At 42.7% G+C, this 72089-nt stretch overlaps 1 protein-coding gene across 3 annotated transcripts; it reads right to left on the minus strand.

Annotated features, from left to right (window-relative positions):
* Positions 1–10613: 10613 nt before the first annotated feature.
* Positions 10614–53694, minus strand: STK40 (serine/threonine kinase 40). Of its 3 annotated transcripts, XM_073665903.1 has the most exons (12): positions 53531–53694; positions 47292–47347; positions 39948–40066; positions 39362–39447; positions 38341–38484; positions 34341–34568; positions 34087–34139; positions 28566–28681; positions 24895–25039; positions 21833–21952; positions 15024–15105; positions 10614–12271 (listed from the first exon to the last, which is right to left on the minus strand). In XM_073665903.1, the coding sequence occupies exons 3-12, from the start codon at positions 40057–40059 to the stop codon at positions 12026–12028; spliced, it is 1332 nt and encodes a 443-aa protein (XP_073522004.1). In that variant the 5' UTR covers positions 40060–40066; positions 47292–47347; positions 53531–53694; the 3' UTR covers positions 10614–12025. The 3 variants fall into 3 exon arrangements, with proteins under 3 accessions (XP_073522004.1, XP_073522005.1, XP_073522003.1); XM_073665904.1 differs by lacking the exons at positions 47292–47347; positions 53531–53694 and adding an exon at positions 40432–40564; XM_073665902.1 differs by lacking the exon at positions 47292–47347 and having other exon boundaries at positions 10616–12271; positions 53531–53693.
* Between the last annotated feature and the right edge of the window lie 18395 nt (positions 53695–72089).

Genomic DNA, 72089 nt, shown 5'->3' on the forward strand with positions numbered 1-72089 from the left:
GTTGCAGGCAGAAGTTCGCTCTCCACGACGTCTCCAGACTCTGTCACATGTGCTCAGTGTGAACCTGCTTTCATCTGTGAAGAGCACCAGTCAGAGCAACACTTTGCCAATCCTGGTGTTCTGTGGCAAATGCCAAGCGTCCTGCACGGTGTTGGGCTCTGAGCACAACCCCTATCTGTGGACGTCGGGTCCTCATACCATCCTCATGGAGTCGGTTTCTAACCGTTTGTGCAGACACATGCACATTGGGGGCCTGCTGGAGGTCATTTTTCAGGGCTCTGGCAGTGCTCCTCCTATTCCTCCTTGCACAAAGGCGGAGGTAGAGGTCCTGCTGCTGGGTTGTTGCCCTCCTACGGCCCCCTCCACGTCTCCTGGTAGCGCCTCCAGCCTCTGGACACTACGCTGACAGACACAGCAAACCTTCTTGTCACTGGTCGCATTGATGTGCCATCCTGGATGAGCGGCACTACCTCAGCAACTTCTGTGGGTTGTAGAGTCCGTCTCATGCTACCACGAGTGTGAAAGCACAACCAACATTCAAAAGTGACCAAAACATCAGCCAGAAAGCATTGGTACTGAGATGTGGTTTGTGGTCCCCACCTGCAGTGACATCAGATTATTTTTTTGTAGAAAAAAAATTAAATAGTAGCTAGTACCTAGAAGCTTTATAGGTTTCTTTTACAGAAAAAATAGTACTTTTATAAGTGGGGCATTAGGGGAGCGGATGTTGCACTGTTAATGATGTCTAGCTTTCTTTTGCAGAAAAAAAACTAATAGGACCTAGCTTTATAGGTAGAGCATTAGTGTAGCGAGTATCAATTTTTTTTTTTATACAAAGTTTTTAACTACCGATTTTTCATTTACTTTTTTTCTCCTGTTTATTCTATCAAAATTTCATTTTTCTACATTTTTTTTTACCTTTCCTCTAATTTTTATAGTAAATGTCATAATAAATATTTTATACATGCCGCACACAATACACAAGTAAAAGGATCACTTACACACATTCCCATGGTTTAGAAGAATAAAATAAAAATGGCACAGTTGTCAAGAAAACGCTTTTTAGCCGAGGCATACACTTTCCTTGCCTCAGACACGGATTCCGGCAGTGAAGAAAATGCCACATTCCTCGTTTCTCTTCCTCCTCATCTAGTGAGGAAGGACCCTCAAGCAAGGCGCCCTAGGACCAAGGCAACCCCTTCAGCAATTGATCCCATATGGACTTCACCATCCCAAAAATTATCAGCTTCTATTCCAGATTTCAGGGGCAGCTCAGTAATCCAATTTGACGCTACAGGCCTCACAAACTCACAGAGGATATAATAAATCTTATGGTCGCCCACACAAATGTATATATTATATGCCCATCAATTTTTCACCCAATATCTCACGCCATCATTTGCCAAATGGCCCCTCCCTATAAATGCTACAGAAATGATGACATTTCGGAGCATTGTGCTGCATATGGGCATAGTGAAAAAACAGCTACGGCAATACATTATACAGCACACCAGTTTTCCGTATGGCCATGTAAAGAACACAGTTTGAAGCAATCCTAAAATTTTTGCATTATAGTGATAATGTGCAGTGTCCTCCCAGAGACAATCCCAACTCTGATCGCCTATACAAACTTTGGCAGTAGTTGGAAAACTTCAGCAGAAAATTTGCTGAGGCGTACAACCCCCAAAAGGGACATCGCTATAGACAAATCTCTGGTTCATTTGAAAGGGAGGCTAAAATTCCAAAAATACTTGCCAGGTACGGAACTAAACTGTGGAAGTCGTGTGAGAGTACATCCACAGGTTTAGGGTCTTCAGCGGAGGAAGACCAGGACTGAATCCCCTGGATGCCTTCCTGTCCTGCAAGTGAGTAAGATAATTGTGTAAGAATTGGTGCACCCATTGCTGGATTAGGGTTATCACCTGTACGTAGATAAGAAGTGGCATGCTGGCATAGAAAAAAAAAAAATCGGTTTTGTAAAATTTTGTTGGAAAAATTTAAAATTACAGATAAAAAAAAAAGGAAATTAGTAAGTTGGAAGGGTTAAATAAAATGATGTGGATGTAAAGCAATCATGTGGTAAATGTTATCCAATAACTATTTTTTCCCAACTAGTTTAAGGGCATAAAAATTCATAGTTTTAAAAAGTTCAAATTTTCATGAACGGAAAATATAATCTACCTAAATTTACCACTGAAAGTACGTGTCAGAAAAAACAATCTCAGAATCACTGTAATATCATGAAGCGTTCCAGAATTATTACAGCATAAAGTGACACTGGTCAGATTTGAACAATTTGGCCTGGTCAGGAAGGTGAAAATAGGCTTGGGGGTGAAGGGGTTAATGTCCATTTACAGTACCCACCCGCTTAACGATGGGCACTGAAACGATCTGTAACCCTTCACATAGCAGTTCCCGTTTACACTTGTCGAGAAAAGGTATTTTTTGTGCAAACCAGAAAATCAATTCACCCAACAAAAGAACAAAACGTTTGTCGGATTATCAGCAGTCTGTTTAGACTGCACGATTTTCTTGAAACCAGCATTACTTGGAACACTCGTTTCTGATAACCTTACATTGTAAATGGACTTCAAGACATGCCATCCTCTAATACAATGTGTCAATTTAAAATATATCAACCTGGTATCCAGGGAAAAGAGACCCCTGCCCTCTGCTATTTCTATCTCACAGAGAATTGCCTGGAGCAGTGTTCCCTTAGGAGGCAGATGTGGCCCCCCAGCTATTAGCACCGGCAGATACCTGCATGGACTGGTGGAACCAGGAATGTTTTAGCATTACAAGAACTTGGTAGATCTAAATACTTTTATGCCCAAAAATGACAAAAGTATTCTCGGAGTGATACCTTTATTGGCTAACCGGAAAAAATATACATATATATGCAAGCTTTCAGAGTACAGAGGCTCCTTCTTCAGGCAATATTACAAATGAATTGATAAGACTAGGCACAACATTTAAGCGGTGTTACAGCAAGACATTTGTTCATGAGGTGTAAGGGGTGATGCCTCCTACTGGTAAGTCACAGAGATCAAATTAGGGCTTTTTGTTGCAAATGGAGAGGCCATGGGAATGTTTATCTAGAGGTGTGAATTGTGTCCATGTAGTGAGTCATAAATTCAGGTGTTAGATTGAGTCCTATTGTCAAGGAATTGAACATTATCAATTTGAATTCCTAGATTTTTCTCTGTCATCCTTGAACTGACCTTTCGGTATTAAGACTTTTAGATCTGTCATAGAGTGTCCTGGGCCAGAGAAATGTTTTCCCACAGGTGTCTCCAGTTCATTCTTAATTGTATATGTGTAAATTCATTCTCGTTTACAGTTTTTGCATAGTTTCTTCAATATAAACTCCTTCTGGACACCTTGTACATTGTATCATGTACACCACATTGGAGGCTGTACATGAAAAGACATCATGATTTTGTAGCCCTGATTTGTGTTTGGTATACGGACTGTATTTGATGGTAATATGTGGGTACAAGTTTTGCATTTTTGGGAATGTGCCCGTCACTGGTGGTGATGAGAGGACAAATCTGACAAGGAGATTCCTTAAGTTAGGGGGCTGTTTGTAGGAGAGAAGTGGTAGTTCTGGGAATATTTCTTTCAGTTTGTGGTCTCTGTGGAATACGGGTTGGAGATCAGCACCAATTTTCCTTAGGATGTACATGTGGGGGTTGTATGTGACCACAAGAGGTACCCTCTTGTTGTCCTCAGAGAATACTGCTGTCATTTTTGGGCATAAAAGTATTTACATAGATTTTTCTGGCTAACACAGTACCACAACATAATTTTGTATTGTACATCAAGAACTTGGTCATATGAATAAAATACCATTTCACTGGTAGGGAACACCAGTTAATTGTCATTTACTCGCATTTTCCTTTTTTACATCCGCTATGGCTCAATCTTATTTGTCATGGTAGAAGGGGTCTTGTAATTAGCGAAAGATTGGAGACCACTGTCCTAGACTCATGGATTTTTTTCCCCGTCATGTCCTGTTCGCAGCAGATGTTAGATTTTTTTATCTTCTAAACGCAAATAATATTTGTTAACACCACAAGCAGATCAAAGTATTGAAGGACCAAATATAGTAAAATGTACAACTCTGCATTAGGTTATCAAACTTTATTCACACAAGATGGAACCAACCCCTTTGAAATACAGAAGTTAAACCTCTACACTGGCGATTGTGACTTTAGCTTTGGCGGCTGACACGGATTTAAACATCTAGAATTTCATACATAATTGGGTCCAACTACACAAAATTGTAAAGAAAAAAAAATTACATTAAAAAAAGAACAATACTCCATATGATTTGTAGATATCTGTGCCAGTTTATTGTACGATTATTGAAGGTGGTGGTAAACAATCTGAAAGTAATTTTCAATCTTGGCACATTATAGGCACCTGCCAACTTGAGATTTACAATGGAAGTCAAGTAACTGAAACTATAGCTAAAACAAGACATACACAAGATATTCTGTATTTGTACAAATATAAAAATAGCTTCAGAAAAGTGCAATGAGTCAAGTAAGGTAGAACAGACCAAGTTAGATCTTAAAATGGTTAACTAACCATAATTCAATGTATGGATAGATATAGCAGTGGGATCATAATGGCTCCAGGCTGCATGCCGAGCAAAAGAGGACGTTAAGAGTCAAAAATAAAGACTCCAACATCGAATACGGGAGCCTTGAATATCTGCCACTTTATGCAGCAAAAATAATATCTTTCCGAGGAAGAAACAATGGCTTATCAACCACATTGAAATTTTTTACATAGAAAGTCTTAAGCTGCGAGTTTGTTTTTTTTAAATCGAAATAAGGAGGTACACTAAGTTTTTCCAATAGACCGTTAAAATATTAGACAGGTTTTAAAACATTTCATCTTATTGCCTGTATTAAAACAAAAAAGGAGTAAAAGAAGATAATGGGAAAAATTTTTTTTTTTTTATCTATATCCATCTTCCACACCAGTCAAAGATTTTTAGTGGGGAAGGATATTCTAATGCCCTCTCAAAAGTGGTTACTTAGCAATTGCATGGATCAGCTTATACAGTAAAAACCTCCACTAGCACATATTTGGTAACTTATGCCCCAATTAATCAAAGCAATTTCACCAGAATTCTGGCATTAATTGCTTTAAAAAGTCACTAAATTTATGCCTAATTTGGAGTTACACAAAATCTTTGTAAGTTTCTCCCAGCTCCGTTAAAATGAGCGGCGTTGTGGCGGAATGGGGGTGTGACGTCACAGCTCATCTAATTCATGATGAGCTGTGCCGTACCTTGCGCCAGAAATCTATGTGGCAGGTGCATGCCACTCGTCAGGCACCTCTTAATTAAATCAGGAGCATCTACATTCATACACGCCCTCTTATACATATAGTTAGACTTCAGTCCCGATTGATTAGTGCACACCTATGTGCCGTAAAGTAAGCTGCTTGTAAAAGTATGGACAGAAGAGGTCTTCTGTAGGCTGTTAATCAAGACTAAGGCTCATATGTTTGAGGGGAATCAATTTTATGAAATCAAAGTGACATATCTGATTCACGCTACCCAAACCAATAACACAGTCTGTGTCATGCTACTGGTATCTCAGACAGAATGAATCAGCTTTAAAATATATTTGAAAAGCGCAAAAAAAAAAAGTTAAATCAAAATGTATTGCTCGGTGGAGCCAGATTATAAGAGCTAGATCTAGTTCAAGAGACTGTCCATTACTTCTCGATCTGAATATTGGGCGCTGATAAAATAAAAACACTTATAAATCGCCTCTCGTGCCAGTGACTTTCCATCAGTGTCGGCACTCACATTCCCGGGCTCTCGTGCAGTTACGGCACGTGAGCCCAGCGTCATTGGCACCACCTTCAAACAACTCTAAGAGGAAGTCAGAGAGCAGCAACAACCCTGGCTTCCTGTTGATGTTCAATATGTCCGAAGGCGGGGGCAGTGACAACGGCGCTGATTGGGCACAGGGCCCACGTGTCATAACTGCACAAGCAACCCAGGGAATGCGAGTGCTGACACTGCTTGAAGGGTGCCGGCATGGGAGGGGAGTATAAGTGCTTTTAATTTATTGGTGCCAAACAAGCTGATCAAGAAAGGTTTGTCCTAATAGTGGACACTTCCTTTCAACTACGCTTCAGCTTGGCCAACTTTTCGAAAGTTTTTTTTTTTTTTTCAGAAGTTTAGAATCATGGTATTTTGCTTTTTCTTTTCCCATTTCATTTTAGTTTTTTTTAAAATAAAAGAATACCCTCATAAAAGTTTGGTGACATGGAAGCACATTGGAACCATGTCTAATTATAGTGTATGACTTTGAACAACCTTTTGTGCCTTTCTAAATATGCCGCTGTCAAAAATCGTCCATTTCAGTTTTATGTATGAAAAAGTTATAACAGCATGTTATATGTAAACCGCTCGACAAGAGTTACAAACACAGCAGAGTTATCAATAAAATCACAAATCCGGCTAGCTGTCAATCAAAACAGAATGGACCGGGACTACGTGACGTCACTAAACAGACGTCGGCCAGATGACTCCTGCTGGGCAAGTTACACATAGCATGGCCAGTTTTAAAATTTCCTTTTATACATAAAACGGAAACATGATTTTGACAGCAGCATGTTGAGCAGCATAAAGACATGATGGTTTACATGGGTGCTGAACTTTTTATAACCAAAGCAACTAGATAACTCCGCACAATGGAAATAAAAGAAGGTATTAAAATGCTTATGTAAATCTTTATTTCTGAACAGCTATATTCACTGAAAGAAAAATTCCATAGTCACAGGACAAAGGGATTACAAAAAAAAAAAAAAAAAAGTCAAGCACCCATCTCATATTCCCAAAATTCATGATGTATTTCAGCAAAACTTCAATGTCCAGCCAATAAAATGTCCAGAATGTCATTTCCAAGTCATCCTGGTTAAAGGGCAGATACTACCACCATGCCCTCATGACTAGGCACTTTGACTGGGTGAAGATTATTTAACACTGCGCTAGCTACAGAGACCCGAGATAAAGACGGTGCAACGTGAATATATATCTTTGTATCTAATGTCAGTATGAAAAATACATGCTCTTTTATGCCTCAAACTTCTATTTTAGCTTTCGTTGTCTTAGAGTGTCTAATGAACCCCCCTCTACAAGGAGCTATTGCCTGGTGGGGACATTGTCAGACTAACAATAGCTTTTAGCTTACCACAGACATGAGAAAGAAGCACATCAATCGGAACATTTCAAGGCATTTTGTATTGCAAATAATCCCACATAAAACAATATACCATCATAGGACTATGGTCAAGGTCTTTATATTGTACATAGGCAGAAATAGGCATGCAAGCCATAAAATTACAAGATCATCTTTTTACAATGATGGTGCGCCTTTTTCAGTATCTATAACTCTGAACACTGTGCATATCCTTATATAATAAAAGTTTAATGCAGTCACTTGCCACTATTGCTCAATACATCACCAAACCTAAAAAATCCTAAAAGAAAAATACAAAATTACTGTGTACAAAGATGTAGATTCATGGTATGCCATATGCCCTCACTGTCATGGTTCCAGTATTTCCATCCCTGACTTATGCCATAATTGTTTTTAAAGGGGTTGTCCACGACTTTGACAACCCCCTTCTTAAACTAAATGTTTGACCCCGATAAAATAAAAAAACCTGTACTCCCCTCCCGTGCTGGTGCCGTTTCAGCACTCGCGGTCTCAGGGCTGTGATGCGGTGTAATGTCACATGGCGCCAAATCCACGCTAGCATCACTGTCCCCACCTTCAGACAAACTGAACATGAAGAGAAAGTCAGATCAACTGCAGCCCTGGCTTTCTCTTCATGTTCAGTTTGTCCGAAGGTGGGGACAGTGACAACACTTCTGATCGGGAGCCGAGCATCACGGGTCATTCCACAACATCACACCCCCGGGAACGCAAGTGCTGACACCTTTGGAACGGAGCAAGCACTGGGGGTGAGTATAGAGGTTTTTATTTTATCGGGGCTGAACATTTAGTTTCAGAAGCAGTTGTCCTAGTAGTGGACAACCCCTTTAACCCACTTCATGACCGAGGTCAATGTATGGAGAATGATTGTGGCAAGATGAGCACCGGACCTAATCAAATGGATGGTCCAATGCTAGTCAGGTCTTCATAGCAATACGTGATGCACATCTGGTGGCTCTGTGTCTTACAATTAGAGTCTGTTGTGTGAACCTTCTAGAAATAAAGCAGTGACTTTCAGAAGGTGCCTGTGTAAGAGATATTGCTTTGGAATCACAATAATGTAGTGACTGAACCGGACTTTTTCCTACAGCAACATATCATGAAATTATTAATGCTCACAGAATGGAAAATATAAAAACAAAGGCTTAACATTAAACCTTCTAGCGACTAAAGATGCATGTTAGCATAACCCAGTAAACTACTCAGCAAATGATATACACACACACACACCACACAATGAAATGTTAGACTAAAAAAAAAAAAAAAGAAATATACAGAATTCATAGTTCGGAACGGTAGGGCAAGACCTAGCACTCGTGTGCCACTGTCCGGTCACATGCAAAGGGATAGAAATAAAAGCACAACTGGGACTGGGAATATGTGGTGGCAAGAAAACGGCATTGGTGATGGCTCAGTTATGGAGAAATGTCATCCTCATTTCCCATCTTCGCGACTGTAGTTGAAATCAACCCCTTCATAAAATAAAGAGGTTGTGAAAGAGGAAGAGAATACAAGGTATTACTCCCACCGTGGTTCAGAGGCCTCCATATGTGGTTCTGACAAATGTGTAGGTGCCTTATATAGGTATCTCTATTAGCACATGAGAACGAAGCATTGCAGAAGTAGGGAGCCTACTCATCACTACTCGTCAGTACGTTCCCAGCGATTAAGAACATTCACACATGCATCATATAGAGGAGGCATAATATTCAAGGAGGCAAATGTATAACTTATTAATATAGCAATTAATGCCACCTTCAGCCATGCTATCAGACTGGGTATGGGAATATATTCTAGAATGCTCTTATTGACATTATGGTAAGCCATAATGGAGTAATATACAGAAATTCATAAATGTAAATCTTATAGGGAGCCATAAAAATATAAAAGACCATTATACGTAGGCAAACTGAGGATAGAAAAGTGCAGCTTACCCTCTTCTACCCACAGTCATCCAGTACTATGTCTGGAACTGCACCTTATACCTATGTAAAGGGGTTTTCCAGGACTACGATATCAATGATCCATTCTTAGGAAAAAGACATTAATATCAGATAGATGGTTGAAAGATAAGTACAATTGTTGGGAAGGCCCACCGATAACTACAACAGTGAGATTCTCATTCATTACCACTGCCTGACTGCAGTAAGGAGGAGACCGAATGGATCACGAGGGCGAATGTGTGCCCACCACTCCGTTTAAAATCTACAGGGCTAACAAAAACAGCCAAGCCTAACACTCATCTGTTTGTACATGCCCATACACACTAAATGGAGCAGTGGGGGGGAAGGATGGACCACCACTCCCTTCTAACTAGACCATCAGAATAAGAGGAACTTTGAATGAACGGAGGGCTGTGAATCTCTGTTATAGTGTTCGATGGGTTCTCAGCCATCATACACTTATCTCTACAGAAAAAAAATATATTTTAGGGGGAAGAAAAAACAAAAGTTGGCTATTTGTGAACCTCTTTACCAGACAAATTAAAAGGGTTGACCACTTTGTCTTTATAATGGCTGCTGATGGAGGAGCATGTGACCAGACCTGTACATCACCCTCCTTCAACGGAAAAGCAGCTTTCTTGTGAGAGACGTTTTCACAATTGGAGGAGGCCGAGTGACTGATCTGGTCACATGCTTCTCCACCAACAGCCATTTTATGGACCGAAGTGCTGGTTAGTTTGTGAGGAAAGCTGCACTAACCAGGGAAGGGCAGAGGTTTAAAGGGAATCTGTCACCCCCCTGGGCGATATCAGACCTCTACTATGGGCATACAGGTTATAGAAAACTAAATCTATACATACCTTTATGGCCCATAGCAGAGGTCTAATTGCAGAGAAAAGCACTTTAATCAATTCTTTTTTCCTACACGCTTGGCGTCCAGGGGGACGCCAAGCAATCCCCGCCTATCTGCTTAGTTATCATATTCCCCCTCCTCCTGCATGTCACAGGGCCCTGTGACGTGCACTGTGCTCCATGACTTCCGGGCACGCGCAAAGAGCGCATGCTGACATAGAGCACGCTTTGCTTCATCCCGGCCAGTCTCTCTGTGCACTGCGCCGCAGGTTTCTATTGCGCAGGCGCCAGAAAGTGACAGTGACCCCTGCGGCGCAGTGCACAGAGGCGGGCAGGGATGCAGCAAAACACGCTCTATGTGAGCAGGGCTTTGCGCATGCCCGGAAGTCAGGGGGCACAGTGCATGTCACAGGGCCCTGTGACGTGCAGGAGGAGGGGGAATATGATAATTAAGCGGCGAGGCGGGGATTTAGGGGAATAATAAGCAGATAGGAGGGGATTGCTTGGCGTCCCCCGGAAGTCAAGCCTGTGGAAAAAAGAATTGATTAAAGAGCTTTTCTCTGCAATCAGACCTCGGATATGGGCCATACAGGCACGTATAGATTTACTTTTATACACCCTGTATGGCCATAGTAAAAGGTACGATATCGCCCAGGGGGGCGACACATTCCCTTTAAGTGAGCATAAGGTGATGCACAGTTAATGGTCAGCAATTTAAAGGGAATCTCCAAATTAATTTAACTTTCAAACAAGCAGTAACTTTGCTAAAATAGGTAAATTGAATATAACCACCCATTTCATCCCTGCCGTTCCATCGCAGAGTCCCCAATTCGGCCCACTAGTCTACTGCCTACACTGGCTGCAGCTATCAAAGTCCATGGCGTATTCATGTGATTCCTGAAAACTTTTGCTGTATACCGCTGTGGAAAGTAGGTTTAGAAAAACCAAAAAAGAAACCTGCAGATAATTGGTCCAAATCTACTGGACTCAGGTTAGTATAGCATCCTAAGCATGATCTAGCTGTTCCATACAGTAGAGCTGGGTGCCATATATGTTATGCATACAGGACACATCAGCTCATCTTCATCCATCCAGTTTGTCACACTAGATAAGCATGCAGAACAAATCCTACCGTGCTTTACAATGGAACTGTGACAAATATGGAAAACACACCAATAAATATGAAAACCAAAATGGGATAAAAATTATAGAAAAACAAACAAAACAGCATACGTCTGCTTGCAGGCGTAGAGAATATGGGACGTTATAAGCCTGGTGGTTATAACACAGCTTATTCTTCCAACAAGGATATTGCAATCCAGCAGATATTCAATATCAAATATATATCTCTATATAAGGATATATATATATTTATATATGTACACTCAATATTTAGATTATACCTCCCCATTATTTATAAGGAGGACGACTTTATGAACGAATAGCAAATAAAAGACAAATCTGTTCCACAGTAGACTCCTCCTAATGCTCCATTCTCAACTTTGTGGAATCCTACTAAAAAAAAGAGGTAGATTTAATGTCTATGTATAGATCTATATGTATATATATAAAAAAAGGCCGATTGCAAAAAACTCTTTCTACAAGATGGGAGGATGCAGAAGGGATAAAACATACCAGGGAAAGACGAATATACAGTTATTGATACTTAATGCTGCAGCGCAGAGCCTGCTATGTATGCAGCCAAGAACAGCCCAAACAAATAAACCCTGTCAAACAGAAGATTGCTACATTAGGTGATATTTCTTGTGCTGGAAAGTGTATTGCTATAGGATTATGGGGCGGGAATAATTACAGGGCATATGTGCAATGGTATTTTTCAAACTGGAATAAGGGGAGCGACTGTAAAGGAAGAAAGGGGGTTAGCACCATGTGGCCTCTCACTACTGAAAGGTTTTATCCACTTGTAAGTCCATGATTTTTTCCAAAGAAACAAAGATCCAGGTGAAAAAAAAAAAATGGTTAGTGAGCATTGGGAAGAGACAGGTGCGGGGGAGGGAGGTATCGCTGGGCCAAAATGGCAGCGTCCAAAGGGCTCATTGCCTGGGCATCATACCCCAGTCTCCTTATTGGGGGGAAATTCCCAAACTGACGTTTTTGAGGAAAGTTCTTGGCTTCATGGATTGTGTTTTTCTCTTCTGCCAATAGAAGCTGTTGTCGCATGTAGTTTTCAAACTCATACTGTGAAGACTCCTCCATTACCTTCGCCTAAGGGTGATAAAGTTGGAAGGAATAAAAGAAAAAGTTTGCCATCAGTTTTTACCCTTCAAAATTGCTGACAGCATTCGATAGGAAAGGTGTAGTATTGTTTAAAGGGAACCTGTCACCAGAAATAAAACGCTACTGAACTGCAGACATGGGGTTAATCTGCAAGTTGGTAGCGTTACTAACCTGCCCGGCGCCCACAAATAGCCGAACGCTGCAGAGAGAAAATAACCGGGGTGGCGCCAGTTCAGTCATCACTCAGAATACAGAGTGGTGGCGGTAACCACGCGCCCGGTCCTGACTGAAACTCGCTCTGCATTAGGGCCAGCTGTCAGGACCGGGCGCGTGGTTACAGACCCAGCGCCGCCCCCGTGACTGAAACCAAATGCTGACAGAGAAAATAAAGTTCATTTTTTCCCCGCAGCGTTCGACTAAGTGCAGGCGCCGGGCAGGTTAGTAATGCTATTAACCTGCAGTTTAACCCCATACCTGCAGGTTAATAGCGCTTTTTCTGGTGCCAGGTTCCCTTTGAAGAGTTTGTCAGCACCAAAACTCAAATTAAACCTCTTGTACATTCACATTCATTTAGAGTATTAAGCACTTTTTTTTGGAAAACAAAATTAGGGAGAACTTTTCTGACATATGTAGATTAGGGGATCTCAGTGTACCCTTAGCATGCCCAAATGTTCAGGGCCACGTTCAGGCCCCCTCAATTATAATCCTCCAAAACCTAAAACAGCGCTTCAGAATTAGGCTAGGGCTACACATGAAGTGGGACAATGAAATCAGTGTCGCTTTGTAACACATTTGTGTTGGATTTTCTGTAGGTCTCAAGTTGCACATGATTCACCTGCCCATAACATAAGTCACATGCAACTGCGACTTATCTGCAATGTCTTTTTAAAATTTTTTACAGAAAAATTACATCTCTAAAATTGCCGTGCGACAGCAAACCGACAAGGTGCAGAGATGATTTGTCACATGACTTTACTGAGAACTGTCGCCATGTAGCCCTAAACTTAAACCTTCGTGGCCGCTATCACATAGTAAGTGCCTGATTAATGCTGCCTACTGCTCAGGCAGCATGATCCCAATGGCAGGTTCCACTTAAGTACATATTTGTATATTGTATAACAATATAATCTTTTACAGACATTCTTACTAAAAACTGGACCACCCCTTTAATGTGAACAGGAGTCCATAAGCTTGTGTAAGCTTACTCTGATGTCAATTTTACACTGCAATATAATGAAATATATTACAATGATAGAATAAAAGTAATATGACCATGTATATTTTTTGTGGGGTTTTTTTTCTTTAGAATGTGACTATTTTGTGAAACCATTACCCTAAGCCTAACCCTGGTTAGGATATGTGCACACATTGGTTTTTGCAGCAGAAAAATCTGCTGCAAATACTAAGTGTTGGCAGGAAAAATGCTGCATAAAATAAATGAAAAATGCGTTTATGCTTTATTTATTTATTTATTTTCACATTCATTTCAATAGGTAAAAAACGCAGCAAAACGATGAAAAGATTGACATGCTGGAGATTAAAGAATAAAAAAAAGCTTTGTAGGTTCAAATCTGCAAGGAAAAAATAAGTGGCACGAGATTTCAGAAATAATCTCATTCATTCTGCTGGTACTGTAAAACGCTGTGGTTTCCGCAGCAAAAACGCAATGTGTGAACATGCACTTAGGGTTTGAAAAACACTTGTTTTCATTTTTACTTTTTAAACAGGGGGTTACTTTTTACATGTTGAACAGCTATCACAGCAGGTCATGGCACTCTGTTCACAAAATTACAAGACAGAGGAAAGAAGGAGAGTTGCAGAAGAGCATAGCCTGGTTTCTTTCTGTTCTCAGAGCTGTGATAGGCACCGAGAGCTGTGAGAGGTAGTTCTGTAGAAAAAGGGTTGGTGGTGGTCTTTTCTGCTGCATACCACATAAACAGCCCAAATTAATAATTCAGCCACAACTGCAGAAATTTGAAAGAGAAATTTTGCATCTTTCTAATGGCAAGCAACAAGTCTATATGCTTAGCTTTATACACTACAGCATACAATCTGTAAAATATGATATATTTGTAAGACGTACCCTAAATTTTGTGGTGGATAAAAAAAAAAAAAAAAAAAAAAAAAACATTTTTGCCTTTTTTTTTTTTTTTTTTTTTTTTTACATAAAATGGTGCGCCTTATAATTCGTGTTATCTGGGGGGTGGCGGAAGTGGAGCCAGGGTCACTGCTTCAAGAGGTTGGCAGCGGGTGTGGGGCGATGCTGCGGGCCCCATCCTCAGAAGAAGTCGGCAGTGAGCGGACATTCCCTCTCCCATCTGAGCATGCTCTGGCGGCCATTTTCCCAAAGGCCACCGCAGGGCTATGTACGGGAGAGGGAACCTCCGCTCACCGCTGAATTCTTTTGAGAGGACGGGGCCCACAACATCTACCCGCTCCTGCCGCAGCCAACCTCCTGCATCTGTTACCCCCACACACACACAGGTAAAATACCATACCTTCGCATTATAAGACACACCCTCCTTTTCCTCCCAAATTCAGGGGGGGGGGGGGGAGAAAGTGTGTCTTATAATCCAAAAAATACGGTATATATTCCCTATCTGTGGTAAACAGGCAGGAACTCAAGCAAGAATCGGGTCATTAATCTAGAAGAAAGTGAAACAGGACCTTTAACCTGAAACCACAAGGTATATATTAAGGTTACCAGCCAAGACTAGATAAATGCTCCATTCATTCCTACCTCTTGTGAGCTCTCCGGACTGGTAACATGATCAATGTCAGGCACTACTTGCAGCGGGCCGCTCAGAGAGGTCATAGATTGCCTGGAGACAAGAATACGCTTTGTTAATAAAGGTTAGTTATGAATTTCATAATGTTACTGGAAAGACCCAGATGGAAGTTCTTGGAAATAGAAGCTATGGATGGGTTTACACAGATTTCAGCCTGCTGTCAGAAATATAGCAATCTACACTGATATGAGTGAGTGTATGCATGATTGACTCAACTGAGATATACAAGTGCTTCTCACTAAATTAGAATATCAAAAAGTTAATTTCAGTTCTTCAATTCAAAAAGTGACACTCATTATATAGAGTCCTTACAAACAGAGTGATCTATTTCAAGTGTTTATTTCTGTTAATGTTGATGATTATGGCTTACAGCCAATGAAAACACAAGTCATTATCTCAGTAAATTGGAATAATTAACAAAAACACCTGCAAAGGCTTCCTAAGCATTTAAAAAGGTCCCTTAGTCAGTTTCAGTAGGCTCCACAATCATGGAGAAGACTGCTGACTTGACAGATGTCCAGAAGGCAGTCATTGACACTCCACAAGGAGGGTAAGCCACAAAAGGCAATTGCTAAAGAAGCTGGCTGTTCACAGAGTGCTGTATCCAAGCATATTAATGGAAAGTTGAGTGGAAGGAAAGTGCACAAGCAAACGGGATAACCGCGGCCATGAAAGGTTTGTTAAGAAAAGGCCATTCAAAAATTTAAGGGAGATTCACAAGGAGTGGACTGCTGCTGGAGTCATTGCTTCAAGAGCCACCACCCACAGACGTATCCAGGACATGGGCTACAAGTGTCGCATTCCTTGTGTCAAGCCACTCATGACCAATAGACAACGCCAGAAGCGTCTTACCTGGGCCAAGGAGAAAAAGACCTGGACTGATGCTCAGTGGTCCAAGGTGTTGTTTCAGATGAAAGTAAATTTTGCATTTCAGTTGGAAATCAAGGTCCCAGAGTCTGGAGGAAGAGTGGAGAGGCAAACAATCCAAGCTGCTTGAGGTCTAGTGTGAAGTTTCCACAATCAGTGATGGTATAGGGAGCTATGTCATCTGCTGGTGTAGGTCCACTGTGTTTTATCAAGACCAAAGTCAGCGCAGCCGTCTACCAGGAAATTTTAGAACACTTCATGCTTCCCTCTGCCGACAAGCTTTTTGGAGATGAAAATTTCATTCTCCAGCAGGACTTGGCACCTATCCACACTGCCAAAAGTACCAATACCTGGTTTAAAAACAACAGTATCACTGTGCTTGACTGACCAGCAAACTCGCCTGACCTTAACTCCATAGAGAATCTATGGGGTATTGTCAAGAGGAAAATGAGAGACACCAGACCCAACAATGCAGACGAGCTGAAGGCAGCTACCAAGGCAACTTGGGCTTCCATAACACCTCAGCAGTGCCACAGGCTGATCGCCTCCACGCCGCATTGATGCAGTAATTGATGCAAAAGGAGCCCTGACCAAGGATTGAGTGCATTTACCGAACATACATTTCAGTAAGCCAACATTTCAGATTTTAAAAACATTTTTCAAGCTGTTATAAAGTATTCTAATTTACTGAGATAATGACTTGTGTTTTCATTGGCTGTAAGCCAAAATCATCAACATTAACAGAAATAAACACTTGAAATAGATCACTCTGTTTGTAATGACTATATAATATACGAGTTTCACTTTTTGTATTGAACTAAAATAAATTTACTTTTTATTGATATTCTAATTTAGTGAGAAGCCCTTGTAGGTCTTCATCTGACGAAAGCATCTAATGTGCGTGCACATACTGTCATTGTGCATGGAGAAGGTTAATGGTGGGCCCTTTATTATCCGCAGAGTATATACAGTACAGACCAAAAATTTGGAGACACCTTCTCATTTAAAGATTTTTCTCTATTTTCATGACTTTGAAAATTGTACATTCACACTGAAGGCATCAAAACTATGAATTAACACATGTGGAATTATATACTTAACAAAAAAGTGTGAAACAACTGAAAATATGTCTTATATTCTAGGTTCTTCAAAGTAGCCACCTTTTGCTTTTTGACTGCTTTGCACACTCTTGGCATTCTCTTGATGAGCTTCAAGAGGTAGTCACCGAAAATGGTCTTCCAACAATCTTGAAGAAGTTCCCAGAGATGCTTAGCACTTGTTGGCCCTTTTGCCTTCACTCTGCGGTCCAGCTCACCCCAAACCATCTTGATTGGGTTCAGGTCTGGTGACTGTGGAGGCCAGGTCATCTGGCGTAGCACCCCATCACTCTCGCGCTTGGTCAAATAGCCCTTATACAGCCTGGAGGTGTGTTTGGGGTCATTATCCTGTTGAAAAATAAATGATGGTCCAACTAAACGCAAACCGGATGGAATAGCATGCCGCTGCAAGATGCTGTGGTAGCCATGCTGATTCAGTATGCCTTCAATTTTGAATAAAGCCCCAACAGTGTCACCAGCAAAGCACCCCCACACCATCACACCTCCTCCTCCATGCTTCACGGTGGGAACCAGGCATGTAGAGTCCATCCGTTCACCTTTTCTGCGTCGCACAAAGACACGGTGGTTGGAACCAAAGATCTCAAATTTGGACTCATCAGACCAAAGCACAGATTTCCACTGGTCTAATGTCCATTCCTTGTGTTCTTTAGCCCAAACAAGTCTCTTCTGCTTGTTGCCTGTCCTTAGCAGTGGTTTCCTAGCAGCTATTTTACCATGAAGGCCTGCTGCACAAAGTCTCCTCTTAACAGTTGTTGAAGAGATGTGTCTGCTGCTAGAACTCTGTGTGACATTGACCTGGTCTCTAATCTGAGCTGCTGTTAACCTGCGATTTCTGAGGCTGGCGACTCGGATAAACTTATCCTCAGAAGCAGAGGTGACTCTTGGTCTTCCTTTCCTGGGGCGGTCCTCAAGTGAGCCAGTTTCTTTGTAGCGCTGGATGGTTTTTGCAACTGCACTTGGGGACACTTTCAAAGTTTTCCCAATTTTTCGCACTGACTGACCTTCATTTCTTAAAGTAATGATGGCCACTCATTTTTCTTTACTTAGAATTTGTATTATGGCAAGAAAAAAGCAGCTAACAGTCTATTCAGTAGGACTATCAGCTGTGTATCCACCAGACTTCTGCACAACACAACTGATGGTCCCAACCCCATTTATAAGGCAAGAAATCCCACTTATTAAACCTGACAGGGCACACCTGTGAAGTGAAAACCATTTCCGGTGACTACCTCTTGAAGCTCATCAAGAGAATGCCAAGAGTGTGCAAAGCAGTCATCAAAGCAAAAGGTGGCTACTTTGAAGAACCTAGAATATAAGACATATTTTCAGTTGTTTCACACTTTTTGTTAAGTATATAATTCCACATGTGTTAATTCATAGTTTTGATGCCTTCAGTGTGAATGTACAATTTTCATAGTCATGAAAACACAGAAAAATCTTTAAATGAGAAGGTGTGTCCAAACTTTTGGTCTGTACTGTATGTGTAACCCATCATAGTAATCCTGACTGATGATAAAGGGACTCCTGAATTCGTCATGAAATAACAGTAAGTGTAAGTCTAAAAGAGTCCCAGTGGACAGAGTGAAAACAAGCCAGATTTTCTATTTAGTGCACAACAATCACTTTTTTTCACTGTAGGGTGTAAACAATGATCATATAGAAAATCAATCATTGAATGGCTCAAAGCAGGGGTGGGTAACTGCTTACGGCCCGAGATGTCATTTCCTCTGGTCCCTGGGACCACAGTGCTTGGGCCATCGGCACCATTTTGCCGGCCGCCAGCCCTTTTATTCTTCCTTAAGACTGCGAGCATACACATGCAGTACGGGTTGATGCAGCGAATCCAAAGCTGGATTACGTCTGGACGCTGGCCAGTGACAGCATCAGGACATCCTTTGTGGTTGGAGCTGGCGTGCTCTGCACTCCCATCCTACTCCTATGATGAAGGCAGCAGTCGTAGTGTCGCCTATGTCACGTATATGTGACAGCAGTCTTGGTGTCTAACACTGGAGGAGACATGCAGCGTAAGCTACATTTTCATTCTGAACATGGCTACGAGTTCTTTACAAAACTTATTATCAAAGTATCAAATGCGCTCCACACTGACGCAAACCTGGAAAAGCAGTTACGAGTAGCAACATGATCCATAACACCTAACATCCCAGCTACACCAAAAAGAAGCAGTTGACCTCATTAGGGGTGAATTAGTTATTAGCTATTCTTTGCTTTGATCACTTTCGCTTATTCCACAGGGCTTTACAGACAGTTGCATTAATTAAATGCTTGACCAAATGTAGCAGGATCATTTTTAAAGTTGATCATTTTCTATGGCCCCTGAATGATGTCAAAAATATCCAAATGGCCCTTGGCAGAAAAAGGTTCCTCACCCTTGGTTTAAAGGATAATCTTAATAGCCAACATCTGGCTGTAAAAGCATAAGTGCAAGGGCTTTTATGGGCAAGTACAAATAAAACCAAACTTCGCAACATTTTCTGGAATAAATACTAATACATTTGTGTATAAATTGTTGGCCATAACCTCTCCAAGTGCTCGACGCCCAATTTGCAACTTTATAGAGGTTACATTATGCCAAAAACTGTCAAACTACTTGATAAAGTGTGATTCGCTCTGCTGACTGAAGTCATGTTTAGCTCTATTAAGTTGGCTAGTGGAGTATTACATAGGACTAAATTGATAGAATAAACCATTTCACTGTGCAGAGGTAAACTGTACTGATATATAAAAAGGTTGGGAGAATATTTAATACAAAAATATGTCCTTTACAATTAAAAAAAAAAAAAAAACATAAAAAACAGACTATCCCTATGAATAACATTACAGATAAGCCTACTACAATGGCAATTTTCAGGACTTTAATATAGCTTAACTTAAGAACAAATTTACTGACAAGGGAAAAAAAAAGTCATACCCTAGTATTAGCAGATTTTGATAACTAGCTAGTCAGCCCATATTCGTGTTATCGCTTAATATTGAGCAGAATTACATACAGTGCCTACAAGTAGTATTCAACCCCCTGCAGATTTAGCTGGTTGACACATGCGGAATTAACTTGGCATTGTGACATTTGTACTGTAGATCAGCCTGGAAGTGGGAAATGCACTGCAGCAAATTTTGTTTGTTTTTTTTTGTTTGTTTTTTTAAAACGTTAAAAGTTAATTCAGAGTGTCATTTATTATTCAACCCCTCAAACCACAAGAATTCTGTTTGGTCCCCCTAAAAGTATTAAGAAGTAGTTCAGGCACCAAGAATAATGAGCTTCACATGTGTGGATTAAAGATCTCTTTTGCCAGCCTTTTCTGACTATTTAAGACCCTCCCCAAACTTGTGAACAGCACTCAGACATGGTCAACATGGGAAAGACAAAGGAGCATTCCAAGGCCATCAGAGACAAGATCGTGGAGGGTCACAAGGCTGGCAAGGGGTACAAAACCCTTTCCAAGGAGTTGGGCCTACCTGTCTCCACTGTTGGGAGCATCATCCGTAAGTGGAAGGCTTATGGAACTACTGTTAGCCTTCCACGGCCTGGACAGCCTTTGAAAGTGTCCTCCCGTGCAGAGGCCAGGCTTGTCCGAAGAGTCAAGGCTAACCCAAGGACAACAAGGAAGGAGCTCCGGGAAGATCTCATGGCAGTGGGGACATTGGTTTCAGTCAATACCATAAGTAACGTACTCCACCGCAATGGTCTCCGTTCCAGATGAGCCCATAAGGTACCTTTACTTTCAAAGCGTCATGTCAAGGCTCGTCTACAGTTTGCTCATGATCACTTGGAGGACTCTGAGACAGACTGGTTCAAGGTTCTATGGTCTGATGAGACCAAGATCGAGATCTTTGGTGCCAACCACACACGTGACGTTTGGAGACTGGATGGCACTGCATACGACCCCAAGAATACCATCCCTACAGTCAAGCATGGTGGTGGTGGCAGCATCATGCTGTGGGGCTGTTTCTCTGCCAAGGGGCCAGGCCATCTGGTCCGCATCCATGGGAAGATGGATAGCACGGCCTACCTGGAGATTTTGGCCAAGAACCTCCGCTCCTCCATCAAGGATCTTAAGATGGGTCGTAATTTCATCTTCCAACAAGACAACGACCCAAAGCACACAGCCAAGAAAACCAAGGCCTGGTTCAAGAGGGAAAAAGTCAAGGTGTTGGAGTGGCCTAGTCAGTCTCCTGACCTTAACCCAATTGAAAACTTGTGGAAGGAGCTCAAGAATAAAGTCCACATGAGACACCCAAAGAACCTAGATAACTTGGAGAAGATCTGCATGGAGGAGTGGGCCAAGATAACTCCACAGACCTGTGCCGGCCTGATCAGGTCTTATAAAAGACGATTATTAGCTGTAATTGCAAACAAGGGTTATTCCACAAAATATTAAACATAGGGGTTGTATAATAATTGACCCACACTTTTATGTTTAAAATTTAATAAAATTCAACTGAGCAACATAACTTTTTGGTTTGTAAGATTTATGCTTCTGTTCATAAAACCTACTCTCGTTTGCAGTTTGAAGGCTCTAACTTATTTGCATCTTATCAAACCAGCTAAATCTGCAGGGGGTTGAATACTACTTGTAGGCACTTTAATAGTAATATTAGGTTGAAATAAATTCTGCCCTATACAACAGTCAAGTGGCACCTTGGGAAAATGGATTGCCCACCCCTGGCACATAGATTAGGAAGTATTTAACCACATGAATAGGGTTAATGTATGAGGCCAACAGAGCTTTAGTATTACCAGAACTGGAGAAACTAACCATGAGGATATAATGCCGCCAAGAGACTCCAGAACTTCTGATGCCGTCAGACGATGCTGTGGATCCAAAACCAACAGCTTTCTAATGAGGCACACGGTGCTCTCAGATACCCTGCCATCTCTGTCATTAAAAATAGAAAAAAAAAAGTTTTAATACATTATATATACACAAGGATGTCATTTAGACTTGTGACTAACTTAGCTTGCATGGTGATGTGACCTTATTCAGACAAACATGCCAATACTGCACAGTTAGTATTCACAAAGTTCCAGTAAAGGAACAGGCTAAACTGTGCAGAATTTGGAGTATTATATTAACCCTTTCTTGCAAATGAACGGAACTGTACACTCAGATTGTACGTCTAATTGCAGTAAACCAGTTGCAGTCGCCTCCTAAGGATGGCAAGGAGTTGTGCCCATGCCATTCTCAGCAAGAGCCGGCTGAGCTCCTGCTTATGTGACAGAAGCAGCACTTGAACATATCCCAGCACTTAAATCTCTCTCCCAAGATATAAAAGTATATATAAAAAAGTTATTTCCCCTGGAAAGTTACATATAAAAAAAAGCAGACAAAAAAAAAAATAAAAAATTGGCTATGACGTTGACAAATAAACAAGAGACACTGCCTAATAGATGTTGTGGATCTTTTAGATTGTATTATATTACAAGCTTATAATGATTATCCACAGTCTCATGACTCAACACTGTAGTATAAACCTCGTCAAAGCCATCCGTCTAATGAATTCACACACAACCATTATGAAGGAACTGAATAGAGGGGACGCGTGCGTATTCAATAAGCTCACACAGCTAGGACATGTATGCATCATTAGACTTCGCTTATTAATTAAAACAAACGCATCAATGCTCAAAGAGGGCTTAAAGGGAACCTGTCACCAGAAAACAAGGCTATTAACCCTCAGATATGGGTTTAATCTGCTGGTTAATAGTGTTACTAACCTGCCCAGCACCTGCACGTAGGTGAATGCTGCAGGGAGAAAATTAACTTTATTCCCCCCAGCAAAGTTCAGGTTTCACTCACTGCTCTGAGTATACAGAGCTGCAGCAGTAACCATGCTCCTAGCACTGACTGACACTGACCCCAATGCAGAGCCAGCGTCATTCAGGGCCGGGGGGGGCTGTTACAGCCGTCGCTTTGTATTCTCAGAGCGGTGACTGAACCAGAACGCTGCCGGAGGGAAATTAAGTTAATTTTCTCCCAGCAGCATTCAGCTACATGCAGGCACCGGGCAGGTTAGTAATGCTATAAACTTGCAGATTAAACCCATATCTGTGGGTTAATAGCCTTTTTTTCTAGTGACAGGTTCCCTTTAAAAAAGGGACCTGTCACTTGATACATGGTGTCCAAACCATGATTAAGGCTGTGTGCCCACGATGCGTTTTTTAAGCGTTTCCGCAGCGGCAAAAACGTTTCAACGTGCGGATGGTACCCAGGTGTGGAGGAGAGGAGACTCTCCTCCAGACCCGGGTACCACAGGACCTGTAAAAAAAAAGAATAAAATAAAAAATAAATAAGATACTTACCTTCTGATGGCCCGTGGTCTCCTTGTCTTCGCTTGCCGGCAGATCGCAGTGGACTGAAGGACCTGCACTGACGTCATAGTCATGTGACGGCAGTCCTTCAGTGTAGTGTACCGCGAGCTGCCGGCAAGCCAGGACGGAGCGAAGCAAGGCTCCGGGGGCCATCAGAAGGTAAGTATAGATTTATTTTTTACCATTCTTTTCGGTCGCAGTATATAAATCCATGCCGTTTGCATGGATTTATAAAGTGTGACTAAGTTGTCAAGCACAGTCCAAGTGATGCTAAAATCGCTTGGAAAGCGCTTGTCAACCTGCATGCGGAAATGCATGTGAAGAACGTTTCACTTCCGCTTGTCCCTAGCAGGAAAAACCATGCACAATCTGCATGCGTTTTTTTCAGCCAGGGAGATGCAGAAATGCTCAGGAAAAAATCTGGAGCATTTCTGCATCGTGGGCACATAGCCTGACACAAATTGGAGCTTTTTTTGTAGCCAAATATTTTTCTTCTCTGAAATGCCAAAGCATAGGAGACTTGTCCATCACCTAGAGCTGGGAAAGCCGTAGTGGACTCATCTAGTTTCTCCTGATTCTTACATACTTTAATATTTCAGAGAAAGTAGAGTTTGAAGTGTTTCAGAGAAAAAAAAATACCTGGGTTCAATCGTGTAGAATCAAGTGGCATGTTTCTGTTAAGGTTCACTAAGACTTTCTCCACCTAGTGACTATGGCCTAGTAGAAAGGTCCCTAAACAGTATCTGAGCAGACACATGAGGCTCTTTGGCCATATGAATGCCACTCCCCACTGATGGCAACTCTAGATTCCGGTGTGCCATAGTCGAGCAATGGAGGCTGGATGTATCTTCCAATTACTGGTATATTTCCAACAATTGTTTCCTTAAAAACCACATTGGCACTCAGTAACTGCTGACACCAGCAACGAAATGTTGCAGTTAAAAGGTGCTGTGGCCAAGTGATCATGGGAAACAATGCAGCAGCCAACAGCTGATGCACTCCTACTTAGATCAAAGAAAACACTCATTTAACCCCTCATAACCACAATCAACAGACTGATGTACATGGAAACAGCAAGAAAAATAAGGGAGTGAGGGGATGGCAGCTCTGACTGCATCACAAGGAATTACATGAGCAAAAACGGCAGGGTCTGTTTAAAGACCCCATGACTAGTTAGCCATAATATTGCCTAATAGTGTACTGTTAGAAACCAAACAACATGCATAAGATCTCTAACAGCAGTAACCAGCACATTATGTTACCAAAATATGTATACTGATCGGTGGGCTCCCTAAACTAATAAATATATCCCGGAATGGACTTCTCTGAACATTTGTTCAGACATTTTGCAATATGGTTCCACTTTACAACCAGCAAACCTACTGTGAAATATTGAGCAGATAACACATGTATAGCTAGAAGCAGAAAGAAAAAAAGCACATTAACAGATCAGTGTAAACCTGAAGGGTTTCCATGAATTTAGAATAGGGGAAGATTGTAGTCACTCACTCTGGGATAGAATATTCTGCAGCCTTAATTTTGCGAAAGAGTTCCTGAGGTATGCTGTCATAGAAGGGGAACTGGCCATACAGCATGGTAAAAAGAACCACTCCAAGGGCCCACATGTCGCTTGGTTTTCCACGGTAAGGACGACCTTCATAAAAGTGGAGAGAGCAGTTGCATTAAAGCACAGAACTGCAGATCTAGCCCTGAATAGAGCTCTTCATGTCTAGTGCCCTCAAAGAGGTTTGGTAAAATTTGTTGATTGAAAAGGAACCTATTTTGTCAGAAAACAATGTTAACTTGCAGATATAGGATTAATCTGCAGCTGAAAAAGTGTTGTTAGAGAGGTGCCGGCCATTGTCCTAAAAGAGCAGCTACTGGGAGAAAATTCACTTTTTCATTCCGGGTGCTGTCGGCTTTCAGTCATATGGGGAGCGGCAACAGCACTGTGAGCACGCTCCACCACTGACAGCCGGCCATATTGTGCATCTGTGTAGAGTTGGCTGTCAGTTAAAGTGCCGGGCGTTTACAGCCACTGCTCGCCGCGTACTGTGCGGTGACTGTAGTTATGCTTGCACGCAAGTATGACTGAAAGCCGGCAGCTCCCAGAGGAATACAATTAATTTCCTCTCAGTAGCCGCACTCAGTACAGCGGCCGGAACCATTTTAACACTATTAACCCTATACCTGAAAGTTAGCAGCATTATCCATCATGACAGGTTATCTCTAAGTCATTTTCACACTTGCAGGTCAAGGTCTGCAGTTTGCAGCAGTTGAGAATAAGGAAGGGTATAATAGAGAGATCTGCATCTAATGCAAAATACATCTGTGAAAGTGACCTTAACCACTTAGAAATAAGAACTTTACATTGCATATCACGATTTACAATATTCCTCCATTTAAATCTTCATAAGGATCTGTTCACATTTCATTTAGATCAGTGTTTCCCCAACTCCAGTCCTCACAGCCCCCAACACGTCATGTTTTCAGGATTTCCTTAATAATTTAATCACCTGTGTAATACTATCATCATTGAAGGCATCAGTATTGCACAGATGAGAGAACCTGTAGCAATTTCTAAGGAAAGCATGAAAATATGATCTGTTGAGGTTCGTGAGGACTGGAGCTTGGGAATCCCTGATTTTGATGAAAGGTCAGATGTATAAGCTAATATTTCTAGTCATTTGAGAAATGTGGGCCAGGATGCACACTATTGCCATCACCATGGACCTATGCAGAGATCTGGGCTTAGTAGTCATAATGAATACCATTGTTTTCCATTACAAATCAGCCTTGTGAATAGCAGTTACAAATTACTCATGTATGGCCAGCTTAAGGCGGATCAGTCATCCGATTTCACAATACCAAATGCACACATTATTATATAGATCTCTTGGAGCTGATGAGGCTGGCATACTTTCACTGAAAAACCACGTCAGAATATCCTTTTTTGAACGTTTCCTGCCTCGTGATGAGTCCAGCTAGTGCTGCAGGAGCACACTAATGCAGGCTTAACATGTCCACGATACAAAGTCTGCGCTCAGATCATAATAGGCGGTATGATTGACAGGTCTCCTAACCAGACCTAACATTACTGCTCCACCGGCATAATGGAAGAAGTCGGTTCAGGTCAGGAGACCGGAGCTTAAAGTTTAGCTCATGCATACACAGTAAGGGCTCTTTCACATGTCAGTGTGTCCAGTAAGTGTGGCGACAGTTTCCACACATACCGGAAACACTGACACATGCAAACACGTCTGTTTTCGGCTGGCAGCACGGATCGCACAGACCGATGCAAGTCAACAGGTCTGTGTAACACACGGATGCCATCCGTCTGACATGTACTGACAATTGGGAATCAGCAGTACAGTTAGCGCTGTTCTCAAGCACCAGGTGCTGAACGAAGCCCTCATCATTGTCCCCTGCCGGCGCTGCGATCAGCACCAGCAGTGGACCATGATGAGTAGTAGTAGTCTGCTCCTGGTGTCTCCACCTGTAAAAATAAGAATAAAATAAATAAATCCATATACTCACCTGTCCTAAGTGTCCCCCGTTGTAATCCATGCAACCGCTCACACCGAGGAGCTGGGGAGAATGACTCCTGCAGCGAGCAGGCCCCGGAGCTGCGCTGAGCTCAGTGACTGACAGGACACAGCTCGCTGAGAGCCGCTCCGGGGCCTGCTCGCTGCAGGAGTCAGTCATTCTCCCAGGCTTTTCCGCAGAGCGGTCGCATGGATTTAGTTTATATTGGAAACTCCCCAAAAGTGATAGCATTTTAAAAACCGCACCCCTGAAATACTTCAAAACTGTTGTCAGGAATTATTTTTTTTAACCCTTCAGTTGCTACACAGGAATTAATGCAAAGTGGAATGAAGAAAAAAAATTTTACCTCTAAAATCTTGCTTTAGCCCCATATTTCTCACTTTTGCAAGAGGTGACACCAAAAAGTGGACCTCGCAGTTTGTTACCCACTTTTACGTGCGCATGTGATGGGGGACTGGAAAATCTGCCCCTGACAGTGTTCTCCATGGTCTCCGTTACCCCCAGTAGCAGAGACATGGAGATTTTCTGACTCTGGGAGGGCGCTATACCCTTATTCCCAATCACCATTTTAAAACGGCGATGAGGGAATAAGGCCCCTTAGCGGCAGTCGTTAAGAGGTTCATGGGACCCTTTCAGACAACTCATGCTGCCCTAACCGCGGACAGCATTAATCGGTGCCTGGCTAAGAGACTGCTGTCAGATACATTAATGTGTTACGCTCCATTGTTTCTGAGAAAATATGCTTTGAAGATCCTGCTGGTGACCACACCCAGAGAAGAGACTACCCAGCGCTACAGCAGGTGACTGACAGCTCTCTCCTTATGTACACGAGATAGAGACCTGTCAATCACATCTAGCAGTGCTAGGAAGAGCTGGCAGAGGACTAGTCTGCTCTACAGCTATGGTCACCAGGCAGATCTTGACAGTATATGGTCTCTGAAACACTGGAGAATTTCAGAAAATAAAATACTAGTCTGGAATTCTCACCAAAGTTTGGGCAGCACCAATTGCCTGACAGATTCCATTTAAGCCCATTTTTTATTCACACCAAATGCTTTTAATTTGGGCCTTTTTTGAAGTCTGTTTTATGTGTGCTTTATTTTTGTTCGCCATTTTGTAATGTGTATTTTGTTTTCAATTAGTGGCCAATTCAACTAGTTTTTGCACAAATGTACTCCAGTTCCCCCGGAAGTGATTTTTTCCTTTTTGTAAAATTGAAATTTTTGCGCAAAATGATAGAGCTGCGTGTGACATTGTAATGGAATATCCGATTTAGGTTAATGTAAAAAAAAAAAAAAAACACCCACACATTTTATTTTGCATAAAATTATACAATTCATGAACCACGCATGCCATTTTGAATAATTTGGCAAGAAAAATGTCAATGAATAACACAAGACAAAAGAAAAAGGAGCTTAAAAAAAATCCAAAAATGACAAAATCGGACCTTTTAACCCAAACTACTCAACTCTCCAGCTAAAAGAGGACATTCAAGAAAGTTTTCAAAGTAAGTACACCAGCCTCATTAGTTTGCATGCCACTTATGGGAAAATCTGGTTGTAAACCCTCTTAAACTGAATTGTTTTTGAATGACATGTATCCCTGCAGTTTCCCCAGAAAATATTGTAACTTACCACTAAGAACATCAGGACTGATATAAGCTGGACTTCCTCGTTGATCCTTCAACAAGTCATCTTCACTCACTAAGTGCTTACCCAGGCAAAAGTTGGTGATGGTTATTCTGTGTGTCCTGAAAAAGAGAAATGCAGAGTATAAATGTAGACAACAGACCCCAAATATACAAGCATGGTATAGCGCTGAAGACCGAAATTACATCTCTGTAGAATTATCTAGTTGAATTGTTTGATTGATTGAAATTATCTGCACAAAGGGATGAGTACCCAATACACAAAACCATCTTCATCAAAACTTATAAATATGAACATTTGACTCAATCCAAGCTGCATATTATTGCCAAGTAGCTACAGAAATTAGAGAAGTAAACACACAAGCTAAAAATGCCCATAGCTTGCTTCAAGGACATGCAGGAGTTAATTTGCCGATCTAAGTTTTGGCTTGAGGTATCGGGATTATAGTTCACCATTTATGAGTATTAGGGGAGGCTCACGCTGCAGCCAGTTGTCTCACAGCCAGGCGGAAGAAAAGCAGGGGGAATTTGTTGAGCTGCTTGTCATTAGTGTACCTTTAGTATTCCTTTATGTGGCTGTACTGCATCCTCCTAGGTTCTGGGCAGTGTTTGCATTTTTTTTTTATTATGATACCAAGGGTGTGTTGCAAGAGTTTTCCATATCGCACAGAATTCAGTGCCCAGATGGCTAGTAAAGCCATGTACACCGATATTCCCAGCAGTGTTTCAGTGACTGAATCATTTCAGTGGAGTTTTAGGTTCCAGTACATTTCTATTTCATTATATTGAAGCCAAAATAGAGCTGGCAGAAATATTACTGAACAAGATTCTGCTAAATGCATTTTCACTGAACTCTTCTGTGTACATGTGGGTGATGTACTGGACTGTGTATTATATACACACAGGAATCTCTATTATCTGAGACTGAACAGGCTGTACTCTCGGAGATGAATCATCCTCATTAAGCTGATAGTTTTATACATAAGCCCACACTAATCTACGGGGGAACACGCTCTTTCATTGCTTTTCAGATTTCCACTTCAAGTGAAAAATATAAAATACTCAGTATTAAACAAAACACATTGAGGAAAAAGCATGTCACTCAACAAAGGGCAGATAAAAAGAAAAAACCTTCTACACCGTAGGCAAGAGATACATTTTGTGGGTGCGGAGTAAGGCTTGTCCAATAAAAGCAAGTGGGGTTTCATATAGAAAGGTGCCCTGCGGAATAACATTTTGCCATGCTCCATGTTGAAAAAAAACAAACAAAAAAAAAACAACCATACAAAGCATTTGTAGGGACCCCAAATGTTACTGTAGAGCCTCCGGGCAAATGGGCTTGCTGTATACAAGGCCTCAATTCTCCCATACACAGTAGATTAAACAGGTTGTCTCTTGAGAGACACTATAGCATATCCATAAATCTCTTCACCATATTTCTATTATTGTATAAATTACTTCATCAGCTTATCTTTCTGCAGGCTGTGTAATTGCCAGTTTTCCATAAGCTTGTGACTAGCTACCTTTATGTCTGTCATACACAGCAGACAGACAAAAGAAGATCCTATTCCCAACACTGAGAAGCAGAATGGACATTCAGCAAAACTGAGCAGTGTAGCTGTGATTACAGCATTAGGCCTCATTCTCATTCAGACAGCCATAATTTCTCTCACACGTAAAAACATGGACCATTCGTCAGTGTTATGGATCAGCGTTTCATCAGCATTTGGTTCATGTGTCCGTTTTTACCATTTATGCTACATAAGTGATTTTCACTGATGGAAAATAAAGACCGTGTTTTTCTGACTACAAGACACTTTTCATTCAGAAAAAGAGGCTAAAATTTAAGCGAGTCTTCTAGTCTGAAGGAGCTTTTACAAACATAGCGTTCGCTTTTTGTCAGTCTGCGGAGGAGTGATGGATGAGTTTTACAAAGTGCAGGACATTTACAACATCAGAAAGTTTTTATGTCTGTCTGATGGGCTGAAATCAGCTGCCATGTGCTTCTACAGTCCACCGGCAGCGAGAAGGCAGGGGGAGTAGTGAGGACAGGGACCATCACCACCATGCCATGGAGTGAGATGAGTGCCTGTGATGGTAGTTCTCATCTTCATGTCACGTGGCTGTCCGCAGTGTGATGGGCTCTGCTTTTGTCAAGAAAACACCTTACACTGTGCTGCCACTACAACTTTCTCTAGTTGGTCAGCATGCCTGTCTAAATAACAATGGGAAAAAAACATTACAGTACAAGTGAGCTTATTATTAATATTATTCAGGCAAGCTGCATACCAGGAGAGAAAAGGTGTCTTATTTTATTGAAGTACAAATATCCTTTTACCCACCCCCTCAGCCACAGATATGCCCATACCAAGGTCATCCACATACCCTGCCATAACAGGGCATCATCCACAGATCCCCCCATAATAGTGTGCAATTCTCCACAGATCTCCCATTACAGTGCGTCATCCTCTCTATCAAACAATGTAGCATGACATTCAGTTTAAAAAAAAAAAAAAAAAATTCTCTTCCATCAGAAACATAACTGCATCTTATGCTCAGGTGCACCTTATAGTCCCAAAAATACAGTAAGTTTCAAAGCTTCTCTTGTTCTTTGCAATGTAAAAGTATGTACAGTTGTGCTCAAACGTTTACATACCCCAGCAGAATTTTTCCTTTCTTGGCCTTGTTTCCGAGAATATGAATGATAACAAAATAACTTTCTCCACTCATGGTTATTGGTTGGGTGAAGCCATTTACTGTCAAACTATTGTGTTTTCTCTTTAAATCTTGACAACTAAAAACATCCAAATGATCCTGATCAAAAGTTCACATACCCTGGTGATTTTGGCCTGATAACATGCACAGAATTTGACACAAATGGGTTTGAATGGCTACTAAAGGTAACATCCTCGCCTGTGACCTGTTTGCTTGTAATCGTTGTGTGTGCATAAAAGCTGAGTGAGTTTCTGGGATCCAGACAGACTCTTGCATCTTTCATCCAGCCACTGACGTTTCTGGATTGTGAGTCATGGGGAAAGCAAAAGAATTGTCAACGGATCTACGGGAAAAGGTAATGGAACTGTATAAGACAGGAAAGGGATACAAAAAGATATCCTAGGAATTGATAATGCCAGTCAGCAGCGTTCAAACTGTGATTAACAAATGGGAAGTCAGGGGCTCTGTAAAAACCAAACCACAGTCAAGTAGACCAACAAAAATTTCGGCCACAACTGCCAGGAAAAATAGTTTTGGATGCAAAGAAAAACCCACAAACAACATCAGCTGAAATTCAGGATTCTCTGAAAACTAGCGGTCTGGCTGTTTCAAGATGCACAATAAGGAGGCACTTGAACAAAAATGGGCTGCATGGATGAGTCGCCAAAAAAAGCCATTACTGCGCAAATGCCACAAAGTATCTCGCCTACAATACGCCAAACAGCACAGAGACAAGCCTCAAAACTTCAGGAACAAGGTAATTTGGAGCGATGAGACCAAAATTGAACTTTTTGGCCACAACCATAAACGTTACATTTGGAGAAAGGTCAACAAGGCCTATGATGAAAGGAACACCATTCCTACAGTAAAATACGGAGGTGGATCGCTGATGTTTTGGGGATGTGTGAGCTACAAAAGGCACAGGAAACTTGGTCAAAGTTGAAGGAAAGATGAATGCAGCACGTTATCAGCAAATACTGGAGGCAAATTTGCACTCATCAGCCCGGAAGCTGCGCATGGGACGTACTTGGACGTTACAACATGACACTGATCCAAAACACAAGACCAAGTCGACCTGTCATTGGGTACAGCAGAACAAAGTGAAGGTTCTGGAGTGGCCATCTCAGTCTCCTGACCTCAATATCATTGAGCCACTCTGGGGAGATCTCAAGCGCGCAGTTCATGCTAGACAGCCCGGGAATTTACTGGAGGCTTTTTGCCAAGAAGAATGGGCAGCTTTACCATCTGAGAAAATAAAGAACCTCATCCACAACTACCACAAAAGACTTCAAACTGTCATTGATGTTAGAGGGGGCAATACACGGTATTAAGAACTGGGGTATGTGAACTTTTGATCAGGGTCATTTGGATGTTTTTGGTTGTCATTAAGATTTAAAAAGAGAAAACCCAGTAGTTTGACAATAAATGGCTTCACCCAACCAATAACCATGAGTGGAGAAAAAGTTTTTATTTTTATCATTCATATTCTCTGAAACAAGGCCAAGAAAGGAAAAATTCTGCCGGTGTATGTAAACTTTTGAGTACAACTGTACAGCACAAATAGTATATGGTAGCGGTCTGTGGCTTTTTTAATCAGAGTATACATAAGATACAAAGAGCGCTTTTTTATCCTATAAATGTTTTGATTAATAAAGAAGCTTGTTGAGGAATATATATAATGCCTTGGACTTTCTTGTTGGTCTCAAGCTCCCTCTCTTCCAGACCATTTTCATTATGTAACTTCATACCTCCGTTTATGGCATCCAATGGTCATAAAAGGGCTTTCTGGTCTTTAACCCTAGAACGCATACCTGGGGCCTCGCAGGCCCGCCCTGTTAATTGTTTTCTATTTTCTACAAGATTACTTTAGTTAGAATTTTGAAACTCTAGGTATTCCTCAGGTATATAGTTGTTTGTCATTTGAGTTTGAGTTATTCCATGTTATTTGCACACGGGCCTAAAAGGCCCCAGGTATGTGAAAAAGTAGATTTTTATGGTCATGCATTCTAGGGTTAAGCATTAGAAGTATAAAAGGGATGAGCATGCTTAACCCCCCCAAATAAAAAAACACACACACACACACACAGCTCTAGCACTGGTGAGGAGGTCATGACTAATAACACCACCGATTGGTGGTCATGTCGTCATCTCTTGCAATCCTGCGAAGACTGTTGTCTCAACTTCCCTTTATTCAGGGGTGCACCGCTCCTTGGCCACTGACTGCCTGCTTTTGAATGGGTCAGTGCGCTCCTAGAGATCGACATCTCAGATCAGGACATGGTCGTGAAGCTTGCTCAGACTTTGTTTTCTCATACTGAGGAGGCTACGATGCCTCTAACAGCCTGGGAGAAGCACAGAGGGACTGAGGCTGGTCAGATCAATGGATACAGAGAGCTTCACAACAGCAAGAGCAGGCTCTAAAGCATATCATCCTATAGTAGCATCACTCCCAGTCTTAGTAACCAGCAAGCCAGGGTGCAGGGTGGCTGGTAACTTAGGCAATGAACACTACACTAGAAAAGTAAAACTCCCACCATTCTTAAGAATGGAGAAGATTTTTAGTAAGTTGTAAATTGCAAAGTTACTTGTTTTTACAAATGCTTTGCAATTTTAACCATATCAGCACTGGAGATAATCCATTTAACTGCTCACATGCTCCCTCATATACAGACCTTTTATATTACAGATGTGCATAGGTATAACAAAGTAACCATATGATTATCAAGTTTAAAAAAATATAATGCCTCAATTCTGAAAATGATCAAGCGTTTTCTTGTTGCCCACAGTCTTACCTTTTGTTCAGCACCATGTTACCCAGCTTTAAGTCCCTGTGCACAATGTTCTTCTGCAGAAGTAAAAGATTCTTTTGGTTATTGCCCACAAAACATAAAATTGTACTGAATACAGCCACTTAAGTGACATGAGTTGCATAAATGTGGGTACTTTACTGCTACTACTATTATACTCCTCCTCAAGTCTAGAAATTTAAAGTCAGAAGAAACCCAAATAGACATTTCTGTAAAATGCTGTCTCAGGTCAAACATACCTTGTGTAAAGCCTCCACGACTCTGACAACATCGTAGAATATGACAACAGTTTCCCTCTCCCCCAGTCTTTTCTCCTTAATTACGTAATGCTGTAAATTAATTAAGTCCGCAGTCTTGTCGCTAAAATCGTGGGCACAAAGACAATCGAGGACAAGGCATATTCGCTTCCGCATCTTCCTAACTAGCTTGTTGGCATCCATGTCTTCAGCAATTTCACATGTTCGATCCTATGGAGAGATATATGCGAAGATAGTGAAGCATATGGTAACTATTTGACCGGATTCAGATGTAAGAAAGAATCGTTTCAGCACTTTACCCCCCAAAAACAGTAACCTCAAATGTTTAAAGTGATTTCCATTGGTGACATGGGCAATGACTAGTAGTCCAGTATTGTCCAGAAGAGTGCCCGAATAACCTCAGACTCCACCGGTTTCAGTGATATATTGTCTCAGGTTGTTTAAACCCTGCAGTTGAGGGGCAGATACACCGAGTCCTTGATGTAGCCCCACAGAAAGAAGAAGTCGCAGGGTGTTAGATCTGGCGATTGTGGAGGCCAGGGAAACACTGGTGAATCGACCTGAGACAATGACCTGAAACAGTGGAGTCTGGCAATATACTGGTACAGGTCTGAACAGAACTGGACTACCGCCTATTCATCTGCTGTGTCAGCCACACTGATTATTTGTACTGTATACATAAAACTTGACTGGTGTGTCTTTCCATACTGATAAATGTGTATTATCTTCTTGGTTATGCATACTGAGGCTTTTTGAATCGCCCTGTAGGGTGTAAACTCTGTTCTTACAGAGAGCAGACGCTGTACTGACAGACAAGTCAGACAGAACTCAACACATCACAACCAAGCTTTGCCCACATTTGGGTATCAGTACAATGAAATATTAGGACATTAACAAAATGCATACACTTCCCAACAGTCCCAGATACTACAAAAACTTCAAGACACAATGCACATAACCTATCCCTCTAATGGTGAAATGTGCCGAGAGGGTTCTTGTGATCAGTCACAGATAACAAGGTTACAAAGTGAAAGACAAAACATGTCCCTAAACACCCCTCCATCTATTAAAGCGTCAGTGAAACTCCTTGTAAACACCCTTCAGTTAATATACATTATAGGTTAATAACATCTGTCTGCATTACTGCCAATGTACAAGGCTATTTGGCAGGAATGAGTCAGTGTTTGCAGGTGGTGGGAAAAAAAACCAAAGTGCAACATAAGATTAAAAACTTTAATGAAACAGCTTCTCTTTCTGCCTCAGCTCCTGGACTAAATACGTAGCTACAAAGTCCTGTTTTGTTCAGCTTAATGGCTTCCAGGAGCTTAACTGCAATGAATGGTGAACCGTGCTCAGGACTACTAATAATGTCAATGCTCCAAATGAGTCTGTAAGGGAAGCACTGTACAAGCAGGTACAGAAGAAGCCCTCAAGCTCCATTTTCCAATTCAGGAGACATGGCAGTAGACCCCACTAGGCAGGGGGTTTTAGAGAGGGCTGTGGTTATGAGGTATTAGCAATTGTAACGGACGGGTTTCTAAACCTCCTGAAACGTGATGTCATGCAACCAGCTTACAGCCATCACATCCTCTAAGGGTATGTGCACACGATGCAGAAAATTTCTGCATCATTTCTGCATCTCCCTGGCAGAAAAAACGCATGCAGATTGTGCATGCGTTTTTCCTGCGGAATACATGCGTTTCCACATGTGGATTGACAAGCGCTTTCCAGGCGATTTTAGCATCACTTGGAAAGTGCTTGACAACTTGGTCACACTATATAAATCCATGCAAACAGCATGGATTTATATAGTGTGACCAGAGAGAGTGTATATACTTACCTCCGATGGCCCGTGCTGTCCTGCTTTATCCGTTCTCCCAGCAACTTTGAATTGAAAGACCTGCCGACGTCAGCATCACGTGACCCGTCACATGACTCTGACGTCCGCGCAGGTCCTACAACTCACTGCAAAGTGCCGGGAATCAAGCAGGAGCGCTGCGCGGGCCGACAGAAGGCAAGTATACATTTATTTTATTCTTGTTTTACAGCTTTTTTAATGGTACCTGGGTGTGGATGAGACTCTCCTCTCCTCTACACCTGGGTACCATCCGCACATTAGAACGCGCCAATAGCGCAAGTACAGATGGAGTCTTGCGGAATTGCCGCATTCTAATGCAAGTCAATGGCGGCGAAAACGCCGCGTTTATGCAAAATTAATTGACATGCTGCGGATTTTTGAGCTGAGCGTTTACGCTGCGGAAAAATCCGCATCATGGGCACAGCACATGCGGATTTCAATTGGGGAACATTGCTGCCCTTCTACCATGCATTTTTAATGCGTTTCCGCGGCGTTTCCACAACTGCAAAAACGCAGCGGAAACGCATTAAATACGCATCGTGTGAACTCAGCCTAACTCTACAAAGACCTATCTGCACAACTTATATAGTCCCCCCCCCCCCCTTTTCAGGCATGGAGTGCATAAAACCCTACTACTTAACCTTTACCATGCTGACAGTCAGTTTTGGCTTTTAGAGCAAGCAGTTTTATTTCCACTCTTATTGTTACAGTCAATGAATCTATACCCTTTTATATGTCATGTGGGAGCTTTGTGGGGTTTTTTCAGGATGAGTTGTATTTGTCAGTGGCTTTAATAAGGGGTAAACATTACTTTAATTTTTTTTTTTATATATATATATTTTTTTTTAATTCTTTATATGGACAAATAAACACAAAACAGCAATTATGCCATTGCCTTTTTTTGTGTTTTAATTGGTACGTTATTTGCCGAGCTGCACAAACAAAGTGTCCACCCTGCAGTATAATTCACATGTTAACTACTTCTGGAAATCACATAGAATTTATATATCCTGCCGGACTCCCCAATAACTGTGTAGACAGTATATAGAAAGCGCTTCATCCTCTTGAACCAGCACGTAGGATTGTTGGGTTGGCTCGGCTCACCTCACAAAAGGCCCAGGTCTCGTCTACATATCCACTTATAATAATAAAAATATATAAATAAAAATATTAATATAATATAAATAAATATATTTTTTTATAATAAGTTTTATTATTATTAATAAAAGTATAAATAAAAATAGAATAATGAAAATAATATTATTAATAAGAATAGATAGAGTGTGAACATCTAGCTAGCCAGGATACACCCATATAGCAAGGTTTTCTTTACATATACAGTTTAATAAAAGGTCAAAAACTATTTCCTATCTCTATCATTGTAATGTATCCATGAAAAAAGCATGACATACTAATGGTAACCCACAGGTGATCCATTTTTCATGCACTCATTGACTTTTAGTGGGAGAGTCTGATCCAGAATTCAGATTAAATAGTGCATGCAGCGATATTTTACACACAAACGGTGAACTACCAGATTGACTAGCATTGGTCAGTGTGCTCTCCGCATGCATTCATTTTGCATACAGAAGGCACACGGGCGTTAGATACGTTTGTCTGAACAAGCCCTTAGACCAGGGATGTCAAACTGAAATACACAGAGAGCCAAAATTAAAAACTTGTAAAAAAGTTGTGGCCCAACTGTGATCCCCATATAGCCCTCCACACAGTGTAATGGGCCCCACAGTCCTCCATTCAGAATAATAGCCCCATATAGTTCTCCATATGGCGTCACGGGCCAAATATAATCACCCTGAGGGCCAAATTTGGCCCACGGGCCAGAGTGTGACATATGTGCCTTAGACCGATTGTCTTGTATACTGTAGCCAGACATGGAAGCCATTGTTTGGGAAAAGATTAAAGCAACAAAGCTTGGCAAAACTGTAAAACTGCATCTCTTCTACTCTATAAAACATGATAACCCGAGTCTGAAGGGGTTTTCTCAAAGGACACTGCAGCCAAAGCTTCTGAAGACAGAGCCACAGTAGTCAGCTGATCATCAGTCGACATTAATAGAAAAAGCACTAGTCATACACAACACACAAGTACTCTAATTGATAGTACCTGAAAGAGGCCATGGTGATGGACCACTCCGTCCTGGTTATGCAGCAGAGATAGCAGGGAATATTCAGTATGTAGTAACATTTTGCCTTGTCTCTCCTCCTGAGTCTCTCCCGATTTGTCCGGTCTTTCTTCCAAACTCAGTATCTATATGATGCAGAAAATAGAACTTTAGTGGGAAGAAGTCTCAAGACATTACTTGATTTTTTTTCTCACTATAAAAACAACAACAATGCTTTGCAAAGTCAGAACCTCCAGCAGTCTCCCTGGCTTGTTTTAACAAGCATCCAGTCTACGATTACTGCACAGTCAATGAGTAGTAGCCTCGGGGCCCATAAGAAATACTATTATCAACTCTCAAAAATGGCAGCCATGATGCCAGAAGCAACTCTCGGGTGACCACTGCAACCAAAGACAGGGTAGGAACTGCAGAGCCTTTACACCTAATTATAGAGAATTGCTTTTATTTTATGTTTTTTTTTTTTCTTCAAAATTATCAGATAATCATTTAAATTCTTTCAAGGAAATTCTATAAAAACCTGGTGGACGCCTCCTTATTCCAGGGAATATATAAAAAAGTTCCAGTTATTAAAATTTTGATGAGCAACACTAAAAGGTGAATTTTACATTGAGTGTGGAGAAGACACTTGTTATATATTATTTGTGTTGGGGGTATCTAAATTTGTTCTCGTTTGGTTTATTGCAAACAGCAGAAAGTTTGTACATTTTGCCAATAAACCCAATTTGCAAAGAAGGAGGAATCATTTTGATTGTAACTGTGTAAGTTATTCGGATTCCTACAGCAGGCCGTAATGTGTGCTCCTGGCACAGACAGAGGTATCTAAATGGTTTTAGATTGATGCGAGTCATGGCAATCTGCATACATCGCTACAGAGTATGTCGGTGCAATATGAATATCAGGAAATAAGAACATACTTGTTAACCACCAGCAATTAGTTTGTTAACCATTCTGCTATTTCAGAAAGTGGGCAGAAGTACCAACAAAAGTGGAATAAGCCCTCACCTTAAGCTGATAGAAATCATCTGTGCCATCCTTCCGTGCCAAGCACTGCACAATGCTGGGCACGGGAGAGTTGCCCAATCGTGGACCTTAAAATAAATAAATAATTAAATTGGGATGGATAAAATAAAGCTCATTATATTCATAACTTGTTGAAAAAAAAAAAAATCTCTACACAAGGCAACCTTGATCTATAAATGAATTTTCTTTCAATTTTCTATATACTTACGAATGTTTGTTTGTTTTTTTACAGCCATTTTTTGCATTATACAAAAGTATTTTTTTTCTTAAGAGGAACAATGGTAAAAATTCCTGAGTTTATAATTGTACTCCAGTAACCATAGAAACTTCGGATTAAAAGATCAAAAAACACTAAAGCAGCAAACTTTATGAAAACCTAAATGTGGCAGTCTCAAAACTTTTGGTTACTACTATACATTAGATCTTTGGTATTTTGCAAAATGCAATACATTCAGAAAGCCATTGATCTGAATCACCACACTCCTTGGATTACAATGGCATCATGCTGATCCTGCCAAACACATCCAAATACATCAAAGCTCTAAAGCCCAAAGTCATCGGTACTCACCCAGAATGAATGGCCCAGCCCTCTTGGCATTACTTCCAGAGATACTGCTGCAAAGTGCCTTGGATCTGGCAGAGGTCTCCCCAGAATCCCTTTCAGATGCCCTTCTCTTCATCCTCTATCTGCAGAAGAAAAAGCGAGAAGAGATGGATGTATGGGGTGAATTGCTGCTTGCTCACTTACTCATATGCATGCCTTTTTTTCCCTGCAGAGCTTCTCCACCTACTGATTTTACAGTCAGTTCCTGAGCAGACAGATCTCCATCTGCCTTCACAGACTGAGAAATGAACAGGTCATCCACATCTACAAACATAAAATAGGTCAAACGGAATAACAGGAACATCTCAATCTGGCTAGCAGTATTATTTATGAATGAATTGCACCCTCACTACCTGCTTCCCTGAGAATGGAAACCATCCAAGTAGAAGCCCATCTCTGTAGACGACACACACGCATAGAGCTACAATAATATACAGATTATACATACACACACGCTGCAGTGGGAGACTCACTACATTTCTCCATCATCTCCTTGTAGATGCAATAGAAATGCTGAATATCACTGCAGACCACGCTGCCGAGTAAAATGCTAGCCCCATCAGTGAAAATGATGACACTGTTACATAACGCCCCTTGTGTTATGATGCAGCAAATCATCAGGTTACCGAGAGAATTGAGCACAGAGGACATCCGTGTGCAGGTCCCACATGTTGCATCATAGACGCAGTAAACCAAATAGTCAAACTGTCATTTGTACATTCTTACAGGTCCCCAAAGGGTTTCTTCTATTCTGGGCAAGTAGAGACCGCAAGATTCTGTAATTCTAGACATGATTACAAAAGAAAAAAAAGTCAGTGACGGGAGCCTGTTGTAAGGTCTCGTTCAGATGGCTTCAATGTATGGGGCATTTTAATATTTGTATTACAGCCACAAGTCCAGACCCAACCTCAGGTTTCATGATGAACTAACAGTGTCACAGGGATCTGTGATGCTGGTAATTCAGGTCTGATGGCACAGAATCGGGCAGGACTTGGGGCTGATATTTACATGCTAAGATTTGCTTTGCTTATGCCACCTGAAAGAGGCCTAAGGTGGTTCATCAAGCTGATAACAGAAAACAAGTCCTCATGGTGAAGGGATTCTGTCAGGATCAACCTTCCTAAGCGGTCTATGTTGGCATGCAGATCACGGAAAGTTGAATAAAAAAATACACTGATTTCTGCGATCTGATGTCCTATTCCAGAGGCGTCCACATTTTTTAATATATAAATTAGCTGCTACGATCTATGGGTGGGACATAGATTTCCAAAAGAATATACCTCCAGAGCTTATTTTAAATTAAAGGGGACATTGCCAATGTGAGAGACATGTAGATCAGTTGAGTAGACTGTAATTAACTACATGCATCTAAAAGGGGAAAAAAAAAAAGGGGGTATACGCACGACCAAAAAAATGACTATAATCTTCGAGCTTTACTTCATATTGGTTACAAAATTAAAATCCACATTCTAACGGCTGAAAACTACTCTGACAAGTTTATGGCGCTAGTATGTCCTTAGTCAGTCTCACACTGGTAATGACACAGTTCTCTTAAAATAAGCTCTGGAGGCAGAATCTCAGATCTCTGTCCCACCCATAGATCTTAATAGCTAATTTACATATTTAAAAAAACATCGATTTCTCTGGAATAAGACATGACATTGTAGATATCAAGGCATCATTCTATTTAACTTTCTGCGACCTGCATGTCCATATAGGTGGTGTAGGAGAGAGTTGATCCTACGAACAGATTCTCCTTTAAATGCCTCACCCAGTCATCGTCCTGTCCACTATATTTAACTAATGGTACTAGAAGGGGAATTTTAATCATGAGTCCAAACTGTGTGTGTAAATGTAAAAATACACACACATACACACATTGTAAGGTAGCTAATGGTTGCATAGTCGATGGGAGGTATGCATCACAGAGATCCCCAACAGTGCTCACTGGAACCTTCAGTGGTTTAGAAATTCTTCTGCAACCAATTCCATCAGTATGTTTTGCAATAAAAAGGTTGCAAAAGTCTTGAGACAGCTCACTGGTTTTACCCACCAGGAGATGTTTGTATGGCACCGAGGTAAGACACCTTTTTATTGGCCATCAGTTGAACCAGCTGATATTTTTCACTAAGTGGAAGAATTGCTTTTTAAATTACTGATAGATTTCAGCTGGTGTCAAGACTTGCCATGGCTTTTTACACCTCTCGTTCTTCATGTGTTCAATACTTTTTCCCTGTCTCATTTCTCGCTATTACACAACTTAATTTATGGATATCTATGGTTTGATTTCTTTGCCCGTGTGGATTGGATGGGTTGTTATTAACATCTGGTGAAAATTTCATGCTAATAGCACATATAGAAATATACTTACATTTTTTTAATAAACATATATACACATGCATATATACAGCACTTCTACAATGTAATTGCAAGACCAGGTAGGAATAGTAGAGGAATAATAAAAATCACAGGATCGATTTATTCAGTACTCCGTATGAGCATTACAAGCAGAAATCCCCACACTTTCACGCCTTGGCATTCCATAAGTGAGGTTACTTATAGCTGTCTGAGGAATGCTCTACCATGCCAAAATAACACTTGGGCACACAAATCATCAAGATTCGTTGCCAGCAGCTCCCTTTATAACTGAAAACCAGATATCCCAGACGTGCTCAATCGGAGACCAGGCTGGAGAGGCAAAAGTCCATGTAGCACGCTTAAGACACAGACAATCTTTGACACATTATGCTTAGTATGTGATATTTCACGTGTAGCACAGAATCACCTTGTGCCCTTCTTGAAATCTGACAAGACCACATGGCCAATGCCATTACAAGAACTTCACGAGGCAAGTCGTACCGGTCCTACTCCCATGATTATGGTGTGGGATGGCATAATGCCAGACCCCGCCTGGTTTTTATTCTACGCACACTAAAAGTTCAACGTTACTTTGATTTTGGTGGTAGAACCAGTGGTGAAGCCATTTCTAGAAAGTGTCCAAGGAGCGGTTTCTCAGCATGAGAACGTTGCATATTGCTTGTGCTTCTGTGAGCAGCTTGTATGGCCTAACGTGCTACCATGGCATGCGCATCCCTGGACATCATTGGTCGGCAATTGCACATGAAGCTCATCCCTCTAATGTCTTTATGAATCTGGTCCTTCAGATAGTGTATGTGGCTAGACAAGCAGGCACAACTGTCAAAATCCTAGAATACTTGATTTCCACTCATCTTACTGTGGAACACTGAGCCCTTTAATCCACATATACCAGCCCTATCTATGCCACCTGGTAAGGGTGACACTGAATAAAGCTCTACTTCATATAGAAGTATATGGATGAGCATACATGCTGTGGGTGTAATGACAGTATGCAGTCTTCGCCTTTTAGGGAGCAATCCAAAATCTAGGCACTACCAAAGTGTGTGTTTTTTTTAACGCCTACCAATGTGTAGACCTATACTGTCTAAACTACTTTTCAGGGTAGAAGCAAAATTTATCTGAGAATATTAAAATGTATTCACAACTAAATAACATTAGAAAAGATAAAGGCTCATACCATAATACAGTTTTAAAAGTTATTCCCCCCAAAATAAACAAGTTATCTCCTATCCTAAGAATGAAGGTTAATTAGCTAATCACTGGTGATCCAACTGCGGGGATCCCCAGGAATCCTAACATCTGACTGGAACCCCTTATCAGGTCTTCGCAGCCCCATCCTAAATGGCGCAGAGGTTTGCATGCTCAGTCTCCACGCTATTCATTGTCATTGGTACTGCCGAGTACAGTGCTCTACTTTTCCCTGCAGTCCCATAAACAATGAATGAAGCAAAGCCACATGTGCAAACTTCCGCTCCATTCAGGAAGGAAGGACAGCCTTTATCTCAGGATCTCTGGCGATGAAAGCAGTCAGACCCCCAGCGATCAGCACGTTATCACCTAAGAAGAGGGGATAACTGCTTTTTTTGGGAAACACCCTTTAAGTTGCCACTTTATGTGCTTTTTAGAACTATTTGCTGTGATGGTGATGCTGATCCTGAGTGCTCGCCTCACTTCTGGCATGCTACATCACAAATAAGGGGGCATAGCTTGCTTTTTTCTCTTTATGCAAGGCAGCCCACTGAAAGCATTATTCCCCGCTGTTACAGATCAAGGGGCAGGGCATGGCTTGCTTCTTGTTTCTTATGCAAGCCAGTCCTCTGCCCTGTGTGTGACTGTTTCTATTTTCTGTTTCGACTGCTCCTGTGCTCTTCTTCACAGGTGGTATGTGACATTCATAGCTTCCCTCCACACTCCTCGACATGTTACATACAAGCTGTGCAGATGTAGACTATGAGGGAAAAATAAACCATGGCAGTGCATAATGTATACTGACATGGCTAGTTCTGCGCCCCCTGTCTGCAGCTACACAGTTTGTACATGATCTGTCAAGGAATTTAAAGTGAAAACTGGGAAAGCAGGAAAAAAGCAATTACATGTCTCATACAAGCTGTGAAGAACAGACCGAACCACGTCAGTATACGTTATGCACTGTTGTGGTTTCTACATACAAGCTGTGAAAAACCAGACATAGAACACAGGAGTAGAGACCAAAAAAAGCATGAAAGTACATACAGGCGCACACAGAACATCAGGCCTGGTCAAGGGGCTGGCTTGCGCAAGGAGCAAAATGCAAATCATACCCCCTGATCAATAACCTTTTGTCCCAGACAGGAGGTGAGCAGACAGGAGCAGCATCTCTGCTATTGTCAGAAGTTTTAAATCGTGCATAGAGGTGAAAGTAAAAAACAAACCATAATATAGATAAGACTCTGTTTGAAGACATTTTAATCTCTTCAGAGAAGCCCATTAATCAAAAAACAACGATACCGGGTAATTTTAAAAAGACTATGCCACGCTAAAGCTGGCTCAGGTTTCCCCATTACTCATCTCTCTGCCCACCATACTTTCCTGATCTACGAATATTGCACACTATGTCATTTGCTGGCAACAGGGCTGGGTGACTGGATAACTTTGCTGTCAGTCAGGATATGCTAGAGATCTAAAGGCTTTGAGCAAAGCTTCTGGTTAAAAAGACTTTAAATAATCAGAGACATATAAAACAGACATAAGATATAATGAAGACATTAACCCAGGCTATGAAATGGTGGTATATTGTCTCAAACCTACTTTCTTATCTGCAATTTCTACCTTTACTATGAATATTAAATCTATTACAGCAGAGAAGATGTTAATAAGGCACTAACCAGCAACATGTCAGCCGCCTGCCTGTCTAATGAATGAATGAAATGTGTGTAATGGCAAGAGAGCTGGTGTTTATAGGAGCATTAATTGTAGAACAAAGCTCCTTTTTACATGTATTCAGAGGTGCGTGGGAACACTTTTATTCCATGCAAAGGTGAGGCACAAGGCCCAAGTCAGCCTGGAATACTGTCATCCGTTTGGAAACTTCTCAGAAGATCTATATAAAATGATCACTATACAAAATCAATAAAAAAAATCTATATTTCTTAGTTTTACTCTGCAGTTCTTAGGAATCTCTTCTATTTGTAAAATAACCAGTTTGATATACATCTACCAGTAAAATGCTCAGTCTGCTCTTATAATAAACCATGAACCCCAACATCAAATCCAAAAGGTGCTGTGTCATAAAATGTTCTACATTTGCCAAAACCCACATTCAGCTGAGTTTCCTTTATCGGCTTATCCATCACTAGCCTGAAGCCTCTAGACTCATTACTTTGGACCTGCCCCCTTTCTCTTAGGGTATGTGCACATGACGGCTATTTTAGGAGGATTCTGCCTAAAAACAAGCTAAAAAATGTCAAAAAGAATGCACATAGCAATGTAAAAACAACATGCTGTGCATATCTTCCATCTTTTGGAGTTTCTGTTACCAGATTCAGGCTTCCAAAGCTGTGAAGCACTTAATGAAAGTAACCTGACCATTCTTCCATTTGTAACCTGACAGTTTCCATTTGTAAGCTGCTCACAATTAATAACTACAAATAAGAAAAAAAAAAAAAACATAAGCCGCAAGACATAAGATGCAAAAAGACTCTTTACAAAAAACACCATCGTCTTCCTGAAGCATCTTTTGCAAGAAAAACACAGCGGACACGCTAACATGTAAAAGACGTCATGATCACATATGCCATCTGGCACTCCGATCATTAGGCACGCGCTCTAAACGTGGGACAATATAAAAGTATGCTGGCTGCCGATTCAAGGGGACAATAGGCAGTATTGCAGCTCCGTGCAGATGAGCGGACTGGAGGAGACACGCAGACATATAATGCTGCACAAACATTTATCACCTCAGTGAGTTCATTTTAATCAACAGATAATTTTTTATATTGAACTCTGGCTAGGTTTTCACGTGGTGTTTTTTACAGGTGGAACAAGTTTCAAAACTGTTGAAATTTATGGGAGAATCTGGCCCTATACTGCCAAGTAGAAACCCAACCTTAAAGGGATTCTGTACCATGGTTTATCCCACTTCATCTCAGAGACCCTGATTCCAGCAATGTGTCACTTACTGAGCTGCTTGCCCTCATTTTGATAAAACCCCTGTTATGTCTGCTGTAGATCTAGCAGTTCTCTGAATGCTGTGCTCTGTATAACCAAGTCCTCGCCCCTGATTGACAGCTCTCTGCCCATGTACAGTGTATACAGTAATCTGCCAATCAGTGGTGGGCTTGGGGGTTATACAGAGCTCATGAATACGGAGGACAATATGGCAGCAAGTTTACTAGCCTTCAAGTGATGAAAAAAAAACACTGCTTTATCGGCAGGAGACTATCAAAACTACAGCAACCAACTCAATAAGTGACACATTGCTGGATTCAGCGTCTCTGCATCTACATTATGCTGCTCTCAGATTGAGTGGCAAAAACCTGGAGACAAGTTCCCTTTAAGCTTGCTCCTCCATCTAAAGCAATAACAAGCCATGAGTGCAATAAAACCGCATACAACTATGACAATGCATTTCGCATGAAATTTCATCATTTCTAGAGGGGAAAAAATGCTGCACCTATCCCATTTATATATTAAGTCACAAATTCATTATATACATTGCTTTTCTATGGGCGACATTTTTCAAATCTTAAAATTCTGATAAAACCCCATGACGTACAAACAGCAGTCAAACATAGTCCCTCAGGTTCACACAGTGCAGACAAGATACAGCAAGTTTGCTACAAACAAAAATTACATTTGCAAAAGTCACATCAGATTTTAAAGATGTGGTAATTGGACACGTGTTTATTTGCAAAGTAAAGGTAACTTGTCAAATCCAGAAATGCTATTTACCTGCAGGTAGTTATTTATCGTAGATTCTCTTTTTTAGATCCTGTATAGCCAGCATACTGTTGCAATAAAAAAAATTAAAAACAACTTGTCATGTGCAAAAATGCTTTTTAACAGCACACATAGTTAATCTACAGGTACATAGCATTAAAATGCTGCCTGGACAACTTACTAAAAGCTTGGCTACCAGGAGGAAACACACTTGTATCTCCCCGAGAGCCGCTCGCTTTCAGTCAATTGGGTGTGCATTGATCGATTAGTCATAGCTCAGTATAAAATACCAGAAAAATGGGCTGTATTTACCAACACAGGTCAAAATACTAATGTAGTACAGGATGCCGTTACCACTAGCTTCTAAGTGCCATGCATGAGCTGGAAGACGATTTTACAATGAAAGCCAACGGAGCCTCGTTCTGACACTCCATAAGTTTACATTGTAAAAGCCACTTCTGGGTGAATAAAAAAAGTTAGTGGGATATTGAGTGCTTATTTAAAGGGGTTGTCCAGTCTAAAATAAGTACTCTGACCGGTGTTCCAGGGGCAGACAATGATGAATCCTTCGCAGTGCATGTGCTGGGAGGATTCACAAGTCTGCAGTCACATGTGACCGCTACAGATATATCACTGAAGCCATCACTAACCAAAACTACATTTTTAATTTGCAAGAGATCCATACTGAGAGCAGATCGGGTTTCTCAGCTTTAGTGCTGCACTCATGTACTGCAGCTCTGTGCAGATTATATCTGTGCACTGTATGTCCATGTGAGCAGCAAAACTGGGTCATATTTCTATCAGTACTAAACCTCTATATATTTAGTGGGGTTTGACAGTCCAATGATTGATTGTTGTGGTTTTTTTTTGTTTGTTTAAAAAAAACAAATTTAGCTATAGTATGTAAATACCAAAATAAAACTACTAACAATGCAATCAGATCTGTACATATCGTAATACAATTGCACTTTAATAAAACATTTCTCATTTCCAGGTTAAAGAGAAAAATAAAGAGACAAACGGATTATGGGCCAGACCTCACTACTCCCACGGGCTCTACAGTAAAACCGAAACTAAGAGCTCTATATTTATGGCACCGATGAGTAAACATAGGAAGCTGGACTGTCACCACAAACCAACCCACCAAGTCAGCAACTAATAAAAACATGTGTGTCATGGATTTCCATGAGAAAACTATATACAGATCAACTGATCACATACTCAAGATGACTGAAACTGTAAAAAAACACTTTGCTTACACTGCAATGCCCCAGACACTAGTCTTATTCCAGATCCTACAAAATACAGTGTAGTAAAGATGCTTTGCCTCCCTCCAGAGGGCCAACATTGCTGCCCATTTTGCGATCCTCATTCAATTTAGATTCACTACATAATATAGTGAAACTGTTCACAAGCTAGTTTTTGTAATAATGTCTACTTCAATGGTCTGAGATGGAAACAACATTGCAGACTTATGGGTCTAAGGTTAGGGTCACCCACATACAGTGCTCTCTGCTGAGAATCACGGGGGTTTCTGTTGGAATCCCTTAAATACAGGATTCTGATGAAAACCTCAATCCTACCAAAGGGTCCAAAGTGACTCCATCGGTCTCATAATAGTGAATAGCCAAGTCGGCTATTAAGACAGAAACCCAGACGTACGTGTGTGTGTGACCCTAGTCTAAAAGGGTAACAGTCATTTTTAAGGCCAACCATACACATAAGGAAACAGTTGGTCACGCGCGTACTCCGTAAGGGCTCTGGGACCCCACAGTCATAGCTAGAGCTCATTCACAAAAACGCATTTTCGGTCCATGTGCCGTGCGTGGAAAAAAAAAAAAAGGACAGCACCCGGACCAATGTTAATCAATGAGGCAGTGCAGATGGGAGATTTTTTACACTGACCAAATCTGTGAATGAAAAAAAAAAAAAAAGTCCCAGCATGCACTAGCTTCTTCCAGAATTCAGATGAAACACGCCAATTCAAATTTGAGGGAGAACAAGAGAGGGAAAAAAAAAACTGGATGCCATACGGAGCCACAGTATAACATCCAATTTCTAAAGATAAAGAATTCCAATGTAACAGGAAACTAAATGGTCTTAGAAATGATTAATAGTTACAAAAAAAAAATTAAATAAGTCCACTTTTCTGGATAAAACTGACCGATTTTTTATAAGCTCATGTGAACCTACCCCAATTGTGACAACGAAAAGGCATGGGAAAAGTAGTGCCTCGTCACAATGCAAAGAGGAGAAGCCTACTACAAATCTGCATGTAAAGCTGTATACTCAGATTTAGGCTATGTGCCCATGTTGCGGACCTGAAGCATATTTTTTACGCTTCTCCCTGGCGGGAAAATCGCATGCGGATATTACATGCGGTTTTCCCGCCAGGTAGAAGCGTATGTGAGGCGTCTTTGCAGCGTTTTTGCATGCATTTCCGCATGCGGGTTATCAAGCACTTCTCCAAGCATCACTTGGAAAAGTGCTTGACAACTTGTTCAGAATGGTAAAAAATAAAAAAATAAACTTTATACTCACCTTCTGATGCATTCTCTGCCCCGTCCGGAGTCTTGAGCGGCTCACGCTGTTGTGTGCAGGACCTGCGGTGACGTCATTGAGTCATGTGGTGGGTCACATGACTCAATGACGTGGCAGGTCCTTCAGACAACAGCGCGACGGAGGGAAAACATCAGAAGATAAGTATAAACTTTATTTTTTCTTTTTTTTACAGGTTCTTTGGTACCCAGGTCTGGATGAGAGTCTCCTCTCATCCAGCCTTGGGTACCATCCGCACATTGATTCCGCTGCGCTCCCGCAAAATTAATGAACATGCTGCGGATTTTTGACCGCAGCATATACGCTGCGGAAAAATCCGCAGCATGGGCATTGACATTGCGGAATGCCATTGGGGACCATGGGGTGCGGATATACATGCGTTTTTCAAGCGTTTACGCTGCAGAAATTCCGCAGCATATACGCTTGAAAAACGCTACGTGGGCACACAGCCTTAAAGGTGTCTAATATCACATTTTACCTAATGGTAAAACCCACCTCATGGATCCTATTCCTCGCCCACAGTGGCTTCCCAAGCTTGAGCCATATACGAATGCTCCCTCTACAAAATAGCATTGCCACTATATATTATCTCACTGTAGTCTCCATAAACTAGCTTATGTATGCCAATAATGTCCATCACAATTGTGCAACTACAGACTAATAGAACATCATTGGGAATTGTAGCAGACATCTCAAATCTAGCAAGGTCTGTGTGATGTAGACCTGGTCTCCTGGTTCTCTGCTATTTTATTAAGATAATGAGTCTTGTAGCTTGTGGTGCTGGAAGGTTGTGAAGACCTTCTGCATTTCACTCTGCTTTGCCTGGTGCTCCCTGTAGGCCACACTGGCTGATCATGTCTCCGCTCCCAGCCTACATATGTACTGGGCAGACATACTACAGCACGGACAGCGGACATCACATAACCCAGGAATGGCAGTGGCTGCATGAAGGGTCCTGTGACAGGTCTACTGCTGCTCATGAAACTACACAACCCATACAGCCATTACTATTATATTCCCATGAGTCTCCACCAAAGTAAAGCTTCACTAAAACAGCTGGGAGCAGGAAGGTTTCCTCTCAAAGTTAACCCCAAGAACTATCATTCAACTTTATCAAGCTCTCATAAATGTCTAAGAACATTCATCAGCTGAAATAGAAAAAAAGCTAAAAAGCACAAGAACAATATACGGAGGAAATACAGCACTGTATAAGCACCAAAGACAAGACAGACGCTCACCCTATTGTCTAGTGAACGGCTCGGGATCTAGAAAACTACATACAGAGGCAATTCCATCCTCCCTAGAGCGGCCATCCACACAGCCGCAGCCTATGGGACACATTGCATGGACTTATACAGAGGGAAGCTAAAAGGGGCTTCACAACCCCAATCATAGACTGCTCTCCTTAATGAAGACAGCATGAACAAAAGTAAATCACTCCTCTGGTAATGATACAGCAGCTTCTATTACATGAAGCTGCTGTAGTCATCTGCTGGTCACCGCAGGTCCAAGTTCTCTAAAACTGGGCATCAGGAGGGAAGGCTGCGAGTGGACTTTTTTTTCTCCCAGCTATAGTTAAAAGCTCTGATTGAGGATGGAGCGGGCAAAGTCAGGAGAACCCTATTATGTCAATTTGCACATACAGGCAAAATAGCTAATAAATATAGGTGGTCTACATAGAAGACCTCCCTTTAATGAGTATGCTCATAAGCCAAACTTATACTGCTCTCAGATAACAGCGCCACTTGTGGATGCAGGGGATAACGCCACTTGCGGCTCTGTGCACGCGTATTTGGGATATCTTGTGAATTATTTGTTACCACACTATAATAGCAATATCTTCATACTTTCAATGAATAAATAGAAAAAGAATGCCAAAAATCTATACATAAAATGCTTCTTATTCCTGACAGCACACTGGCATCACAGTCCTGTGATCACACCAGCCAGTCACTGCCTCAGCACTGCAGACACTGTGTGACTCATCCAGCCCTCAACTGCTAGCCATTAGAAAAGGGCTCCAGAATAAGCTAATGGCAGTGTAACATGATGAGAAGCCTGAGCCCCCACAGCAGACATGCTCTTTGTTCTAGCTAACAGAAAGCCAGCCTGAGCAGGAAGACCCCATCTACTACATCATAGAATGGCAGAGTTGGAAGGGACCTGCAGGGTCATCAAGTCCACTTCCCAAAGTAATGATTCTGGCATTGAAACCGTTCTGCATACTTATATTGCGCCATCATATTCCACAGACGTTAGCACGGTCCTCATTGGCGCAAGCAATCTGCGATCAGTATGTCTGGGGTGTGGGAGGAAACCCACGCAAACACGGGGAGAACATACAAACTCCGTGGTGGGTTCTGAACCCAGGACCCCAGCGCTGCAACGCTGCCATTAATTTATTATCGGATGAGGGCAAACACCAACCGATCTGGAGGATCGATGCACAGAGGGTAGGGGGAAAAATTATGCAGGGAAAGACCCCAGAGAGGCCACTGCCCTGCAACCTGTCACTGAGCTAATGATGCCCTGGCGATGAGCCACCACTGTGAGAGGAGTCACACTAATAGGTGTTGGCACAGGGCTTGTTTGGTTGGGCATGCATGTTTATTTCAAAAGGGGGAAACATGGGGAACAGCTGAACAATAGATTAGGCATGCAGAAATCAAACATGTCTGATCCCCGGCAGGACTAGGCAGCAGGTGAGGATCCCCCCCATACACCCTGTATTCTGCAGTAAGGGTGCACTGTACCTTACTACAGCGTGGGACGGCGCGTGGCTGGAGTGCGGGGCGCCCCCGGGGGGGGGGGGGGGGCTGGAGTGCGGGGCGCCCCGGGGAGGGGGCTGGAGTGCGGGGCGCCCCGGGGAGGGGGCTGGAGTGCGGGGCGCCCCGGGGAGGGGGCTGGAGTGCAGGGCGCCCCGGGGAGGGGGCTGGAGTGCGGGGCGCCCCGGGGAGGGGGGCTGGAGTGCGGGGCGCCCCGGGGGGGGGGGCTGGAGTGCGGGGCGCCCCGGGGAGGGGGACGGCGCAGGGGGGCTGGAGTGCGGGGCATGGCTGGAGTGCGGGGCGCCCAGGGGGGGGCATGGCTGGAGTGCGGGGCGCCCAGGGGGGGGGGCTGGAGTGCGGGGCGCCCCGGGGAGGGGGACGGCGCAGGGGGGCTGGAGTGCGGGGCATGGCTGGAGTGCGGGGCGCCCAGGGGGGGGCATGGCTGGAGTGCGGGGCGCCCAGGGGGGGGGGCATGGCTGGAGTGCGGGGCGCCCAGGGGGGGGGGCATGGCTGGAGTGCGGGGCGCCCTGGGGGGGGCATGGCTGGAGTGCGGGACGCCCCCGGGGGGGGGGGGCATGGCGCAGGGATGGAGTGCGGGGCGCCCCGGGGGGGGGGGGGGGGCACGGCGCGAGGCTGAAGTGCGGGGCGCCCAGGGGGGGGGGGGGGGGGCACGGCGCGGGGCTGAAGTGCGGGGCGCCCGGGGGGGGGGGGGGGCACGGCGCGGGGCTGGAGTGCGGGGCGCCCCCGGGGAGGGGGCTGCAGGGGTGCGGGGCGCCCCCGGGGAGGGGGCTGCAGGGGTGCGGGGCGCCCCCGGGGAGGGGGCTGCAGGGGTGCGGGGCGCCCCCGGGGAGGGGGCTGCAGGGGTGCGGGGCGCCAAGGGGGGCACGGTTCTTCCTCCCAGCGTGGTGTGCACCGTTCTGCCCTCACCTGATACGCAGCCCTAGCTCCACCTCACACCGGACTCATGCCGCACGGAGAGCGACACACACAGGCAGGCCTTTGCCGACCATTAAGCCGGGCTCTCCATCGCTGCGCACTTGACAACGGAAATGACGCACACCTAGGTCCAACCAATCAAGTTGAGTCTGTGATATTCCAGTCAGCCGGGTAGCCAAGAGACACCTTCTCCTATTGGTTACAAGAAATCCATTTGTTGCTTATGGAAGACACACCTACACAATATCAAGTGCAATGACGTCATCGTGAGGCGGCGCTGTTTTGTGTTGTGAATGGAGGCGGCGGTGATTGGCTGCTGTCAGCTCATTCTATTACTGCAGGTGTATAGAGGGGAACAGTATGGAGGGGAACTGTATGGAGGAGAACTGTATGGAGGGGAGCTGTATTGAAGGGAGCTGTATGGAGGGGAACTGTATGGAGGGGAACTGTATGGAGAGGAGCTGTATGGAGGAGAGCTGTATGGAGGAGAGCTGTATGGAGGGGAGCTGTATGGAGAGGAGCTGTATAGATGGGAGCTGTATGGAGGGGAGCTGTATGGAGGGGAGCTGTATTGAAGGGAGCTGCATGGTGGGGAGCTGTATGGGTGGGAGCTGTATGGGTGGGAGCTGTATGGTGGGAGCTGTATGGTGGGGAGCTGTATGGAAGGGAGCTGTATGGTGGGGAACTGTATGGAAGGGATCTGTATGGTGGGGAGCTGTATGGAGGGGAGCTGTATGGAAGGGAGCTGTATAGAGGGAGCTGTGTGGAGGGGAGCTGTATGGAGGGGAGCTGTATGGGGAGAATTGTATGAAGGGGAGCTGTATTGAAGGGAGCCGTATGGAGGGAGCTGTATGGAGGGGAGTTGCATGGGGGGCTGTATAGAAGGGAGTTGTATGGAGGGAGCTGCTTGGAGGAGAGCTGTATAGAAGGGAGCTGCTTGGAGGGGAGCTGTATAGAAGGGAGCAGTATGGAGAGGAACTTTATGGAGGGGAGCTGTATAGAAGGGAGCAGTATGGAGGGGAGCTGTATAATAGGAAGTTGTAGGGTGGGAGCTGTATGGAGGGGAGCTGCATGGGTGGGGGGAGGCTGTATAGAAGGGAGTTGTATGGAGGGAGCTGCTTGGAGGAGAGCTGTATGGTGGGGAGCTGTATGGTGGGGAGCTGTATGGAGGGGAGCTGTATGGGGAGAACTGTATGGTGGGGAGCTGTATGGAGGGGAGCTGTATTGAAGGGAGCTGCATGGTGGGGAGCTGTATGGGTGGGAGCTGTATGGGTGGGAGCTGTATGGTGGGGAGCTGTATGGAAGGGAGCTGTATGGTGGGGAACTGTATGGAAGGGATCTGTATGGTGGGGAGCTGTATGGTGGGGAGCTGTATGGAGGGGAGCTGTATGGAAGGGAGCTGTATAGAGGGAGCTGTGTGGAGGGGAGCTGTATGGAGGGGAGCTGTATGGGGAGAATTGTATGAAGGGGAGCTGTATTGAAGGGAGCCGTATGGAGGGAGCTGTATGGAGGGGAGTTGCATGGGGGGCTGTATAGAAGGGAGTTGTATGGAGGGAGCTGCTTGGAGGAGAGCTGTATAGAAGGGAGCTGCTTGGAGGGGAGCTGTATAGAAGGGAGCAGTATGGAGAGGAACTTTATGGAGGGGAGCTGTATAGAAGGGAGCAGTATGGAGGGGAGCTGTATAATAGGAAGTTGTAGGGTGGGAGCTGTATGGAGGGGAGCTGCATGGGTGGGGGGAGGCTGTATAGAAGGGAGTTATATGGAGGGAGCTGCTTGGAGGAGAGCTGTATGGTGGGGAGCTGTATGGTGGGGAGCTGTATGGTGGGGAGCTGTATGGAGGGGAGCTGTATGGGGAGAACTGTATGGTGGGGAGCTGTATGGAGGGGAGCTGTATTGAAGGGAGCTGCATGGTGGGGAGCTGTATGGGTGGGAGCTGTATGGGTGGGAGCTGTATGGTGGGGAGCTGTATGGAAGGGAGCTGTATGGTGGGGAACTGTATGGAAGGGATCTGTATGGTGGGGAGCTGTATGGTGGGGAGCTGTATGGAGGGGAGCTGTATGGAAGGGAGCTGTATAGAGGGAGCTGTGTGGAGGGGAGCTGTATGGAGGGGAGCTGTATGGGGAGAATTGTATGAAGGGGAGCTGTATTGAAGGGAGCCGTATGGAGGGAGCTGTATGGAGGGGAGTTGCATGGGGGGCTGTATAGAAGGGAGTTGTATGGAGGGAGCTGCTTGGAGGAGAGCTGTATAGAAGGGAGCTGCTTGGAGGGGAGCTGTATAGAAGGGAGCAGTATGGAGAGGAACTTTATGGAGGGGAGCTGTATAGAAGGGAGCAGTATGGAGGGGAGCTGTATAATAGGAAGTTGTAGGGTGGGAGCTGTATGGAGGGGAGCTGCATGGGTGGGGGGAGGCTGTATAGAAGGGAGTTGTATGGAGGGAGCTGCTTGGAGGAGAGCTGTATGGTGGGGAGCTGTATGGTGGGGAGCTGTATGGAGGGGAGCTGTATGGGGAGAACTGTATGGTGGGGAGCTGTATGGAAGGGAGTTATATGGGGGGAGCTGCTTGGAGGAGAGCTGTATGGTGGGAGCTGTATAGAAGGAAGCTGTATGGAGGGGAACTGTATGGTGGGAGCTGTATGGGGGGAGCTGTATGGAGGGGAGCTGTATGGTGGGGAGCTGTATGGTGGGGAGCTGTATGGAGGAGAGCTGTATGGTGGGAGCTGTATAGAAGGAATCTGTATGGTGGGAGCTGCTTGGAAGGGAGCTGTATGATGGGAGTTGTATGGAGGAGAGCTGCATGGAGGGGAACTGTATGGAGAGGAGGTGCATGGGGGGAACTGTATGGAGGGAATGTGCATGGAGGGGAGCTGTATGGGGGGAGCTGTGTGGATGGGGGGGAGCTGTATGTAGGGGAGCTGTATGGACAGAGTTGCATGGAAGGGAGCTGTATGGAGGGGAGATGCACTGAAGGGAACTGTATAGAAGGGAGCTGCATGGAGAGAAACTGTATGGGGGGAGCTGCATGGAGGGGAACTATATAGAAGGAAGCTGCATGGAAGGAACTGTATGGAAGAGAGCGGCATGGAGGGAGCTGTATGGAGGGTAGCTGTATAGAAGGGAGCTCCATGGCGGGGAGCTGCATGGAGGTGAGCTGTATGGAAGGAGCTGTATGGGGGGGCTGCATTGGGGGGAGCTGTATGGAGGGGAGGTGCATGGAGAGGAGCTGTATGGGGGAAGCTGTATGGTGGGAACTGTATGGAGGGAGCTGTATGGGGAGAACTGTATGGAGGGAGCTGCATGGAGGGGAGCTGCATGGAGATGAGCTGTATGGTGGGAGCTGTTTTTGGAGGTGCTGTCTATTTTATTTATATTATTTTTGCTCTCACTTGAGAGCTTGAGGAAGGTGAGTCACAATGCTCATTTCATGTGGTGTTGGTGCAGTATGTCGGCCATTGTTGCTGTAGTTTTGTGCTTGTGGGGCGGCATGGCCTGGAGTCATGGGGACTCGGTCTTGCAGCATGGGTGCTGTGAGGCACCAGGCCACCCGCCCTGCTGGCGCATTGTCGCTGCAGCGGTGGTTGGCGCACGGCTCCGCTCCTGTTCAGGCAGGAAATGTTAGGACCCACTAAGGTTTGCCGTGATGTGGCAGTGGGCTTCATACATTAAACTAAGAACCTCATGTTCAGTTTTATATATTTTTGCCGAGAGGCATTAGATCAAAGTATGTTTTTGGAGGTGCTGTCCATTCTCTTTTTCAGCTTTCTTTTGTCAGTGTTTCATCAGTGTTTGTAAGCCAAAATCAAGAGTAGAACCTTTGAGAAAAAAAACTATGGTTAAAAGAATAGGACCTGTTCAGTGTTTTAGTGGCACTGCTGGTTTTCACTTTCAAATACTGATGAAACACTGACCAGAAAAATTGATGTGTGAATTAGGTCTAAATTAGGTCTAAATGAAAGACCTTGGACTGCAAATATCAAAATATCAAGGTATCATATTATTCAGCTCCCTATGACCATGCCTGTTGTGGTAGATCGGCTCACTCGGCTACACACGGAAGTAGACACAGGAACGCTGTCTCTTTAAATTTCTTATTGGTTTATTTAAAAGCAACATAAACTAATGTAAAGTTCATCAAAATAAACATGGCCCTTCTGGCATAACGGCAAAGCAAAAGAAAAGGTACAGCACAATCCATACATCTGTGGGGAAAAAGAAAAAGTAAATGCTAGTTCTGATAACCAGAAAAATCTCATTACTTTCAGTACTGCATATAGTAGGCAATTTCATGAGATTAGGGAGCTATTTGAAAACAATCTTTTTATCTTAAATCAAGATCCTATACATAGAACAATCTTACAAGAGGGGTGTAACTTTGTGGCCAGAAAAGGTAACACTTTAGGAAGCTTATTGACACCGAGCTTATTCAGTGAAAAAGCGACCAAAACCACATGGATTTCCACCGCAGGTTTTTATAGATGCTCAGGCTGTAATTCTCACCATATAGTGTACTGTGTTGAATATCAGGCATGCAATGTGAAATATATAAGGTGCACAATACGGAAAGTAAAAAAACGTTTGTCCGAACATGTTAAAAACATTAAGGACAAAAATGCTTCTTATTCAGGGTGTGCAAAACACTTTGTGAATATGCATAATGGGGATGTGACCAATTTACATTTTTTTGCAATAGAGAAGGTATTTTGCCCTGTTCGTGAAGGGGATTAGCATAAAAAGCTTTTGTTGCGAGAAGCCTTTTGGATCCTGAAATTGGGCACAACATTTCCAGCGGGTGTGAATCACAAAAGTGATTTATATTATATACAGTATATTAGTTTCTTTGCACGCCTGCTGTTATGTTCTGCAACATGAACTAAGGAAAGATAAGGGGAAACTGTCCCTACAGTAAAACTAAGCTGAATCCCTACGATGTAACGGGCTGCCTGTTCCTAGCGAACAGACCCGCCTTAGTCCTCGAATAGTCTGAACAAAGACCTATAGCATAAGGGGAGGGGTCCCTAAAAGAACTAAGGACTGGGACAAAAATTGGACACCTCCTAAACAGAGAAGTTGTTGCCGAACACAAAAAGACAAACAGACAAAAAAGTACTAGAGGTCCCAGAAGGACCTAATGAACTGACAGAGAAAGGCACAGAAGCACCTGGCTAGAGAAACAGTCAAACACTGAAGTCCAGCACAGCCAAAAGGGCAGAGCTGGAATATAAAGGCAGATGGTCACGTGACCGCAAAACACAAGATGGAAAAAACAAACAGGAGGGTTCTAACAGTACCACCTTCTTTTATGAGGATCCTCCGGATCCTCCAGGCCCAGGCCTATCCGGAAACCTCTTGTGGAAAGCTTTAACAATCCTAGGAACAGAGACATCATCCGTCCTTACCCAGGAGTTGTCTTCAGGACCGAAACCCTTCCAGGAGACAAGATACTGTAATCTCCCTCTATGCCATCTAGAATTCAAGATACCAGAAATTTCATATTCGCCGTCTTCCACCACAGGAGGAACTGATACAGTGGCATCCATATCTGAAAAATCAGCCTTTTTCAACAAGGAAACATGAAACACAGGATTAATCTTCCAGGAAGTAGGGACATCCAACCTGACAGCAGATGGGTTAACAACCTGAAGCACTTTAAATGGACCCACAAACTTAGGCCCCAGTATTTTAGAGGGAATCCTCAACCGCAGGTTCTTTGAGGACAATCAAACCATGTCACCCACAGTAAACAAAACTTCCTTATGTTTCCTGTCAAAATACTTCCTGGACTTCTTGTTAGCCTCTTGAAGGTTGCAACGTACATTAGTCCAAACTCGCTCCAAATCACCGGAAAAATTCTCCTCCTCCGGCACCGCCGACCCCAATTTGGAGAACGAACCAAAAGATGTCTCCCAGTACAACAAAAAAAAGGAGAACACCCAGCAGAAGAGGATGTATGATTGTTAAGAGCAAATTCTGCGAGAGGCAGAAACTCAGACCACACCTCTTGATTGTCCGCCACAAAACAATGCAAAAACTGTTCAACATCCTGGTTCGTTCTTTCTTTCAGTCTGTCCATTAGACTCAGGATGATACCCAGACGAAAATGACAAATGGACTCTCAACCTGTCACAAAAAGCACGCCAAAAGCGAGCCACAAACTGAGGTCCTCTATCAGAAACAATATCCGTGGGAACGCCATGGAGCTTGACAATCTCCTTAACAAACGCCTTAGCGAGTGTCTTGGCGCAGGGCAACTTAATGAATGAAACCAAATGACACATCTTACCTGGCTAGAGAAACAGTCAAACACTGAAGTCCAGCACAGCCAAAAGGGCGGAGCTGGAATATAAAGGCAGATGGTCACGTGACCGCAAAACACAAGATGGAAAAAACAAAAAGGAGGGTTCTAACACCTGCCCTTTGTTACCGGTCACCTGTGGTGATTTTTAAACCCCAAGATATGTATTATGAATATATGATATGACAACCTTCCTGATTGTTTCAGATTTATCCTGTTCTATATATGTCTTTGTGATGTGATACTGGTTCATTGATTAAGTCCATCTTGATAGATATTTTATTTGTTTATGAGAAATATGCATGACTTGTACTATATTGAACTTCAGCTTTCACATGTATAATATAAATAATTAATTAATTGTTCCTCCTCCCCTTTAAGGGGTGGGATTGCCATGTCATGGACTTTAAATCTCACTTGAGCACAGTTCTCCTTCATGCTATGATTAAGGGCGCAGCATCGCCAGAAACATCACTTGTTTGTAACATGTGGCTATATTCCATCATCTAATCATGAATTAATAAACAAGCACTTTGGAGTTTTATTGACTGGTATGAAGTGCCGTCTTTTCCTATTCATATATATTTTCTCTATGTGATGTATACAGCAGTCTCAGCATGTCCTATGCAATGTATACCACAGTCTCAGTGTATCCTATGTGATGTATACAGCAGTCTCAGCATGTCCTATGTGATGTAAATACAGCAGCCTTTCAGTGTATCATATGTGATGTGTATACAGCAGAGTCTTAGTGAAACCTATGTGATGTATATACAGCAGAGTCTCAGTGTATCCTTTCTGTCGTATAGTACTGTGCAAAAGTTTTAGGCAGGTGTGGAAAAAATGTTGCAAAGTACGAATGTTTTAAAAAATAGAAAGTGTTAATTGCATATTGTTGATAAAAAAAATAAACAAAGGAATGAACAAAAGAAAATTCAAAATCATATTTAGTGTGTCCACCTTTTGTCTTCAAAACAGCATCAAAGTATCAATTCTTCTAGCTAAACTTGCACAGTTTTTGAAGGAACTCGGCAGAGAGGTTGCTCCAAACATCTTGGGGAACTAACTACAGGTCATCTGTGGATGTAACTTCTGCAAATCCTTCTGTCTCTTCATGTAATCCCAGGCAGAGTCAATAATGTTGAGATCAGGGCTCTGTGGGGCTATATTATCATTTCCAAGACTCCTTGTTCTTCTTTACGCTGAAGATAGTACTTGATGACATTCTATGTTTGGGGTCGTTGTCCTGCTATAGAATAAGCTTGTAGCCAATTAGATGGCTCTTTTATGGTATTCGTATTGATGGATAAGTATCTGCCTCTAGTTCTCAGCATTGAAGACACTAAGAAATGGGCAATGTTAAGCACAATAGATGCAGTGGTCGACCAAGGAAAATCAGTGCAGCAGATGAAATTTCTCTTAGAAATTGGAAAATGTTCAAAAGTGTGATGAGCGCAGACCTGGGAGCAACCAGTGGGACCCAGATACATCCATCTATTGTTTGGAGAAGTCTGTCCAGAAGAATTCTTCATGGAAGAATTTCTGCCTAAAAGCCATACAGTTGACATGGAAACAGTCAAGGAACTCAACTATGCACGCAAACATCAAAACCAAGGTGCAGAAAACTGTCAGCAGGTGCTCTGGACTGATGAGTCACAATTTGAAATATTTGGTTGTAATAGAAAGCAATTTGTCACTGTAAGGTATCCCGTGTGATGTATTTATTTCTCAATGTGAAGAAAATAAAAATGAAAGGGACTGGCACGCCTTTAGGCTGTGTGCCCACTATGCATTTTTCAAGCGTTTTTGCCACGGAATTTCCGCATCGAAAACGCTTAAAAAACGCTTGGTAATACGTGCCCCATGGTCCCCAATGATAATCCGCATGTGCTGTGCACATGCTGTGGAAATTTCCGCTGCGGATTATCATTGCGGAAAAATACACAGCATGTCCATTATTTTTGCCCACACGCAGCGTAATTGCCGCCATTGACTTGGATTGAACCGCATAATATCCGCATGACTACATGTGCACATGCGGATATTAAGCGATTCAATGTGCGGATGGTACCAGGGTCTGGAGGAGAGGAGACTCTCCTCCAGACCCGGCTACCATTGTACCTGTAAAAAAAAGAATTTAAAATAAAAAATAAAGATTATACTTACCTTCTGATGGCCCCCGGTCTCCTCAGCGATGCGTCCGGTCTGTTGTATGGGTCGCGGTGGTGTGAAAGGACTTGCGATGACGTCATTTAGTCATGTGACAGGTCATGCGACCGCCGACGTCAGCGGTCGCGTGACCGGTCACATGACTAAATGACGTCATGGCAGGTCCTTTCACACCACCGCGACCCATACAACAGACCAGACGTAGCGGAGAAAACACCGGGGGCCATTGGAAGGTAAGTACAGTATAATCTTTATATATATATTTTTTACCATTCTTATTCTTTTTTTTTAACTATTACTTGGTCACACTATATATGCCGGTTGCATGGATTTATATAGTGTGACCAAGTTGTCAAGCACTTTTCCAAGTGATGCTAAAATCGCTTGGAAAAGCGCTGGATAACCAGCATGCAGAAATTCATGCAAAAACGCTTGACAAACGCTTCTACCTCGCAGGAAAAATGCATGTACAATCCGCATGCATTTTTCCTGCCAGGGAGAAGCAGAAAAAATCCGGAGCATTTCTACATTGTGGGCACTTAGCCTTAGTATAAAATAAATGTACAGGTGCACAAATACACTTTAGCCAATATACAAACATGCTCAGTACATACACTATGACGATTGTAAGGCGCTGTGAAAATTAATCACGCTATGTACAGGTGCTTCTCACAAAATTAGAATATCATCAAAAAGTTAATTTATTTCAGTTCTTCAATACAAAAAGTGAAACTCATTATATAGAGTCATTACAAACAGAGTGATCTATTTCAAGTGTTTATTTCTGTTAATGTTGGTGATTGTGGCTTACAGCCAATGAAAACACAAAAGTCATTTATCTCAGTAAATTAGAATACTTTATAACAACAGCTTGAAAAATTCATCCTCTCTCGTTTTTGGTGGCCGGGGATGCATCGGGATGTAATTGAACACGTAGCTGCTTGTAGTATTTGCGCACGTTCTAAGGTTTCACACACCTGTCCGTCTGGTACTCTTCTTCCGCTACCTATCCCTAGCAGGCCATGGACACAGTTGTCCATGGATTTTATTACTGACCTACCGGTTTCAGCAGGCAAAACGATGGTTTTGGTAGTAGTAGATAGGTTCAGTAAAATGGTTCACTTCGTCGCTTTACCTGCACTTCCCAATGCTAAGACACTTGCCCAGGTGTTCATAAATGAGATTGTGAAGCTTCATGGGGTTCCCTCCGATGTGGTGTCTGATCGGGGGACCTAGTTTGTTTCCAAGTTCTGGAAGGCATTCTGTTATCGACTGGGGGTGCAGCTGTCCTTTTCCTCATCCTTCCACCCTCAGTCGAATGGTCAGACCGAGAGTGTCAATCAGAGTTTGGAGACATACCTCAGGTGTTTCGTCTCCGAAAATCAGGAAGATTGGGCATCCTACTTACCGCTGGCAGAATTTGCCATCAATAATCGTCAAGAATCCACTGGCAGGTCACCGTTCTTCGGTGCATATGGTTATCATCCACAGTTTGGTACCTTCAGTGGGGGTGGTGCTTCAGGAGTTCCTGAGGAGGAACGGTTTGCTTCGTCGCTCTCCTCGGTATGGCAGGGTGTTCTGTGTAATTTAAAGACCATGGGTGACAGGTATAAATGTATGGCTGACAGAAAACGATTGCCAGGTCCGGACCTGAATGTGAATGACTTTGGTTGTCTACCAGGAAAATAAGATTGAAAGTTACTTCTTGGTAGCTGGGATCTAGGTTTATTGGTCCCTACAAAATAACCACCGTCGTTAACCCAGCAGCGTTTCGTCTTGAACTTCCTCGTGCCCTTAAGGTCCATAATGTGTTCCACAGGTCCTTACTCAAAAGGTACGTAGAACCTCTTGAGCTCTCACCTCTACCACCACCCCCAGTAATGGTTGATGGTAACTTGGAGTTCGAGATTTCAAGGATTGTAGATTCTCGTCTCCAACGTCATTCTCTACAATACTTGGTGCACTGGAAAGGCTATGGTCCAGAGGAGAGGATGTGGGTTTCAGCGTCAGAGGTAAACGCTCCCAGATTGGTTCACTCTTTTCACACCTCTTTTCTGAGAAACCCGGTCCTGAGTGTCTGGAGGCCACTACTAGTGGGGGGGGGGGTACTGTCATGGGTGTGTCAGAGGTGACAGATAGTTGTCCTGCAGTGGTTTACAGGAGATCTCCACATTTGTCAATGCAGACAGGACCCAGAGACTACCTCCCGTTGGCTTGGGTGTATATATACCTGATCTCTCCAGGTGGGCGTCGCCGGTTATACCCATTTCTACTTGGAACTTGGCTGAAGCAGCACCCCATCCTCTCTGGAGTCTTAAGGCCATGTACCCTGTTGGAGTTCTTCTTAAGATAAATTGTTATTCCCCTGTGTTGTCTTTAGAGTGCTAACGGAGGTTGACAGGTGCTCATCTTTTTACACCCCCAGCTATAACCTTACGCCAGGGATAGTAGGGCGAGGCACATGATCGGCGACAGCTGCGGAGGCTTTATAGGGACGTTAGGGGGAGACAGGGTGACGCTACTCCAGATTAGGAGATCACCTCTTCCCCCTTCCCCTAGTGTCTGGGCTCCCTTTCCTCTTTGTGTTGCACTCACATCTGGTGTAACAGCACCATGTCGGGATGTGCTGCAGGAGGCCGGAGAAGAGAGAAGTCTGCAGAGACAAGCTGTTGATGTGAAACTTCATCATAGCATCTGGACCAGATGGAGACAAAAAGGATAAGAATGACTGCAATAAGAGAAGACATCATCAATAAAGTACCTGGATAGAAATGTTTAATTGTGATACTGAGAGTGTCTAATCAGTACTGTGGCTCCTGTATGGTCCTATCTCCTTTTGTTAAGAACATACTGGGAGCTGTAGATTTATGCCATACAAATGTATATGGGGCAGACCTGACATTGTAATTGATTGCTGTACTAAGATTGGTGATGTATTCCTGTACTGATGATGGCTTTAGTGAGGTATTCATTTACTGATGGTTGTTCTGGTGCCCTATTTATATACTGATTGTGGTTCTGTTTTCATGTACTGATGTTGGCTCTGATGCTGTATTCTTGTACTATTTTTAATGATGGTCCGGAGAGCCTGGACAGGTGAACAGTGAGGTGAGTATAAGATGTTTTTTTTTGTTTGGTTGTTTTTTTTACATCCTAAGCTTATTATGCTCTGGGGTCTATATATAGATATACACTGTGTGCAGAATTATTAGGCAAGTTGTATTTTAGAGGATTATTTTTATTATTGATCAACAACTATGTTCTCAATCAACCCAAAATACTCATAAATATCCAAGCTTAATATTTTTGGAAGTTGGAGTGTTTTTTTTTTAGATTTGGCTATTTTAGGAGGATATCTGTTTGTGCAGGTAACTATTACTGTGCAGAATTATTAGGCAACTTAATAAAAAACAAATATAATCCCATCTCACTTGTTTATTTTCACCAGGTAAACCAACATCAGTGCACAAAATTTAGAAATAAACATTTCTGACATGCAAAAACAAAAACCCCAAAAAATTAGTGCTCAGTATAGCCATCTTTCTTTATGATGACACTCAACAGCCTTCCATCCATAGATTCTGTCAGTTGCTTGATCTGTTTTCGATCAACATTGCGTGCAGCAGCCACCACAGCCTCCCAGACACTGTTCCGAGAGGTGTACTGTTTTCCCTCCCTGTAGATCTCACATTTTATGATGGACCACAGGTTCTCTATGGGGTTCAGATCAGGTGAACAAGGGGGCTATGTCATTATTTTTTCTTCTTTTAGACCTTTACTGGCCAGCCACACTGTGGAATAGTTGGATGCATGTGATGGAGCATTGTCCTGCATGAAAATCATGTTTTTCTTGAACGATACCGACTTCTTCCTGTACCACTGCTTGAAGAAGTTGTCTTCCAGAAACTGGCAGTAGGTCTGGGAGTTGAGCTTCACTCCATCCTCAACCCGAAAAGGTCCCACAAGTTCATCTTTGATGATACCAGCCCATACCAGTACCCCACCTCCACCTTGCTGGCGTCTGAGTCGGAGTGGAGCTCTCTGCCCTTTACTGATCCAGCCTCTGGCCCATCCATCTGGCCCATCAAGAGTCACTCTCATTTCATCAGTTCATAAAACCTTTGAAATATCAGTCTTAAGATATTTTTTGGCCCATTCTTGACGTTTTATCTTATGTTTCTTGTTCAAAGGTGGTCATTTTTTAGCCTTCCTTACCTTGGCCATGTCCCTGAGTATCGCACACCTTGTGCTTTTTGATACTCCAGTAATGTTGCAGCTCTGAAATATCTCAAAACTGGTGGTGAATGGCATCTTGGCAGCTTCATGCTTGATTTTCCTCAATTCATGGGCAGTTATTTTGCGCCTTTTTTGGCCAACACACTTCTTGCGACCCTGCTGGCTATTTGCCATGAAACGCTTGATTATTCGGTGATCACGCTTCAAAAGTTTGGAAATTTCAAGACTGCTGCATCCCTCTGCAAGACATCTCACAATTTTGGACTTTTCAGAGTCCGTCAAATCTCTCTTCTGACCCATTTTGCCAAAGGAAAGGAAGTTGCTATATATATATATATATATATATATATATATATATATATATATATATATATATATATATATATATATATATATATACATATACACATATACATACATACATACATACATACACACACACACACACACACACATACATACATACATACATACATACATGCACACACAGGGTGGTCCAAATTTATATTTACTAACACAAGCATAACATTGACAATTACATTTTATTCTGAACAATAATACAAAAGCCCTTAAATTGTATCAACGCAGGTGCTCAAACTGTTTTCCATTACAATTTGCACAGCTTTGAAGTTTGCCTCTTACGCTTCGACAAACTTTTTTGCACAAGTCTCTTTGGGTATTAATTTCTTGAAATCACTGACACTTTTTGCTTTTCGACTATAAACTTTGTCCTTGAGTACTCCCCAAAAGAAAAAATCCATTGGGGTCAAGTCTTGTGAACGTGCCGGCCAATCAAGTGGGCCTCTTCGGTCAATCCATTTATTAGGAAATGTTTCATCAAGATACTCGCGGACTACTCTTGAATAATGTGGAGGGGCCCCATCTTGTTGGAAATAAAGGTGATTTGAATTAGGCTGTTGCTGTAACTAGGGAACAACTTGATTCATTAGAATTTCGAGATACTTATCTCCTGTGACTGTTCCATCAAAAAATATTGGTCCTAAAACACCAAAACTTGAAATACCACCCCAAACATTGACACCAGGCTCATTTAGTTGTTGCTCTAATGTTAAATGCATGTTCTCATTATACCAGTAAATACAATTATGTCTGTTAACATGGCCGGATAATTTGAAAGAAGCTTCATCACTCCACATAATGTTATCTAAAATTACTGGATTTTCTTCAATTTCGTTAAGCATAATCTCACTAAATTGCAGCCGCCTGTCTGGATCATCCTCCAATAAACCATGAATTAGACGTGGACGATAAGCTTTCCACCCAATAGATTTCAGGATTCGCATGACAGAAGCTCGTGAAATTCCCAATTCTAAAGAGGCTCTTCTGGTGGACTTTTTTGGACTCTGAACAACTGTTTCAGCAACAAGTTGTTTATTATCTTCTGTGTTTGGGGTCGACCAGTTTTTGGAGCATTAAGGATTGAGCCAGTGGTATTGAATTTGTCACGAATGCGGTAAATGGTTTGTCTCTTTGGGGCTTGAGTACCAAATGTTTCAACACAATTTGCTTCAACGGTTTCAGCATTTTGAGATTTCCAATACTCTGTTAAAATCCATTTTCTTTGATCTGTATTTAAATTATTTGCCATTATGTGTTATCTGAAAAGAAAACAGATTTGGGGGAGATCCATCTGTGAAAACTAGATCTGTGAAACTGGCCCAGTTGCCCTTAGCAACCAATCAGATTCCACCTTTCAGTTTCCAAAGAGCCTGTGAGGAATGAAAAGTGGAATCTGATTGGTTACTAAGGGCAACTGAGCCAGTTTCACTTTACACCATGTTTGATAAATCTCCCCCTTCATAACCTTATTACACTTTCTGTCCACCTACTTTTGGACCACCCTGTATATTGGATATAAAACGTCTTCACACCCCTGTTAACCCCTTTAAAGCCCATGACGTACTAATACGCGTCTGTGCCCTGGGCTTTAAGAGCCTGACCCGTATTAGTACGTCATCGCGATCGCGCGCGCATACAGGCTGTGAGGGAGCGATCGCCGCCCGGTGTCAGCTGATTGTCACAGCTGACACCCGGTACTATGTGCAGGGAGCGGTCCCGCACCGCTCCTGGAACATTAACCCCCGCAATGCTGTGATCGAAGTCGATCGCAGCATTGCGGTGGCTAAGGGGAGGTGATCGGTATACTCACCTCCTCTTCCGGCCTCCAGCGCTGTCTGCCGCGGCTTCCCGGGTGTTGCCATGACGACCCGATGTCGTCATGACAACATCCGGGTCACCAGACAGCAGGAAGATTGTTTGGTCATGCGCAGTGCATCTCCAAACTATCTTCTCCCTGTCCAGCGCTGACTGCCTGCATAGCACAGGGATGGTGCTCCATCCCTATGCTATGCAGGCGATCAGAATAAAAAAGTGAAAGTCCCATAGTGGGACAAAGTAAAAAAACTCCCAGAAAGTGAAAAAAAAAATTAAAAAAAAATTTGTAAAAATATTTAAAAAAAATAATAAAAAAAATAATCCACTAAAAATATAATGTACCCATCAATAAATATTATTATGAAAAAAAAAACAAACAATAAAAGTACACATAGTTGGTATTGCCGCGTCCGTAACGACCTGACCTATAAAACTGTTCCACTAGTTAACCCCTTCAGTGAACACGGTAAAAAACTAAAAATAAAAAACGAAGCAAAAAACAATGCTTGGAACCCACAGGTGCTTCACAAATTGATTCGTAAAAATTAAAAAGTGTTTTTTTTTCCACTTTTTCATTTTTACGAATCAATTTGTGAAGCACCTGGGGGTTCCAAGTGCTCACTATGCATCTAGATAGGTGCCTTGGGGGTCTAGTTTCCAAAATGGGGTCACTTGTGGGGGAGCTCCAATGTTTAGGCACGCAGGGGCTCTCCAAACGCAACATGGTGTCCGCTAACAATTTGAGCCGATTTTCCATTCAATTTGTTAGTGGACACCATGTTGCGGGAGCCCCTGTGTGCCTAAACATTGGAGCTCCCCCACAAGTGACCCCATTTTGGAAACTAGACCACCAAAGGCACCTATCTAGATGCATAGTGAGCACTTGGAACCCCCAGATGCTTCACAAATTGATTCATAAAAATGAAAAAGTGTTTCTTTTTCCACTTTTTCATTTTACGAATCAATTTGTGAAGCACCTAGGGGTTCCAGGTTCTCACTATGCATCTAGATAGGTGCCTTGGGGGGGTCTAGTTTCCAAAATGGGGTCACTTGTGGGGTGTTTCCACTGTTTAGGCACATCAGGGGCTCTCCAAACGCAACATGGCGTCCGCTAATTATTCAAGCAAATTTTACAATCAAAAAGTCAAATGGCGCTCCTTCCCTTCAGAGCCCTGCCGTGCGCCCAAACAGTGGTTGTTCCCCACATATTGGGTATATGCGTGCCCAGGGGAAATTGCACAACAAATTTTGGGGTCCATTTTTTCTTGTTACCCCTGCGAAAATAAAAAAAATTGGGTCTAAAGTAACATTTTTGTGAAAAAAGTTATATGTTAATTTTTTTCTTCCACATTACAAAAAATCCTGTGAAGCACCTGAAGGGTTAATAAAGTTCTTGAATGTGGTTTTGAGCACCTTGAGGGGTGCAGTTTTTAGAATGGTGTCACTTTTGGGTATTTTCTGTCATAAAGACCTCTCAAAGTGACTTCAAATGTGATGTGGTCCCTAAAAAAATGGTTTTGTAAATTTTGTTGGAAAAATGAGAAATCGCTTGTCAACTTTTAACCCTTATAGCTCCCTAACAAAAAAAAAAAATTTTGGTTCCAAAATTGTGCTGATGTAAAGTAGACATGTGGGAAATGTTATTTATTAAGTATATTTTGTGTGACATATCTCTCTGATTTAAGGGCATAACAATTTTCAAAATTTTCGCCAAATTTCCGTTTTTTTCACAAATAAACGCAAATGATATCGAAGAAATTTTACCACAATCATGAAGTACAATATGTCATGAAAAAAACAATCTCAGAATCAGTGGGATCCGTTGAAGCGTTCCAGAGTAATTACCTCATAAAGTGACAGTGGTCAGAATTGTAAAAATTGGCCCGGTCAGATCGGTAATGCATCTCCTGTGTACAGCGCCCTCTTCAGATCAGTCCATGGATTTTCAATTGGATTCAGGTCTGGGCTCTGGCTGGGCCACTCCTAAACTTAGATTTTCTTTTGGCAAAGCCATTATTTTGTTGATTTGGAGGTGTACTTAGGGTCTTTGTTGTGCTGAAAGGTGAAATTAGTCTTTTTTAGAAGAGGCCTGAAAGTTTTGTTGGAAAAGTTCATAATACCCTCCATCTTGACGAATACCCCAGTTCCAACTGAGGTGGATGCTGAAGGAAAATGCACCAAACTAGGCATTGTCCAATTAAATAGTTGCAAAAAAACACTTCAGGGGAAAAAAAGTTTCAAAACGTTTCAGAAAAAAAAAATAACTCTGTAGCATGCCCTCCGCCAAACCCCTCCTCCCCCAAAAAAAGGATAGTTTCCTGAAACAGATTCTGCTGTTGTTTTTGAATGCTTCAAAATTCTCTGTCAAAAGTCTGCTGGTTGCTATTGGAAACAGTCACCCATTGTGTTGTCAGATATGGCTCCCCAACAGCTTAACTCTTTACTGACATCCTATGAAGGGCATTTTTTCATTTTGTGTCTTTGCCTCTGCATTCTAACAGCAGTAACTTTACTTTTTTTAATTGTTTTTCACTGACATGACCATGTCAGGTCTTGATTTATGTGCGAGAAGTTTTAAAAAAGTGTATTTTGACATGATTTTTTTATATTGCTCAAATTTTATACTAATTAACCTGTTGCATTTAAACGGAACCTGTCATGGCAGTTGGAGCATGTAAACTGCCCCCAGGTTGTTGTTAGTGATGCATGAGCTTTTTGGATCAGAACTATAATCTTTTGTAAAAAACACTTTATATACTTATATCTTACTTGCTCGTTTAGTCATAGGGGTGTTCATTACTGTATTCAGTCCGTCCGTCTTGTCGCTGTCCACTCAATTTGAATTGTTCCTGGTTTGCGCCATCACACGAATAGTCTTGTTGAAATTCAGCGCTTGCACACTGTATACTGTCACCAACGCTTGCACAATGTGTATTGTAAAGCTGCGTGTCGGCGCGTGTGCGCAATGACAATCGGTTCCCATGCTTGTGCCGTGACAAACGACTCCCACTTGCATGCACGGGAACCGCTAGTCACTGCCCACGTGCAGGAGCCGATCATCACTGCGCACACGCGGCGATGCGCAGCTTAACAATGCACATTGCGCAAGCGTGGGTGACAGTATACAGTGTGCAAGCGTGGGACTTCAACAAGACTATTCATGTGACGTCGGCGCAAACCGGGGACAATTCAAATTGAGTGGGCAGGGACAAGCCGGACTCAATACAATGAAGAACACCGATATGACTAAACAAGCAGGTATGATATAAGTATATAAAGTGATTTTTACACATTTCTCCAGCGCCAATTTTAATGCAAAAAGCGTGTTAGTCGTGCACATTGCGTCACTAACAACAACCTGGGAACAGTTTACATGCTCCACCTGACATGATAGGTTCCCTTTAATTATTCAGATTGCTACAATTATGTGAATATCTTAGATCAGGGATATCAAACTCAAACACACAGAGGGCCAAAATGAAAAACTTGGACAAAGGCCAACCAGTATACAGTATATTGGGCCCCACAAAGTCCTCCATACAGAATAATGGGCCCCACATAGGTTTCAATACAGTATAATGGGCCCCACAAAGTCCTCCATACAGAATAATGGGCCCCACATAGTCCTCCATACAGAATAATGGGCCCCACATAGTCCTCCATACAGAATAATGGGCCCCA

Source organism: Phyllobates terribilis, unplaced genomic scaffold (genome assembly GCF_046119375.1).
Source record: "Phyllobates terribilis strain yellow unplaced genomic scaffold, ASM4611937v1 Scaffold_2__4_contigs__length_985480577, whole genome shotgun sequence".
Lineage (NCBI taxonomy): Eukaryota > Metazoa > Chordata > Amphibia > Anura > Dendrobatidae > Phyllobates > Phyllobates terribilis.

Bases quoted from the DNA above. Each gene is read 5' to 3' on its own strand.
- STK40 (XM_073665903.1), bottom strand. From the start codon at position 40,059: ATGAAGAGAAGGGCATCTGAAAGGGATTCTGGGGAGACCTCTGCCAGA. The intron at 15,106-21,832 runs GTTAGTTTCTCC...TCTTGTCTCCAG, and splicing joins GGCGGCATTATATCCTCATG to GCAATCTATGACCTCTCTGA. The intron at 12,272-15,023 runs GTAGGAATGAAT...TATCACCCTTAG, and splicing joins GTCCGGAGAGCTCACAAGAG to GCGAAGGTAATGGAGGAGTC.